We start from the raw sequence: 71106 nt of genomic DNA, 5'->3' as shown, positions 1-71106 counted from the left end.
TTCTCCAGGATTTCAAACAGGGGTCTTTCCCAGTCCTCCTTGGAGATGCCTCAGATTGAACCTGGGACCTTTTGCATGCAAAGCAGGTGTTCTGCCATTGTTCTACACAAGATGTACCTTGAGAGATGGGACACCATGCCCCCAGAAGAACACTCCCATATTCACCAGAGGAAAGCACCTCTGATGAAACCTCTCCAGTCCCACATCTCTCCTCTCTCCATTTGTCAGGGGTATGTCTGTATGCTGCATTTGTTCCATATAACTAGACATAAGAGCTTTTCTACACAAGGCATTTATTATGTGCTTGTCATTCCCTACTCAAGGTTGTTTCTGGGTTTCTTAGACGATGTCGTGACCTTCCAGTTTTGCTTAATATGTCTGAAGAGCACTTTCTGTGAGGTTTTTTTTTTAAGTACAGAAAATATGGTATTATTTGTGAAAGCAAAAGAAAATGCTTTTTCACTTGTGTATTTGCACTATGCTGCTATAGTGCTACCTAGAGGTTATGTAACAGAAAAGCAGGAAAGGAAGCACTCTTCGTGTAGTGCCCAGAGCTCAATTCTGCAACAAAACCAAAAGTAGATACAGTGCATTAACAGCCTTGTGTAGAAAAGCCCATACTTTTCTTCCAGACAAGGGTTTTCTTGTACAATTGCACTGCCTCGTTCATGGAATTATACTTCCAGGTGTGTGTGTGTGTGTGTGTGTGTGTGTTCCAGACTGTGTCACCTTCCACTTGTAACCCTCCTGTATTTCCCACCGCTTCTTCCATCTTTTTTCTTAGTGTGGAAAATTAAGAAAGAAAAGATGAAATAGCTGCACAATGCCTTCTGATTGTTGGGGCCAGGACCACTCCATCTGGAAGCACCAATACAATTCTTTCTTTCTAAAGTACGTAAGTTTCTAGCCCTTAAGACTGTGAAGGTAGGCTTGAGAGTATTTGGGCAGATTTTTGACAGGATGGGAATGCTCACTTTGCCTTTTTAAAGGCAGTGTTTGAGCTGTTATTCTGCCTCCCCTTCTGCCATCACCCAGCAGAGGTTCATTCAGCCTACTCCCACAATGAGGTGCTGCTTCCCCACAGGCATCAGTTACACCCAAGGAGGCCCCTCGGTGAGGCTGCTGCTCTATGCTTGTTCCTTCATCCACTAGAAGATGCAATTGGGACATGGACAGGCCAATGGTCTGACTCAGCATAAGACAGCTTTCTGTGTTCCAACAGTGGTTACTTTTGATCCCAACTGCAGGCTGGATATTTTCATGTAGCTCAACAAAAACATTGAGATTGGCAGAATCAACCCAGAGGTCTGTGGAATTAACCCTATTGGCCCATCTTGGCAAAGTGGCAGCAGTCTGGGCCCGTGATAAGGAGGGAAATCTGGCATAAGATCTGGCATGCATTAGCTACACGTCAGTCCAAGATTTCTTGCTGGATCCTACGAAGAGAGGGGAGATAGGATAGCACTCTCCAAGTACTTGAAAGGCTGTCACAGAGAGGAAGGCCGGGATCTCTTCTCGATCAGCCCAGAGTGCAGGACACGGAATCATGGGCTGAAGTGACAGTAAGCCAGATTCCGGCTGAACATCAGGAGAAACTTCCTGACTGTCAGAGCAATACAACAATGGAACCAATTACCTGGGGAGGTGGTGGGCTCTCCCACACTGGAGGCATTGAAGACGAAGCTGGACAGCCACCTGTCAGGGATGCTCTGACTTAGTTTCCTGCATTGAGCAGGGGGTTGGACTCGACGGCCTTATAGGCCCCTTCCAACCCTACTATTCTATGATTCTATGAAATTGGAACAAGAAGACCCCTTGATGGTATCCTCCAGGCCCAGGAAAATGTGCTCCTTTCTTTCTCAAAGCTGAGATCACCTAACAGGTGCCAGAGATATTATCTAGACATAGGCTCTACTTACAAAAGCAGAGCATTCCCTTCAAGAGTAAAAAATAAATGCTCCAATTTCTCTTAGGCTGTTCCTAACCATTTCTATAGTTTATAGATCAGCTGTGCTGGCTCTGGGATGCTGGGAGTTATAGTCCAAGACATCTGGAGGGGATTGGGTAAGAGAAGGCTGCTCGAGATTGATGGAGCCGTCTGGAGTGTTTCCTACGGAACATAGTCCTTGTTCTACAGTAGGCTCGCTGACGGATTTTTTTCCCCCTACGAAGGGCCTTATGCCATTAACAGCTGCCTATCAGGCAGGTATTGGCTAATGAAGTTTTCCCAACACTGAATCTGCATTTGCTGAATTTCTGCCTTCTGGGCAACAGTTAAAGCAATGAAACAGGCTGGATGCTGGCTAGAGCACAAATGGCGCAAGTCTCGAAGCGAAGATGACCGAGCACTCCGGAGCACATAATCGTACCTACTGTGTGGTGGTGCAGGCAGGAAAGAAGGCTTACGTTGCTGCTTACATTGGTGCCTCCATTGCATCCTCAAGTAGCCATCCGGCGGAGCTCTTTTGGCTGGTCTGGGGGCTGTTAACACCCTCCCCAGCGAATGGGGTCCTGGTCCCCTCAAGGATCTGCTGCAACCTTTTTGCATCACACTTTGAGGACAAAATCGCTTGTCTCCGCAGTGAACCTGATGCTGTTGTTAGTGCAGTTCCATTCCTTTTTTTAAAAAAAATTGCATTTATACCCCGCCTTTTTTCCTCTTGCAAGGAACCCAAGGTGGCTTACATTATCCTCCTCCTCTCCATTTCATCCTCACAACAACAACCCTGTGAGGTGGGTTGGGCTGAGAGTCTGTGACTGGCCCAAAGTCACCCAGTGAGCTTCTGTGGCCGAGTGGGGACTAGAACCCGGATCTCCCAGCTCCTAGTCCAACACTCTTGCCACTACACCACACTGGCTCTCTTCCTTAATTGACCAGTCACAGTTTCTATTGGCATTGTATGTGTGTTTTTAAGTACATTTTTAATGTGGTGTTTTAATCATTTTTTTTCTTCTTTTTACTGTTCTATCTTTTACTTTCAGTGCTCCAAAATCTCTTCTACATGTGGAGTGATATATCAATATTTTAAATAAATAACAGCCAGGAACAATACAAAGGGGGGTGGAGGGAGATGGCGAATAGTTCTATCATCACCCTGACTCCACCCATGCTGCACCCTGGTTCTAAAATACCAGCCTGGACAAAACAGGCTAAACCAGGGGAGGTGAACCTTTGGCTCTCTAGAGGTTGTTGGACTTTAATTCCCATCAGCCCCAGCCAGCACAGCTAATGGTTGTGGATGATGGGATCTGTAGTCCAACAACATTTGGAGGCCCGCGGATTCCCTGCCCCTAGGCCAAACTATATGCTACAGCCTTTTCGCCTGGCCCCACCCCATTTCCTCTGAGTGCAGTTTGTCTGGTGTTTTTCTGGCTTTTGCACATCCCCCCACCAATTTTAAAAGGTTGAAATTAGGGCTGTGCACTGCTTTGGCCCGAGGCCCAAACCCCAAGTCAAAGAGGGCCGCTTCGGGCCACTTTGTGCCCCTTCCGAGGTAAAGTGGAGGGGGCGCAAAGTGGGCCGGAGTGGGTCGGGGGCTCACCAAAGTGCTTGATGCACTTCAGAGCTTCGGCCCCTGCCCCCCCCGATGCCCCCATGCAAACCCCCAGCTCCTTACCTGGGCTGCCACCTCAGTTGCCATGCCACCTCCTTCTCCGTTGCGCTGCCTCCTTCATCGTTTTCTTCTTCGCCGCTGCCCACTGCTGCTGCTGTTGTCGTCTTCTGTGCTTCTGCCCGCCGCCCGCCGCCCGCCGCTGCCACCTCCTGAGGCCTGGATGCGGGGTGACTGGTCTTCTTCCAAGGAGTTGCCATTTTTAAAATGGTGACTCCCTGCAAGAACAGTCGCCGTGCATCCAGGCCTCAGGAGGCGGTGGTGAAGTGGCGGCGAAGAAGAAGACGAAGATGAAGGTGGCGGCGGTGCAACAGAGAAGGCGGCGCAGTGACGGAGGCGGCAGCAGAGGAGGAGGCGGCCCAGGTAAGGAGCTGGGGGGTTGCGTGGGGGTTTTGGGGGTGCCAAGTGGGGTTTGCCATCTGAACCCCACTTTGGGTTCAGGGCCGAGGCGGGTTGGGGCCCCCTCGAATCTGCCTGAGCCAGATCGTGCCTGCCTTGGAAGGTTGGATCAGGGGGTCCCTGCACAGCCCTAATTGAAATGCCTCTCCTAAGTCTTAGTTACAGGCCCTAAGAGCTTTAAGCTAAAATATGAGGGTATTTTTGGCCCCACCCATTTTGCCTCTGGCCCCACCCACAGCTCTGGAGAGTTTCTCTGAAATGGAATTTGGCCCACGGGCTGAAAGAGGTTCAACACTCTTGCTCTGTATGAAGCCAGGCACATTTTTCCTTCATGTGGATCCGGCTGCTGTTACACACGCGGTAGGAGGGCCAGTTTTAAAAAGCAACTAGGGGCACAATGTTATGCATGTTTAGACAGCGAAAAGGCCTACCACTCCCAACATGCCCCAGCCAGCCATGCTGGCTGGGGCATGCTGGGAGTTAGAGGCCTTTTCGCTGTTTAAACGTGCATAGGATTGCACCCTAGATGGGGTAAAAAATCGCTACTTTGCTGCTGCACTCTCTCTTTATGGTGGGTTCCCCTGAGACGCTAGATGCTCAGTCACAGATCGATGGTGGACGAACTGCAGGGCGTCTCCTTGTGACCGACACCCTGAAGCAGATGCAGGGATTATACATACACAGGGAGGGAGGGAGGGAGACATTGCTAGCTGCAGCCAGCTTTCTCTGCACACGGTGGCAAGGAGTTGACAGTCTCGCATTGAGATGTCTGGGCCGTCAGGAGAAATGGCTTGCTTGAAGCCTGCTGAAGTAACACCTTCATTATCGGCACACGGAGAAGAGCTGTCAGGGTTATTAATGGACGGCTCAGAGCTCATGGACAAATGATCCGGTTTTGAATAAAACACACAAACAAGAAGATGGGCTCGTTTTCCTTCTTCGCTCATTTATTGTGGACAGCCAGGCTGGGCATTTGCCACAAGTCAAGACCAGCAAGCCATTAGTGCATCTGAGGTTGTTGCTACTGCCTGCCGCTCCTTGTTCTCTGCTTTCTCATGTATCTCCAGGTGGGTTTTTCACATTTATTTTATGAAGGAATGAGCAGCCACATGGGTTGGAATGGTCCTCAGACTGATGCCCTGAAGCAGCCATCAGTGTTGGACTGCCTGCACCCACCCTGTCTGAGTGAAGGCATGCCAGGCATGGCCCCTGCCATGGTGCACCCCTGTAGCCCCCTGAGGGAAGGTTTGTCCACTCTGTTTCCTGGGGGGGGGGTGTGCCCCAGAGCTTGGGGGGGAAGGGGGCAGGCAAATAACGGTGTCCCTCAACCTACTAATTTCCCCTGCTTCAAACTGTGTGGACCACAAAGCAATGTACTGGTTAGGGAAGTCTGCCCCCAGTGGCTGAAGTTGTTACTGCAAACTTCACCCACATGGACACATTTAAATTAATGAAGGGCGCAATCCTATGCATCATGTTTAGACCGAGAAAAGGCCTACAACTCCCAGCATGCCCCAACCAGGCCTTTTCTCTGTCTCAGCATGCGTAGGATTGCGCCCTCAATTAATTAATGCACTTTGAAAACAAAATAACCCCAAGGTGCACATTACACTCCTAGCATCCCTTTGGTATGCGTGACAAATACGGGGGCTTTTGTGATCTAGATGAGGCCCCCCTGTACCTACTCCGGAGCACAAAGGAATGAAAGAAGAAGAAAAGGTGTAGCGGCTAGACACAGAATTAAAGTAATGTCTGTTTTGGCCCTGCGGGAGACCGTTCTGGGACAGGAACGTCTCCCACATGGCAGCTGGTACCAGCTGAAGGGCTGCTATGGACCTCGCTGCCTCATCTCTCCGTTGCAACCAGGTGGAATGGTTGCTTCTTATTTCCTTTCCAGACTGAGTGTTCTTGTTCAAATGAAACCCTTAGAAGAAGCCTGCAACAGCCGCTTAAGACAGGACTGGCTCAATCAATCAAACTTAAATTATGCAGTCACAGATCCATTCAAACAGGGCTGGCTTCAGAACATAGGAAGAGCCCCGCTGGATCAGACCCAGGGCCCATCCAGCATTCTGCTCACACAGCGGCCAACCAGCTGCCCACAGGAAACCCACAAGCGGAACATGAGTGCGACAGCACTCTCCCACCCATGTTCCCCAGCAACTGGTATACATAGCCATGCTGCCTCTGGTACTGGAGGTAGCATGTAGGCATCAGGACTAGTAGCCATTGATGGCCTTCTCCATGAATTTATCTAACGCCCTTTTAAAGCCATCCAAAATGGTGGCCACCGCTACATCTTGTGGAAGTGAATTCCATAGTTTAACTATGTGCTGTGTGAAGAAGTCCTTCCTTTTATCTCTCTTGACTCCCTCGCCAATCAGCTTCATGGGAGGACCCCTGGAATTCTAGTATTAGGAGAGAGGGACAAAAATGTCTCCCTAGCCGCTTACATGTTGGGATTAGCAATGCTCCAAACTGCCATTCTAATTTTCTACAATGACATAGCATCATTCTGAGGGTATTGTGGGAAATTAAAATGGCATCCACCCGTTGGGATCAGTGTTGCATTGGAGGGCATTGTGGGATATTACAATGGCAGGCTCCTATTTCCTATGCGCACTGCTCATCAGATCAGAATGCTAGTTCAGAACAGAGTGCTAGGATGTCCTGGCCCTGGCCTTGAGTTCAGATCCAGAAGACGATGAGCTGTCTGAGTCAGGGGCTGCTGACAGACTGAATCAGGTTCCTGATACTGAACCTGAGGCCAGGAGCCTGTCGAACCCGAGATAAGAATTGTGCACAGTTTCCCCGGAGTGTGATTTGCCTAAAGCAGGAGTGTTGAACCTCTTTCTGCCTGAGGGCTGAATTCCATTTCAGAGAAGCTCTCAGAAGCCACATTCCTGTGGTGGGTGGAGCTAAAGGCAAAACAGGGCGGGGCCAAAAGAAGAAGAGGTGGGGCCAAAGAACCAAAAATGCCGGCCTATTTTAGCTTCAAGCTCTTACTGCATTTCAACCTTTTAGAATGGGGAAGGGGAACCACACAAAAGCTGGGAAAGTACTAAATGGTGGGTGGTGGAAAGGAGGTGGGGCCAGAGGGAGGGGGCGTGGCAGTCTGGGGAATTCCAGAAAGTCATATTTGGCCTGTGGGCCTGAGGTTCCACACCCCTGGCTTAAAGAGTAAAGAATTTCTCATTGCACCACACCTACTCAGTGATGCAGGGGGCCCTACCAGGCAGGGAAGCCACAGAAAGGAGAAGCAGCACTTGCCTTCTGGTCAGGGGGTTGGTCCTTTAAAGGTTCGTACTTTTCAGTCAGAGGGGTGGAGTTTGGGAAGGGGAGCCTGGCAGGAGGGTATCAAAAGGTCTCAGTTCACCACCGGCCTTTGTTGGAGCAAAGTTGCGCACTTGGAGCTTTCCATGGTGCTGCAAGCACTAGCTTGCTTGAAATGGATGGATCGGCACATCTGGCAGCTGTGCAAGGATGCCATGTACGAGTGGAAGCTGGTGGCTCCGATTTCGGTGGGGCTGTGGATGCATCCTAGGTTTCAATCAGAACCAGCCAGAACACTAAAGGAGCTATCCAAAGTGCTGAACCCCATCCTCAAAATAGGTTCAGCACCTTGTATAGCTCCTTTGGTGTTCTGGCTGGTTCTCACTGAAATGCAGAATGGATCCTCAGCCCCACTGAAATCAAAGCCACCAGCCTCCACCACCATGGACTGCTGCAGGCCATGACAATACTTAGCAGCATCGAACAATAAAGCCTTTCCTGGGCTACGCTTCTTTTGTAGAGGCAGAATTGCAAGTTTGAGTGCTTCCCTTCCTTTAAAAGCAATTTTAAAAACACACACACCTCCCTCCATGTAGTAATCCAGCATCCCAGGCAGGAGGGTTCGGCCTTGCTTTCTTTGAAACAAGCTTATCTTCTACATGCAGGGAGTTTGCTTAGGAGAGGGATTGTTCAAACATGCACTCTGAAGCTGAACACTCCAGTAAACACTTTATCACTTGAAGCTTCCAGAATGAATAAACTGGTGACAAGGGCACTGTAAACATGCATTCATTGCCACCAAGAGTAGCTTTCCTCCCAGAATGAAGTGGGAGGAGAACAGCAGATCTGGGAAGAGATTTTCATCAGGATTGCAGCATAGGTAGAAAGGGCAACTTCCCGTCCCCACACACAACTGTCCCAATCCTGATCTCTAGAGAGCCACTGCCAACCAGTAGAGACAATCTGTCTTAGGTTTCTGCTATTTTAAAAGAAACAGACACGTTAAATGCAATCATGCATTTAACATGCCATCTGTTTCGGCCCAAAGAAAGAGAGGTGAGACTCTCAGGATGCTGAATTCTGCACTCAGGCCTAGTTGTGCTCATGTGTCCGCACTGTGATTATGGAATGCACACAGCCCTAGCAATACCTAAACCAGTATCTGACTGCAGCATGATTTGGCTGGTTGGGGAATGCTGGGAGTTGTAGGACTTTTTGTCTGTCTAACCATGCATAGGATTGCATCCTTAGTGGGTTAGCATTCAGGACCTTCTAAATCCTAAGCCTGAACCTAATTTGCTTATGAGGCAATCATCAGCCACATTTATATAGCGCTTCAAACCACTTCCCATATATCTGTTGCGAACCCCCTTTGAGTCCAGTCATTGCAGAAAAGAGGTATACAAATAAACCTGACTTAGGGCATGATCCTATGCATATTTAGACAGAGAACAGGCATACAACTCCCCATCCAGCCATGCTTGCAACAACCCTGTAAGGTACGTCATGATCATTATCCCCAAATTATGTTGTGCTTGCTGCTGTGCTTGTGTTTTCCCCCCATACACCTTTCAGGAGGGGAGGAATAGATAGATAGATAGATAGATAGATAGATAGATAGATAGATAGATAGATACACTCACACATGGGAAAGGGCATGAGAGGGAAGGGTTAATCCCCCCTCCCCAGTACTGCTTCTGTCAATCCAGAACTGAAAGGGTTAAAGGGAATTGTTAACCTCTCCCTGACAAATCTGCAAACTGTCAAATGCTACTGACTTTCCCAGCAAGCCTCAGGAAGCTCAGAATGGGACACCACCCTCCACTGGCACCACTGGCCTTGTACTGAGTCATACCCTTTGTCTACTCCATACCTGCAGCAGCTCTCTCGAGTCTCAGGTGGAGAAAGGCCTTTCCCCATCACTTGCTACCTGGTCCTTTCAACTAGAGGAGCCCAGGATTCAACCTGGGTGAGAGCTTCGTCTATTGGGCTGGATAGAAATGTAATAAATAAAATAAATAAAACCTGGGACCTTCCACACACAAAAGGGTGGTGGCAGCCCCTGAGCAACAATCTCCCTCCATGGCTCTTCCTCTCCCCCCGCCCCAACTTACTAAATCCCCGCAATACATCCAGGCGTGCATCCTTTGCTGAGAAGTGTGACTTGCGAAACAGAGAGCAAAACAGCCTCTTCCACTTTTCCGAGGAGCATGGCCAAGCAGAGGGTATCGAATTCAATCCTGTTCTGTGAAACACGTTCCCACCTCGCCAACAGCACAGGTGGAACTCAGCTCATCATGTATCCAGGCAAGGTTACCAGGTGGACTAATGCCAGACTTCCTTAGCCTTCAACTACAAGGGGATGTAAACTTTCAATTCAGAAGGGGCTGTAGCTCAGTGGTAGAGCCCCTGCTTTGCATGCAGAAGGTCTCAGATTTGATCCCTGGCAGTTTCAGGTAGGGCTTGGAAAGAATCCTGCCTGAAATCCTGGAGAGCCGCTGCTGCCAGTCAGTATCAGGAACGCTGAGCTAGATGGAGCAAGGTTTTGACTCTGTATATGGGAGCTCCCTATGTTCCTATGTTCCACTTGGGTAGGCCCTGTGGCTGAAATGGATTGGCACAGAAGCATGGTGGCCCCTTGCAGGAAGAAGAGACTCGAAGTGTTCCTAGCCATGCTAAGAAGACTGCAGGGATGTCCAAACAAAGAGACCTCATACATTGAGTGTGGGAAGTGCCACAATGCCACATAGGTATCTGCCACTAAAGCACCCACTAGCCACGTCTCTGGCCTGCCATGCTTCCAGCATGAGCAGAGGCCCTATATGCATACTGATTACATGTGTAAAGCTGCTCCACGTGAGAAGGGATCACGGTTGGGGGCCTCTTCTGTGGAGATGTTGTATGCATGTACATCATTGCATATTAACAGCCACTTCACATGATCATTGAACATTTTTACTGATTGATGATTGATTAAATGTTACAAACCACTTTTCAAATACAATGGATCTCAGGGTGGTATACACGACATTAAATGCAAACAAATCCAATATATAAAAAATTATAAGGACATATTAAGGACACAATCCTATTCATACGTAGAAAGAAAAAAGTTCTACAACTCCCAGCATGCCCCAGCCAGCATGAGTTGGCTGGGGCAGAGTTGTAGGACTTTTTTCTGTCTAACTATGCATAGGATTGTGTCCTTAAAGACAAATTAAAACAGCAACAGCAAACACACAGCAATCAACCATTTAAATATACATTACATTTCTAAATTCTAAAATATTAAAATGTGTGCACAAAAAGAAACGTCTAAATTTGGCACCAAAAAGAATGCAAATTTGATGCCAATCCTATCTATGAGGTGAAGGCATTCCAAAGTCAGGGCACCACTGCAGAGAAAGTCAAAGAACATGCCACCAGTGAGAGGTGTAGTGAGTAGGTAAAACAGCGAGAGCAGGAACTAGTCTGTGCAGACCCATGATGCAGACCCATGCATGCTTTAAATGGGGGCTGTCTGAAATGCCCCCTTTTTGTCTTACCAGGAGACCTGTCATGTAATTCACTCTATCCAAGTGGGAAAATACATTGTACATTGTCCAATACAATGACAGACCATGGATGATGACAGACCAGGCTTTGGACAGTCCCAAATTGGCTCTCCCCCACTCCTCCTTTTCTTTTAATATTAAAAATACATTGTCTGTGCAGAATTTATTGTTGTCCATTGGGGTCCCACTTCTTACAGACAAAATCTTATTATGATCATCGCCATTCATAATAAGTTTGATACTTGCTAAGGACCAAACTCCCCAAAACGGTCATGGCAAATCCACTGTGGAATGGATGATGACAGACCAGGCTTTGGACAGTCCCAAATTGGCTCTCCTCCACTCCTCTTTTTCTTTTAATATTAAAAAAAAAAGTGGATGGATGTAGATGGACAGGACTATGGAAGTTCACCTCTGTTTATCCAATGATAGGGAAAAATCAGAATTTATCTGGAAGATACAGATGGAGGGGGGTATTTTCCCCAGCTGCCTTTGCTCCTTCAGTGAGTCCAAAGCAGCAAACCCAGCCCAGGGCATTTCACTGCATGGTTAATTTCTCATCAGAGTTATAAAAAGCAATCTCTCCATGAAGCTCTGGGTCTGCTTGTCAGCTGGGGTTGCAGCTCAAGCATTTGTGTGTGTGTTTTTTCTTTTGCGTTTCATTGATGGATTCCTGCAGGGCAGGAAAAGCAGTGACAGGGATATCTTCACATGTCAGGGGTGGGAGAGAGGGCAGTGAAAGAGTGCAAGGTTGGGTCTGAACATCTCTCAAGCCAGATTACCATGTGCAAAATCACCATAATCATCACAGTAATGAGGCTTCAAGCATCTTCTTTTTTCTTTTCTTTTTTGGACATGCACAAAATGTAGTTAACACAGCATGAGCTTCTGAGCTACCAGTAGCTTTTGCCAGGCCGTAACAAAAATCATCTTGCAGAGAGACTCATTCCCTCTATTTCTGATGCACAGGTTGTGCATGCCAATGCATATATGGCCAAAACAGCATCACTCAAGGGCAGTATCAGCAGGCTTAGGGAAAGCCCAATGTTTGCCCAAGTACAAACAAATCTTTAGGGGAAAAAAACCCTGAGGGGATAACTGTCCCCCCTCCTCTGCAAAAAAAACACAGAAAAACATCCTAGTGTGCCTACAGAATACTGACTGACTGTTGTGGGGTGAGGGGATGAAGGCCAGGTGGGAGGAGGAATGGAATGCTGTGGCTGGAATCCTGAAAAGGGAGGACCAGCGAGGGTGCAAAGCTAGCAAGGGTGGCTTGTTGCAGTGTTTTAGGGTTTGGAGGTGGCTTAACCATGTCAACAAGCCACCCTCACCAGGTTCTCTCTTCTTTTTTTTTATTTATAGTATTTTCACCCCTCTCCTCAGCCAAAAAAGGCTCCCAGAGTGGCTTACAATCAATGTACAAAGAAGACAGTCTCTGCCCTCAGATTTACAACCTAAAAAGACATGACACACAAGGAAAAGGCCATGGGAAGGAAACAGGGGGGGGGGAATTGCATAGATTGTCAGCAGGGCTGGTGGGATGGCCCTGCTCCCACCTCTCATCTCCCAAAGAAGGGGCAGTCCAACTGGAGCAGGCCCCAATGTTCCCTTTGCCTGCTCCTGTCTCAAGGTATGGCAAGCTGCATCAGCGGCGGTAATTATGTAAATCCACCAGCACGTGCGGTGGAGGAGATAAGCCACTGTGGCTTATTTCCCCCTGCAGGATGGTGCGGAGAGGCCCAGCAAGTTGTGCACTTGGAGCTATCCAAGGTGCTGAGACTCTGGCTACCTGCATACATCCTCTCCCCCCACACACACACACACATGGGATGCCACTGAGGACAAGACAGAACACCTCTGGTAGCAAACCCCATGTCCATTTCATCCATCCCTTGCAAACCTAGTTCCTTCCAGCCCTGTTCAACTACAGCTCCCATGATCCCCAGCCAATGCGGGGCACCAGTTTGGGGAAGGCGGCATTAGAAGAATATTGGGATTGCCTTTGTGGTCAGACCAAAGGCCCATCTAATGCCGTGTTTTCCTGTTTTCAACAGGAAACTCAGCCAGATGCCTCAGGGCTCTCGCAATCCTATATACAAATACCCATGTCAATTCTTCAAGTGCCAGGACTTACGTAGCCGAAATGGCACCACCTAGACACAAGATGGAAGTCTTAGAATGCATGAGGGAATCCCCAGATTTCCAGAAGTATATATAAAAAAAACCCTTTAGAGAATAATTTTAAGAGGTTTGAGCATGCTCAGCAAACTGATATTGTAGATCTTGCTTGTTTTAGTGATAGACTGATTTCATTTCATTTGATTTGCTATGATACCCAACTCTATCCCATGGGCTCAGAGTGGCCTAAGCCAGTTCTCTTTCCCCCACTCTCAAATGTTAACAGTCCTGACTTAGAGGCTCATAATCTAAGGCACAAAGGACTTGGCTATCCCCCGTTGGTTTGCTTGTTTGTTTGATCCCAGCATCCAGTACTCACTGGATACATTGCCATGGAACATGGAGGGTCCATTTAGCGATCCTGGCTGATAGCTTCCATTGTGGGCCTATCACATTTCTTGAACACTGGAAGTGGGATATCTCATTCCGTGGAAAATGTGATTCTTCTTCCCCAAGATAGCAAAGCTGCCGCTATTGCACTTGCCCTTGGAGATGTGCTTGTGTAAGTTTTACAAGTGTCGTACAGGTGTGTTTCTTGCGTCATGAATAGCAAGGAGGGGAGATATCTCGCAAAAACAAAACAAAAAATAGGAGAAATCATTTCCTCACAGGTACAACCAAGAATGAATAGAAGAGCAGGAAAAGTTAGCAAATTTTACACTGAAGTTAATTCAAATGATTTATGAAACAAAAGCTAGAAGTTCACAACAAAGAATACAGTCGTGTAAAACTCAATAAACATGCGATAAATTACTTTAAAATAAGTCATTTGTAATAAAATACAAAGAGTTTTGTGAGACTATTAAAACATGTCAGCCTCAGCTAATAATAACAGTCTGTTTAAAAGCAGTTTTGTTGTTTGTCAGGAAACTGGGAGGGGGGTTGGGGGGATTGTTGTAGATATACAGCAGGGGTGCAAAACGTGCGGCCCTCATGCAGCCTGCCAAGCCATTTCTGGTGGCCTGCGAGACTGCCCTACATCTGCCATGATGGAAGTAGTGCTTATTCCTTCCTTATCTCTGATCTTTGATAAGAGAGAAAAAAAGAATATGATTTCTTTCTCTCTCTCTCTCTCTCTCTCTCTCTTTCTTTCTTTCTTTCTTTCTTAACACATTTCTATACTATTTTCCAGCTCTAACAAAGCCCCCCAAAGCAGTTTGTAGAACATAACAGAATGAAATCAAACCAAAACACCACCAAATAACAGCAATTAAAATGAAGTCCTTACAATCAAAAGAAGCAGAATTAGAACTTGAGTCAATCATACATTTTTAAAAAAAAACCATTAAAAGTCAAGCAGAATAAGGGCATAGTCCTATGCATGTTTAGACTGGGGCATGCTGGGAGTTGTAGGACCTTTTCCTGTCTAAACATGCATAGGATTGCACCCTAAGAATGTTTTCTCTGCCCGCCTGAGTCCCATTGGGGATGGGACTAGAGGGAATTCCGCAAATAGGCTGATGCCACAGAAAAGGCCCTGTTCCTCATTTCCACCAACTGAACCTCTTTTGTGAGTGGGACATATAACAGGACCTCCAAGGATGATCTCAACATGTGAGTAGAAAGGTGGCCATCTGTCCTCTTTTACAGGAAGATGGTCCTCTATTCTGAAGATGTCCTCTATTTGAAGGGCTGTCCAGTCCAAGACTGGTTGAAAGATAAAAAGCTATCAGAAGGAAGAGCTCAGGGGCCTTGAAGGTGTACATCAACAGCACCTGGACAGCAGACTGAGCAAGGCACTCAGGTCACCTGGTCACCATCTTCCACACTATGGTGAGATGTACTATATTCCTATTTAAATTATAATCCTTACTTCTAAATTTGCAGCTAGGCATATACATGAGCAATCCAATGGCAGGTGAGGCCACAGGGGGCAAGAAGACCAAAGGCAAAAGGGGTGGGGCCAAAGACCCCAAATGCCGGCATATTTTAGCTTCAAGCTCCTACTGTCAGTAACCAACCCTTGGCAGAGGCATTTCAACCATTTAAAATAGAGAAGGAATCGCCCCAAAGCCAGTAACCCACCAAATGGTCAGGAGGGGTGTAGGAGCAGGGATTGGGGGGAGGGGGTTGTAGGAAAGTGTGAACCATCTGGTGATGTGGGGAAGGGGGGGTGGCCATCTGGGGAAGCTCAGAGTGCTGGATTAGGGGGCAGGACAGATTTGGCCCCCAGGCCTGAGGTTCAACACCCTGCTTTAAGGCAATTGGCAAAGTGCCCAGCTAGTCACCTGAGGCTACCCTTCCTGCAAGACTACTTGAGTGGAGGGGCAAGCCCATGTAGGCACCTGCCTCAGTCAGGGCCCTGATGAGAGCCAGAATGGGACAGACCCTCCACATCCTATCTGAGCCAGTCTATTGCTGAAGCAACAGTTCCCTTGGGGCTCTCCGGCAAAGTCCAGTGTGTGGCTTGCTGCCAGTTGTCAGAATTGTCATGCTCCTGCAGGAGGACACACACACCTCGCCTTCCTCTGAGGAGCTAGTGTGAGCTTTGAATTTTATTTTATACCCCGGACTCTTCAGCTGATCAGGCTGAAGAGTTTGGGATCTTATGAGGCAGAGGCAGGACATGCGCACAACCAATGTAGGTGAAAGAAAAAGGAGATATATTGAAAATAAAGAAACGGACAACAGCTGAGCCTCCCCAGAGAGCTGCAAACTATCTGAGGCTTAAGAGGCAGTACACCTCTTAGTCACAAACGTAGCTACAAGTACCTCAAGGAACTGCATGCTCCTTGGTCACAACTTAGTTACCTAAACGTGTGTGCCTTGAATGACCAATTACCTAGGGAGGTGGTGGGCTCTCCCACACTGGAGGCATTCAAGATAAGGCTGGACAGCTATCTGTCAGGGATGCTCTGACTTGGATTAATGCATTGAGCAAGGGGTTGGACTCGATGGCCTTGTAGGCCCCTCCCAACCCTACTGTTCTATGATTCTATGACTAAATATACAGTTACTCCCTGTCTGTTGCACAGCTTCCCTGCAGCCAAGCTCACGCCAGAGCCTGCTGTCTGTATGAAAACCACCAAAACAGTGAGTATGACTGTGAAAAGATAACAGCACCTTAGCTATGCCTTGGATGGTAAAATCCTGTTCCCTGAATTCAAGGGTTCTATTGGTATGTGTACAAACAATGATCCAGATGCAACCACGCCCCTCCTGAACACTGGCCAGCTCAGGAGTTTTATCCTCTTTTCCCTTTGTTGGGGCCTATGGCATCAAAGAGGGGTTTGATGTGTTCTTTGTTGATCCCAAATTCCAAGATCGATGGTTGTTACTGACAGACTGACACATCCTTCTGACTCCCCAACATCTCTCAAGGCTGTTTCCACAGTCATAAAGTACTGTTCTTTGTTATTAAAACATCTGCTGATGCCCCTCTTTATTGGCCCATCTCCATCTTTTGCAGCTGATACTTTGGCAATCTTCAGCACATACCAAAGCACCCCCATTGGACCTTTCTGCAATAAAACCATTCAATCTCCATTCACATCCCCCCCCCCGATTTTTTGACCTGGGCTAGAATGTTTCATATGGATATTACACAGAATTGTTGAAACATTAACCTTTTCACATTTCATCATGTTCTCCATTGACACTTAAATATTTGGGGTAATAGGGCACATTCAGGATATTAACAATTCAAGTTGCATTCAGGGTCAAGCTTTGCACACATCTTTTTAGTTTCTCATTACATTTGTTACATTTAAGATATAAACTTAACTATTTAATGGAAATATGTGTGGATATAAAGAAATATAGGGAAGACAACAGGAAAAATAGGGAAAATAAAATCACACTGTGTCACTAGAGCTCCCAGAGATGGATGATGCCATGGAGCCACCTGTCAGGGGGCCCTAGCCGGCTTCTTTCAGTCTACTCCAGTAGCCAACTCCAGACACAGACAAAGGATTCTTTTCAAGGCTTTATTCCTTTTACAACTTAATAACTCTATCACCAGCGACTAAGCTATGAACAGCAGAGTAACCTATGCCCCGGGTTGGAAACAGTTGCTCCCTGTTTGAACGAGAATCACTTGCAGACCCTGAACTTATGGGCTAGTAGAGTCCCTCCCCTTTTCCCTTAGGTCCTCTGGATGCGACCGTTGCTTGCATGCCAAACGGGCGCTATGCCTCCTTTCCGCGCCCTCCATAGCTCGTCGCTTTTCGCGTCTGCGTCAAGCATCCAGCCAGCCCTCCTCCCGCGCTCTTTCACTCCCAGGACCACTATCTATGTCTGGAATGCCGGCAGGAGGAATCTCTGCCAGCTGCAGGGCCTGGGAGGGATGAGTGCGCTCCTCTCCCACGGACGGCTGTTCCTCCTCAGAATCAGAACTGTTCTGAGGTTCTATGGGCTCAGCGTCCACCCTGACTCCACCCATATCAGGAGGCCTGGGGGAACTTGGGCCCTCAGGGGAGAGGACCACAGGTCCATCCCCACATGTCATTCCCCCCCCCAAGAGTCTTCCTCTGATGAAGAACTTGCCTTATCTGAGCTCAAGAGCTCTTCTTTCCCCAAGGATGATCCAGAGGAAGCTTTGCAGGAGGATGGTGGTCGTGCAGCTGAAGAAGCGACAACCCCATCTGGAATGACCAATTGGGGCTTCCCTCTTCCAATTCTTCTTTCCCAGAATGACTCAGATTCAGAGCCAGACATAGCAAGACCACCCAGCCCTCAAGAGCAATAAAGAAAGAAATGTAGGCAGCAAATAAAGTAGCAGTTACAGGAACTCTGGGGGAAAGCGACCATGTTGTACTTGAGCTCTTGGTTCTAAGGGAAGCAAAAGCTGAGTGTAGTCAAACGCATACCCTGGATTTTAGGAAAGCTGATTTTAATAAACTCAGAACAATTATCAGTAAGGTCCCATGGTAAGCGACGCTAACGAAAACAGGAGTCCAAGATGGATGGGAGCTTTTAAAAAAGGAAATTCTCAAGGCACAATTACAAACTATTCCAACAAGAAGAAAAGGTAGAAGACAACAGAAGAAGCCAATGTGGCTTCACAAAAAGCTTAGGGATGACCTGAAAACAAAAAAGGACACATATAGGAAGTGGAAAGAAGGCCAAGTAACAAAGGAAGAGTACAGGCAGGTAGCACAGAATTGCAGGGATGGCGTCAGGAAGGCTAAAGCTGAGAACGAGCTGAGGTTAGCAAGGGATGTTAAAAACAACAAAAAGGCTTTCTTCAGCTACATGCATAGTAAAAGGCAGAGGAAAGAAATGGTGGTTCAGCTATTAAATAAGGATGGCAAAACGATAACAGAAGACAAAGAAAAGGCAGAGGTGCTCAATTCCTACTTTGGCTCAGTCTTCTCCCAAAAGAGGGTCTATGACCCCCCTGGCAAAGATGAAGTACAGGCTGAAGGGGCAGGATTGCAGCTTGAGATCGACAGGCATATGGTCAAGGAACACCTCATTACTTTGAATGAGTTCAAATCTCCAGGGCCAGATGAACTGCATCCTAGAGTCATAAAGGAACTGGCAGAAGAACTCTCAGAACCACTGTCTATTCTCTTTGAGAAATCATGGAGGACGGGGGAAGTGCCAGATGACTGGAGGAGGGCTAATGTTGTCCCTATCTTCAAAAAGGGTAAAAAGGAGGAACCTGGGAACATCAATCCCTGGGAAAATTCTGGAGCAGATGATAAAGCAATCCATCTGGAAGCACCTTGAAAACACTGCAGTGATTACTCGAAGCCAACATGGATTTGTCAAGAACAACTCCTGCCAGACGAATCTGATCTCATTTTTTGATCAAGTAACCTCCCTTGTAGACCGTGGGAATGCTGTAGACATCATATACCTCGACTTCAGCAAAGCTTTCGACAAAGTGCCCCATGATATCCTGATGAGCAAACGAGCTCGAATTGGGCTAGATGAAACAACGATCCGGTGGATCCACAGTTGGCTACAGAATCGGACTCAAAGAGTGCTTATCAATGGGACCTTCTCAAACTGGGGAGAAGTAACGAGTGGGGTACCGCAGGGCTCAGTCCTGGGCCCAGTGCTCTTCAACATTTGTATTAATGACTTGGAGGAGGAGGTGCAGGGAATGCTGATCAAAATTGCAAATGACACCAAATTGGGCGGGATAGCTAATACTTTGGAAGACAGAAACAAAATTCAAAGTGATCTAGATAGACTGGAGCGCTGGGCAGAAAACAACAGAATGACATTTAATAGGGATCAATGCCAAGTTCTGCACCTAGGAAAAAGAAACCAAATGCACAGTTACAAGATGGGGGATATGTGGCTCAACAACACTACAAGTGAGAAGGATCTTGGAATTGTTGTCGATCACAAGCTGAATATGAGCCAACAATGTGATGTGGCTGCAAAAAAGGCCAATGCTATTTTGGGCTGCATTCATAGAAGCATCGCTTCCAAATCCTGGGAAGTCCTAGTTCCCCTCTACTCAGCACTGGTGAGGCCTCATCTGGAGTACTGTGTCCAGTTCTGGGCACCACACTTTAAGAAGGATGCAGACAAACTGGAGAGGGTTCAGAGGAGGGCAACAAAGATGCTCAGGGGACTGGAAACAAAGCCCTATGAAGAGAGACTGAAAGAACTGGGCATATTTAGCCTTGAGAAGAGAAGACTGAGGGGAGATAGGATAGTGCTCTTCAAGTCCTTGAAAGGTTGTCCCAGAGAGGAAGGCCAGGATCTCTTCTTGATCATCCCAGGGTGCAGGACACGGAATAATGGGCTCAAGTTACAGAAAGCCAGATTCTGGCTGAACATCAGGAAAAACTTCCTGACTGTTAGAGCAATATGACAATGGAACCAATTCCCTAGGGAGGCAGTGGGCTCTCCCACACTGGAGGCATTCAAGACGAGGCTGGACAGCCATCTGTCAGGGATGCTCTGACTTGGATTCCTGCATTGAGCAGGGGATTGGACTCAATGGCCTTGTAGGTCCCTTCCAACCCTACTATTCTATGATTCTATGATTCTATGAAACTTAGCCTCTCCTGGCTCTTGGCTCATCTCAGATGCTGCCCACAGTCCAGCCTGACAACCTGAGTTGTTTACCTCTTCCTGTAATATGTGGGCACAGCTACAGGACTGAGTAATTCAAGGCTAGCTCTGATTTGCTCATCAGCATGACATATTTTATTACTAGAGCTACTCTCTTATTCAAGTTTGTGATATTTTTTATGTAGGAAAAAAAGACTTGAATCAAAGGATTAAGCTGTAAATTAAACCAAATGATATCAACAACTACACACTAGGGATGTACAGATGGTGTAAAATTCATTCCATCTGTGTTTCGTGGATTGTCAGGCACCTTTCAAAAATTCGCAAATTCGCACATGCAAAAATGCCCAAATTCTGCAAAATGTGCATTTTCACACTTTAGCCTATTATAGAAATGCACATTCTCATGCTTTAGGGAGCAATTCTATGGCTGCTAGACAGTGGCTAGATGGCCCTAGGATATGCTGCTATCCAGGAACCAACCTTGGAGCCTGCACTCCAAGGTTAGTTCCCAGAGAACGGACTTCCCCCCACTTCCACGCTGCCTCAGAGGCAGCGCAGAACACCCCGGTCCTCCAGACTTGCAAGAGGAGCATGGAGCAGCCAGAAAGAGGTGTGGCTGGGGGCTTTCTAGGGCGGGGAGGGCGTAGCTGCGTTCACAACACATCCTATGTGTCGTGCAGCCTCCTTCCCCGCTCTGTGCTCCCACGGCTAGACAGCCGCAATCGGCTGTCTAGCCAAGAAAATAGGGCAGGAGAAGTGTGGAGGGAATGATCCCCTCCATGCTTCTCTTGCCCTGCTTTGGGTAGGTGGTCACCTCAGAGTTCGGAGGCAGCCGCCTATCTGGATAGGATTGTGCCCTTAGCCTGTGAGGGAGATGCACATTTTTGGCAGGTTTTCTTTTAAATTTTGAATATTTTTTCTACAGAAAATTTGTGCAAAATTCAGGAAAGTTAGATAATTGGTCCACAAGTCCACAGAATCTGCCCAACAGGGGAAAAGCTGGTCCACTGCAGAATCCACAGGTCAGATTCATGCAAATCTGAACTCATTTGGTTCCATTGCAGGTTTTTCCTACATCCCTACTACACACACACACACACACACACACACACACACACACAGCTTTCCCCCCCTGCCAGACTATGTGGTATGTTTTTCCCATGGTCAGCCTTAGCCTCATGTATCACCTTTTCCATAACAGCACATAGGAGAGACTTCCTGGCATAATATGTAGAAGTACAAGAACTAGTCATGCTAGAAGCCAGGGTCACCCAATGGAATTGATTGGCGGTCGATTTGGGGCAGACAAAAGGAAGTACACGTTCACGCAGTGCATGACTTAATTTATGGAATTGGCCGCCACAAGACATGGCGTGCCTTCCTGTGGCTTCAGTGGCTTTAAAATGAGATCAGACAAATTCATGGAGCTCTATCCACAGATCTAAACTAAGCTAGCTGAATGAATCCACCACGTTCAGAGGCAGTGTATCTTTGAATACCAGTTCCTTATGGATGAGAAACAGGGAAGGCCTCTTACCTTCATACCCTGCTCATGGGCTTTTTCTGTCTAAACTTTTTTTTCCCTGTCTAAAATATTCCAGGGTTTATTATATTGAGGATTGAATGTAGGTCCTTCACTGTATACAAAATGGCAATCCTCTCTGATAAAGCTTCCTAGCTTAATGATTTAGTTCTATTTTCTGTAACATTTGCCAGTGTAGAAAGTTGGTTTACAACTGTTATCTCATGGTGCCCTCCAAAACATTGACATCATAGGTTTGGTGGTGCCCTCCAAAACATTGACATCATAGGTTTGGCGATTGTGGCTAAGGAAGGATTTCGTCCCCTGGGTATCAGCCACTTCAAAAGAAGCAATCCCCCCCCCCCCCGACTAGAACTGTGGGAGTGGAACACAGTGTTACAGTTGAGACTGGAGTGTCCACCAGGGGGAGACACCAACATTGCTATGCCAAGGGTTGGGGGTCAGAGCTGAGGACAAGTCTCCCATTTGTCCAACAGACAGCCTGGTATTTTCTACGAGGTGTGGCGGGATTATCTGCAGGTGAGGCTCAGCCATCCAGACTGCTCTTGATGGCTGCTTGCACCTATCTGTTCTTCTTTCCTGCCATCTGTATACCTTTCCTCTACATTTGCTGCAGTGGTTCTGTTGTCCTTATCGCCCCACCTCTTGCTTTCTGGGATTATAACAGCATTACAGGACTGAGTGCAAAAGGCGGGGAGGGGTGGCACAGGCGCTGACAGCATCCCCTTTGGACCCCGTGCGGCAAATTCGGCACGCATCCGCACCCCGCCTGCTCCCTATCAGCATCCACAGGCAGTCAAATGCATTAATTGTTTCCCTAAGCCCTGAGCCAGCCAAGAGATACCAATCCTCCCAGCTCAGCTGTTCCGTTAGTATCTCCCCATTCATCACATCCTGCTTCTAATCCAGCTACAGGCTGTAGAGTTGTGGGGAAGAATGACAAATCCACAATGGGAAATATGCAGCCTTTGGGGTGCGTGGTGGAGAAGTGAGGAAGGAGGAAAGAGAAAAGGAGTCGGGGGGAGGAAGAACCTTGAATTCCAATTGTCTGTCTATCTCCCACCCTTAAAGGCTGCCTTCTGTTGAAAACATCAAACATCAAAACACAGGGTGTTGGAAGGGAAAGGACAGGCTGACTGCGAGATGTGCTGCAGAGAAGAGAGAATGCAGAAAAGGGTTTTTTTTCCTGGATCTCCTTGTTATCTGCCAGCAAGCAGCAGCCTCTTCCGAGGTGGTGGGGGCGCTTATCTCCATGCAGCACAGATTGATGCCTTTCACTTATCTTGCCCCTGCATAACTGAATATTAATTTTCTGTTGTTATTTTCCCTTGCCCCCTTTTCTCCTGGGCTTCCTTCCCAGCTGTGCTGGGGCAGGACGGGAAGGTTTGCAGCCAAAGGATGAGAGGATGAATGCCACTTTCCTCGCAGTGGCATGTTAGGCCTCCGGACAACCACGAGATGACAGATGGAATGAATGGAAGCTGTCCTCAAGGTCTTGAGAATCCAATATAGCCCATCAGTCACTGGGCCTTCTCTCGCTCCCATCGCATTAACTTTAGAGTGAAGGAGAGGTGCTGATTGTCAGTTTTGGGTGCTGACTGACATCCTTTGTTTGTCCACAGTACAGAACCTGCAAGGCAGAGGGAGGCCCATGTTTCTTAGCACATGTCATGATGTGACAATTTGCTTCCTGGTTGGTCCTTCTGTGCACCTCTGCAACCCAAAATAAGCTTCAGGCCACTTAAAAAAAAAGTGTTTGGTCATCCAAAATAAGATTTAGGCTACTCCAAATCAGAGACCCCCATGACTGGGGAACTGTCCCTGTGTATGAGGTGCTCCAGTATCCTGGCTGGTCCAAAGTATTGCTCTTCTGCAGTTTGCTCTCAAACGTGATGCCCCACACCAGTCATTGCCAATATACCTTTAAAGAAGGATCTAAAGGCTTTGCACTTTTAAGGCACAATCCTATGCATGTTTAGAAAAAAAAGAAAAAGTCTTATGATTCCCAGCATTCCCCAGCCAGCATGGGTGGCTGGGGAATTCTGGGAATTGTAGGACTTTTTTCTGTCTAAATATGCATAGGATTACCCTTAAGTAACCTAGAACTTTTATCCCTGATAGGCTAGTTTTCTAGGGGCAGGGATGTGTGTGTGTATATATGTATATGTATATATGTGTGTGTGTGTGTGTGTGTGTGTGTATATATATATATATATATATATATATATATATATGAAGCATTCAAAAGTTATATGAGGTGGCAAAAGGCAGATGTGGCAGATCAGATTGTACCATGTTAGACTGAAGGTGTGGACTTCTGAATGTCCTCTCACATGAAGGAGAAAAGCAAATATCCCTGCAAATGGAAAACAAGCTATTTAGGGGAAAGGTTTTCCTCTAGCCCATTTGCCTGCTATGCCAGTGTTCTATTTGCAGATAAATGTTAATGTAGGGGAGCATATAAATAACTGTGGTTCCCCACTCGAACTCTGAAGTGGTGCAGTCTGTTCTATCACATACTGCAGCCTTTGTAGACTAAGTCTTAAGTCTCCCTTTGAAAAACCATCTGTCATCCTTGCAGAATAATGGTAATGCTCAGGGCCGGCCCTACTATGAGGCAGAGTGAGGCAATAGATTTAAAAGGGTAGCAAATTGTTAGCTATTCAGTCTGTTAATATTGTATTTGTAGTGCTAGAGATGAGGAAAGGTGCTTGTGGGATTTTCTGCCTCATGTGCCCAAATAACATGACTGGCTTTGCATCCTATGCACCTTGACTTGGGTGAGCGAGTGGTGCCATTTGCCACTCCGCCTCAGGCAGCAAAATGTCTTGGATCAACATTTAAATTTCCCACAATACTCCTAGTGCTGTTTTGCCCTCCAGATGTTTCAGATGTTTTAGATTACAACTCCCAGAATTCCTGACGGTTAGCCAAGATGGCTGGAGCTGCTGGGAGTTGAAGTTCAAGACATCCGGAGGGCAACAGGTTGGGGAAGGCTGTTCTGGGGCATTGTAGGAAATTAAAATGGTCACTAGATGCCCAGTCTACTGTTTCAGCACATAGGTTCTGATGATGCTCTGTGATGTAGATTAGAAAAGGGACTGAGAATAAAACTGCCAACATCATACTGCCCCTATACAAATCTATGGTGTGACCACACTTGGAATACTTTGTACAGTTCTGGTCATCACACCTAAAAAAAAGATATTGTAGAGCTGGAAAAAGGGCAGAAAAGGGCAGCTAAAATGATCAAGGAGCTGTAGCATCTCCCCTATGAGAGGTTACAACAGCTGGGATTGTTTAGCTTGGAAAAAGGAGGGTAAGGGGAGACATGACAGAGGTGTACAAAATTATGAATGGTGTGGAGAATGTGTATAGGGAGAGATTTTTCTCTCCTTCTCAAAATACTAGAACCCAGGGTCATCCTATGAAGCTGATTGGTGGGAGATTCAGGACAGATAAAAGGAAGATCTTCTTCACACAGCGCAGAGTTAAACTATGGAATTTGCTACCACAGGAAGTAGTGATGGCCACCAGTTTGGATGGCTTTTAAAGGGGGTTAGACAAATTCCTGGAGGAAAAGGCTATCAATGTATTCTAGTCTTGATGGCTATATGCTACTTCCAGTACCAGAGGCAGTGAGCCCATGTATGTGTCAGGAGGTGGCCCCTGCTGCCTTCTGAAATCCTCAGGTAGCCAGAATCAACACGCAGACAATAGGGCTCTTTTCCAAGGCTTTATTCCCATTCAACCTAATGATGCTTACAGATGCTAATTGCTTGATCCTACAAGTGAGACTTAAGAGAGCTGCCTACTTGGGGGTTCTAACCTTAGAAATCACTTGATCTCCATTTGGAGGGGAAAGCAGGAAACTGCTGTACTTATGAACTAGGAGGAGAGAGTCCTCCCCTTTCCCATGGGGCATCAGGGTGCCGCTGTTGCCATCGCGCCAAGTGGGCTGAGTGCTGCTTCTCAGAGCCTGCCATCTCACGCTTGAGGATGCGCTGGCACCTAGTATCCAGAAACTGTTGTTGCTTTACCCTCTCCCTGCCAGGGTCACTATCACTCTCAGGAATGTGTACCGGGAGGGGCTCTCCCCCTGGCTGCTCCTCCGAACTGCCAACGGGTTTCTCTCCTGTGGTTTCTAACTCTTCCTCAGAATCAGAACTGCTCTGGGGCTCTCTGGGCTCTGATCCAACCCTGACAGTATGCCATTTGCTGGGGAACATGGGTGGGAGGGTGCTGTTGCACTCATTCCCTGCTTGTGGGTCCCTGGTCAACAGCTGGTTGGCCACTGTGTGAACAGAATGCTGGACTAGATGGACCCCTGGTCTGATCCAGCATGGCTCTTCTTATCTTCTTATGTTCTTATATAGCATGGGTTGCAGGGTTCTGCTAAGGATCAGATCTTGAGCAGAGGGCAGGTTAGCTCAGGCTTCTCAGAAAGCAAGACAGAAAGAGATCAGCACCATGGACAGCTCAAAGTAAGGCTGGGGCTGGAAGCTAGACAGGGTTGTATGTTGTTCCAACAAGGAGCAGAGCAAGATGGAGACTTAAATAGAAATGTAGAAGCATTTAGGCTGGTTGGCCGTGCCTCCAAACTGACTGAGATTTAATCTCTTAAAGAGGCTTCACCTGTTTTAGCGATCTCAGGCTGCGATGGTGTGGAAGTGGATGGGATACGCCAGTGTCCTCATGGCCTGAGCCCTCAGTCTGAGAAGGGTAATGTGACCTCCCCTGGATACAAGGGAGCCAGCTCCTAGGTCTTTCTGGTGACCTCCCCTGGATACAAGGGAGCCAGCTCCTAGGTCTTTCTGGTGAACTGGGGCCTGGGGAGGTGGAAGCCTTATGGTGCCTTTATGTGGCTGTGTCATCTCTTGGAACCATTAACCCTGGAGCCTCCTCAGAGGACAAGGGGTCAGGATCCTGGTCTATGACACCCAGCCATCCAGCAGTGTTCAGAGTGCTGTTGCCCACCACTACTTGCCATGAACACCAGGGCCCCACCATAGGATGGCTCCTTGCATTTCACCACAAAAGAGGAGATGCGTCATCCAAAATATGAGGACAAAGGTTTGCATGAAATGTACATATGCTAATTTAGATGTATAGAAGCAGATTTAGAAATAATTGCTATGTATGAACAAAAGTATAATGCAGCTCATGGATGTACGGATTTTGTTAAATCCATTCTGCCTGTGTTTCATGGATTGTCCGGTGTCTTTCGTTCCATTGTCTGCTCATTGACAAAACTGGATTTTTTTTAGGGATGTATGAGAATTTGCTTCTTGTGCAAATGTGCATTAGTGTTAATGTGCATCAGCATAAATGAGCATTAGTGCAAGTGTGCATTAACGCAAGTGCGAATTTGTGCAAATCCCCACATAACATAAAAAACCAGTCCTCAAATACTGCATGACTCAGAAAAAGACATTCTGCTGTGGAATCTGCAGGTCCAGTTCACAGAAATCCAAAGTCATTTGAATTCGTTGTGGATTTCTCCGACATCCTTACCCACTGCCCTCTCATACTTGAAGCTGCCTCCTCTTCTCTCTTTCTCATGCACAAAGACAGCCTACCGACTCCTGAACCAATGCAATCAAGGAGCCAATGGTTTTATTCCCCCAACTCTGTAAAGGGGAGAAACTTCAGGGACTCACTTGTTACCCTTAACGAAGACAGAGCTGAACTGATTGATGGATTTAACTTGTGGTGTTTCATTTCATTTTGGCAGGGCTGAGAGAGAGATGATGGATGTCTTTCTCTATGTGTTGTCTGCATGTTTGTAACCTTTGCAGAGGATGGAAAGGGCTGGGATGATGCTGTTTGCAGCTACAGACTTAACAGGAGTGGTAGAGGGAAGAATGGGGGATTAAGCCAGACCTGACCAGTGGGGGATTAGAAATATAAAAAATAAATATTTATTTAAAAAAATAAATAAAAATACTCTGAGCATTTGAAGTTTCACAGTTTAAACCCACTTAAAGCATAGTACCATCATGACTACAGGAGTGAAATGGGGTTTACTTCTGCTGCCCTGATGCTAAACACTTTTGTTTGGGAATGAGCACCATTTTGTTGTTGAAAAGGATAAGATATTTTAAAAGTAAAAATAAAATAAGCATCTCTAACCATATACAGTGGAAGCTGGTGGTGCCGATGTCAGTGGGGTAGTGAATCCTCTCCGAGTTTCAGTCACAACTCTAAAGGAGCTCTCCACGGTGCTGAACCTATTTGGGGGGTTAAGGCTCAGCATCTTGGATAGCTCCTTTAGAGTTCTGACTGGCTCTAACTGAAACCCAGAGCAGGTTTATCACCCCACTGACATCGGAGCCACTAGCCTCCACTGTCCATATACATGTCCAGATGACTGCCTCCAGACTATGAAATGTTCTTTAAAAGGAGGAGAAAGGATATTGTGGTAAACAGTGGCTTGTGACTGGCCATGCCCACTATAACAGCCATTTTGTGAGAGCACCCACAACACTCTTTCAAAATTCTAAATGTGCCCACCAACCCAAAATGTTTGGACACCTCTGGTCTAGCTTTCCCACAGCCCAGTAGGAAATCAATATCCATCCATCAATGATAACAGTGAACTAGCTATAGTATATTTTTTTTTTAAACTTCATGGCTGCGAGATGCCAAATTCCCATATCCTTCATGCTCCATCCTAGCTATATCTCACAGCTCCCTGTGAAGTGTAGAGGAAAGAAATTGCCCTCCTTTTTCTATTTAATATTTTGCAAATGTTTCAAATTATTATTAATTGATGTTAGATTCAGGCAATTTCAAGCTATGAAAGCACCACAGCTCCAGAGATTTAAAGCCTGTCACTGTGTTGGCTGCAGATCAAGAGTTTTCTGCCTTAAAGAAAGAGGGTGAGAGGGGGGAGTTTGTTTAAATTAATTCTGGGACTAAAACTAAAAACTAAAACTGAAAACAGCCTAAAGGATCATACTGCATAAAGTCCTAACAGCCTTTATTCAAAAAATCGTTACCTGCTCTGAGGTTTAGAGATACAGCAACATATACTAGCACTGACAAAAAGAAGCTTTCTGGCAAAATTCTTGTACCTGTAACAGCTATTTAATGAGCAAACGTCAGCAAGGGAGGCTTCTTGCAGCCTGCAAATGCAGCAACTGGGAACGTTTCATCTGATGAATGTCTACCTGTCATGCAGCTGTTAATGGTGTAGGAGCTCTATGGCCCTTTTGGGCCCAACAAAAATGCTTAGACAACACTCACGGACATCTCAGAATTGTTGGGAAACTTCCAAATAACTAAGAAGCTGAAATTTGGTATACATACTTCAAGATAGCATGAATCATAAAAGAACAAATAATAATTTGTACAGCTCTCCCTCAAGACAGGGAACAGAAATTACACCAGAAAAAGCTTCCATGGTCAAGCCTGGAAAGAAGGAATTTGAGATACACATAGTATCACCCTGTGGCCTGAATCGAGATAATGCCAGGGTGTTGAACCTCTTTCAGCCCAAGGGCTGGATTCCATTTCAGAAAAGATCTTGGGGGCTGCATTCCAGTGGTGGGTGGGGCCAGAGGCAAAAGAGGTGTAGCCAAAAATACCAACAAATTTTGCTTAGAACTCTTACTGCCAGTAAGGTTTAGGAGAGGCATTTCAACCTTTTAGGGTACAATCCTATTGGGATGCCAGGCAGCCTCCAAACTCAGAGGCTGATGGGCATCCTATGCAGAGTGGGAGGAGTGCGGAGGCAATCTTTGCCTCTGCACTTCTCCCACTCTGCATTTTTGCTGGTTGGGCATTTTTGCCCATCTGTCTAAGGCTCTGAAGAGGGAAAAGGAGCTAGGGAGGGCTGGGGTAGCTCATTGCCCAGTCCCCTCCCCTCCCTGCCCACAGAACCACCCACTTTCCCTCCTCTCTGATGTCACCCATGTGGTTCTCTCCATGCTGCCTGAGAGCGGGAGGGGTGGGGAGCTCAGATTCCTCAGTCCTCTGATCCAGGAATCCAAACTATCATATGCCCCCCGCCCCCGCTGCTATCTAGGAGCCATAGGACTATTCTCTTAGAATGGGGAAAAAACTGCACATTCTCTGGGAAACTACCAACTGATCAATGGTTGCAGAAAAGGGGGTGAAACCAGCAGAAGGGGCCATGGTCATCTGGGGAGCCCAAGAGGGCCAGATTTGACCCCCAGACCTGAGGTTCTGCAACCCTGAGATAACAGGTTTTTATCCCACTACAGCTGTTAATTAGTTTACCCATGGCAATATGTTTGTGTTATCACCAACACTACTTTATTAACGGCCACTGTAATGATACATTTAAGCTTTAATGTAATTGTGATTCTTGTCCTTTTTGCATTTAATTTCCCTCTAAACACACAGCTTATGATTCCCTCTGAGTATATATACACCTGCCAGATCAGGATAACACTTTGTGCATCTTATGAAGTAGCCTGTAGACCAGGAATGAATAAATCTAATAGTAAGTAATAAATACTATAATAAATGTGTTACCCTTTAAGGCGGCACCAATCTCTGTTGCTTTTGCTGCAACAGGCTAACACAGGAACCCCTCCAGACATAGAGCAATCCCTCTGGATGGAGGCCTCCTGGTGCTATCAATCAAAAGCTATCATGCCACTATTCTGCTTATTCTGTTCTTCCTTAACAGATTACTTCTGGGAGGAAAAAAAGATGGAAGCAATGGGGAAACCTGGGATGGCTACACATTGAAGATGATGTTGTCTGGACTCCCAGTAAAATTTGGTGAATGCAGCACAGTGATTGCACAATAAAAACATCAGCTGGAATCACCTGTAGTTCAAGACACTATGATTGTTAGCACAAACTGTTTATGGGAAAGTTCTACAGCTCAGCCTGTAAAGATGGGGCACATTACATCTACTCCCATATAGTTAAGGTACTTGGAAACCACCTAGAAAGCTGAAGTTCTGCATGCATGTAACCCAAGGGACCCCGTTTATTAGAAATGTATGAAAAGGCAAGGGCCAGCCTCAGTGGTCGGCATCATTGGGCATCTGCTGAGGCCCACGGCTCAGCAGTAGGCCCACTGCCAGCCACTGGAGCCCCCTGAACCTGCTGCTGCTTCTTGCCATCACTGCCAGCTCACCTATCTCCTCTAAGCAGGTGCGGAGTGACAAAAGTGAGGAGATGGAGCGATGCCCTCCATTTGCCTTGTGCTCTTCCTCTGGGCCACCAGGTGGGTCGGACCCAAACAGAGAGGCTAAGTGAACAAGGACGTGAGCCCACCCTCCAAAACCTGTTGCAGGCCCTGTGAAAAGTGAACATTTGTTCATCTCAGTGCCAGCTCCAGGTTTCTGACTGCCCTTGGGTAAGACCCCCTTGATGGGCCCCCTCCCACAGAGAGTCCACCTTCTCACCGTCATTGTCACCAGCTGCTCTTGCCCCTCATCCTCTTTCTCACCATTGCTCCCACTGGCTTGCTTGGCAGGCAGAGAGCCAGGGAGCAAGTCGGCAGTGGCATTTCCTGCTCCTCCTTCTCACCACCTCCATTGTCTGGGCCAGAGTGAGAGGCAGGTGAACAAGCAGGTTGCCATGGTGAAGAAGAGCAGCAACTCCAGGGGGTTGCCAGTGGGTCCCTGCTGGAGTGTGGGCCCTTGGCAGGTGCACAACCATGCTTTCTCTTGATACCAGCCCTAGTTCATCTCCACCTCAAAATGTGGGACTGGAAGTATGCCTCCAAATGACTGAGCTACACACACATTAGGTAGAATGCTGAAATTTGGCACACACTTATCTCAATATACTCCCATTTGTAGTCTGAAAGTTGTGGTAGCCTTGCTGCACGGGAATAGCAGTGTGTGTGTGTGTGTGTGTGTGTGTGTGAAGTACTCAAATGCTGGAAAGAGTGAGCATGCAAGTCCTTCACAAAGTGTTTTAGAAAAGAAGTAGGCTTGCCAATTTTAATTTTTTTGAGTGGCGGTGTGGTGATGTGGTTAGAGCTACATTAGCGCTCCAGGCTTGGATGATCTAAATAATGTGTATGAGGCTTTTGTTTGTAAAGGAATTTAATCATTTTAAAAGATCGCTAGATGCCATGCGGTGGGGTGTGGGATGTGTGACACTCCTCATAGCTATGGAACAGACACCGTCCAATAGGTACTTGTCACGCTAGTGCAAACACTGTCCACAATAATGTGCTAACTTGCAGATGAGGCTGGTGGCTCCGATGTCAGTGGGGCTGTGAATCCTCTCCTGGTTTCAGTTAGAATGCTAAAGGAGCTGTTCAAGGTGTTGAATCCAACCCCAGACAGGGTTCAGCACCTTGGATAGCTCCTTTAGAGTTCTGACTGGTTCTGACTGAAACCCAGAGAGGATTCACAGCCCTGCTGACATCGGAGCAACATGCCTGCACTGCTATCTTGCATGGGGGGCGGGGGAAGAATCATGTTTTCCCAACAACTCAGTATTGCAGACTGAGTATTGGGAAAATGTGATTTACCTGCAGCAGAGGTGCTGGATGGAAGAAAGACATATTTGGAGCCTGCACAACTCAGCAGTGGACGTTTGAAAAAAGTTTTTAAAAGGTCTACACAAGCCACAAGGTGGCAGCTGAGGAACAGTTCATATAGCAAGAGAGTGAGTGAGGTTATCCATGAGGAAAAGGCCCGTTCCGCAGTGGTAGGGGTACACTTTGCATGCAGAAGGTCCCAGATTCAAACCCTGGCATCTCCAGTGAAAGGGTCAGGTAGCAGGTGAGACAAAAGACCTCCCGCAGAGAGCCGCTGTTAGTCAGAGCAGACAATACTGGACTAGAGGGACTATTGAGCTGGTATAAGGCAGCTTCCTGTGGCCTTTAAAGGACCACCCGGATGAATGTTCCTTTCTCTCTCAACTGCCAGCAGCAGCAGCCATTCCAGCAGGCTGTAGAGAGGGAACTGAGAGGGGAAGCAGCGCCATCCCACCAGCCCTGCTGAAAAGCATCTTATTTTTCCTCTCTTCCCTCCCCATACCTTTTTCCTTGTGTGTTGTGTCTTTCTAGACTGTAAGCCTGCAGCAGGGACTGTCTTGTCTTACTGATTGCCAGGAGGTTTTCTGGCGGAGGAATGGGATAAAAATCCTTTACATAAATAAATAAAGTAGGCATGGTCTAGGGCCATAACAGTTCCCCTTTCTGACACACAGAACTGATTCACATGGCAGGGTGCAGGCTGACTGTTGCAATTTTGCCCGCAGTGGAGGGCCCATGTAACTCGGATTGTCAGCAAGCGCATGTTTAGCCACACAAGTTTCTGCCTCTGAGCTTGCCATGTGTGTCTTCTCTAGCATTTTGAGCTCCTGATGGATTACTTAGATGACACCTCCACTGCAGACGTTGTTTTTGTAATGACGAGAAAAGTGTTTCAGCTTAAAGTAATACATGAATGAACTACTACCAAAAAGAAAGAAAAGAAGCAAAGACGCCCTGTGGCTTCAAACTTAGAAACATTTTTTGGGGGATAAGTTCTGTTGAAATCACTGGAACTCGCTTCCAAGTAAACCTCCATAGGATCAGCCTGCAAGTCAACTCCCCTGCAAATTTCTAACATCGTGCCATCTCCAGATGAGGCTGTAAGTTAAATGAATAGCTTAAAAAATTATTAGAAATGAGGAATCTACACCATTCAATGATCATAATAAACAAACAAGCCCTTTCTCTTTTATTGCTGGTGGAAATGTATTACCTTTAGAGCCTTCAAGCTGCTCAGAGCTGTGTGTTGTTGTGTGACCTCACAACAACCCTGTGAGGTGGGCTAGGCTGACAGTGATTTGCCCAAGGCTGCCTTGTAGGCTTAATGGTTGAGTGGAAATCTGACCCCTAGTTTCTCACCTCCGGCAGCAAAATGCCTTGATGAACCTGAAAGCTTTTTTGTGCTGATTCGGCTGCTTCTAGTAAAGGTATTGCCCTACTTTAACTTCTTTCTTTATTGTGAGAGATTATATCCTGCCCTTCAACCCAAAATTACTCCACAAGTTGCTTTAAAGCAAACGCAGCAGCTTACTAAGGCGGTGGCTATCCTTCATACACCATCCAATGACTATCCTTCATCATTCACTTTGGCACCTCTGAGAACTCGCTCTCTTCTTGCTGTGTCAAAGCGAATGATGAAGGATAGCTACTTCGGATGGTGTGTGAAGGATAGCCACTCCCTCAGTAAGCTGGCTGAGTTTGTTTGCAGCATTTGCATTTTACAAGATTGCCCCTGATGAAGGAGCCTCAGTCTCCGAAATGCATTGGGTTCAAATAAACAAGTTTCCCTTTGGCACCTCTGAGAACGTGTTCTCTTCTTGCATTTTTTCATCCCTGTTGCCTCCCTTCTGATTTTTGTTCTCCAGATGCTTTGGCCTGCAACTCCCATGATCCCTCATCATTGGCTATACTGGCTAGGGCTGATGGGAATTGCAGGCCAAAACATCTGGAGGGCGACAAGTTGCCAACCCCTGCTCTAAAGCAAAATATCATAAAAACAAACTTTGGGGTACCGTCCCCCTCGTCCAATTTTTACCCTCATTTAAAGCCACCTAAGCTAGTGGCCACCACCGCATCTTGTGGTAGTGGGTTCCAGAAGTGAGTTGTGGGTTGTATATAGGTGCAAATCTGGGGGACACACCAGCCATTTTCAGAGAAAACAGGTTATGAGCAAATCTATTTTTTTTTTGCTCTACCCCTGTTAAATAACAACAACAACAACTATGGATGGTAAGCCTCTTGGGGACAGAGACCTAACCTCTTGGATTTTGTAAGGAGCCACACACATAGGTACTTAAAAGTTTTTATATATATTGTCATCTATGTCTACAGCTCCTTATAAAGTCCCTGCCCTCAAGGAGTTTAGGATCTAAAATGTTATTACTATATGTATTATTATTATTAATTATTATTATTATTATCAACATCATTTATCATTTATTATATTTCTATACCCTCCAATAGCCAAAGGTCTCTGGCAGGTTCACAAAAATTATTATTATTATTAATAATAATAAACATTAAAATGCTATATTATTATTATTATTATTATTAACATTTTAGATCCTAAACTCCTTGGGGACGGGGACTCTGTACGTTGTAAGCGTCCGTGGAAGAAATAATAGCAATAATAATAATACTAATAAGGATGTTTCTGCCGCTGATCTCCGATTGGCTCCCAGGTCCGAGCGCCTCGCCCACCGCCGCCTGTCATTCAACCCTGAGGATTAGCCCCGCCCGCTCCCCTGAGAAAATGGCGCCTCGCGCGCCGCCTTCCCTTCCCCTCAAGGCGGGCTCCGCCCTTTCATTTTGCGGCGCTGCCTGGAAGCGAGCGACTGCGCCTGCGCCGCGCTGCCCCGTTCTTCCTCCTCCTCCTCCTCCCCCCCCCTTGCCGTCTTCTTCACCGCGGCGTCCTAGGCTCAGGGCACAGCGTGTCCTCCCGGCGCCGCCGTAGCTCGGCTCCTCCCACTTTTGCCCTCGGCGGCGGCGGCGAGGTGCGGCGCGTGGCCGAGTCGCGCGCGCGTGTGTCTCTCTGTGAGGGGAAACGAGCGAAGGAGGGAAACGAGCCGCCGCAGTCGCCGCGCGGGCAAACCAGCCCGCCCGCCCGCCCCAGCCGCGCTGCCTGTCGCTGCCCCGCGCCCTCCGCCGCCCCTCTTCCTCCTCCCCCCTCTTCAGCCATGTTGGCAGCCGCTCAGCTCCTCCGCCGCTGCGCCGCCGCGCCCGCCGTCCGCGGCCTGGCCCCGAGGGCGTCCCCCGCAGGTGAGCCGCCGGCCGGCCCGCTCTCCTTCACCGCTGCCTCCCCCTCCTCGCCTGCCTGCCGCCGCCGCCGGGCCCCCTCACAGGCCGCGCCGTGTCCTTGCCGTGACCCCGTTGCCTGGGAGGCTGCCCCTGCGGCCTGGCGCCTGCCCGGGGTCTCTTTCCTCCCCTGCCCCTCAAGCGCCGCCTCACGCCGACTTCCCGGCCGGCGCCTCGGGGCAGCAGGCGTGAGAGGGAGCCCGGAGTTGCTGTGGGGCCGGGGGCGGAGAGAAGTGTCAGCTCCCCACCTCGGGGCCGCATACACGGCCGCTTCTCCGCTTCCATCCCCACAACAGCCCTGCGAGGTAGGCGAGGCGGAGAGGCACGGCGTGACCTTGGGCCAGGAGCTCAGCGTCGCTGCGCTGGCAGGAGGCAGCGGCGGGGGTGGGGTGTCAGGAGTGGATCCCATCGGCTCTTGAGCCGCTTTCCTCGGGTGGCCTCTTCTCGCTCACTCGCGGTGTTTCCGTTTGCTTTGGCCGGAAGGTGACATTGAAGGAGTGACCGGCTGATTCCAGGAGAGGAGCGGGTCGAAGGCTAAGGTGGCTGGGGGGGGGGGGGAGAGGGAGAGCCCCGCAGGGTCACCAGGATGCAGTAATGCGATTTGAGCGTTTTTATGAATTAAGCATTTTTCTGTATTATTGGGGTTCATGTCTCCCCCCCCCCCAAACCCGGAGTCAGCCAGCCACCCTTTTTCATTTTGAACTGGTGCTGTCTCTGGTTCTTTCTCCGCTCCCGAGCCTGGTCTTATTTGCAGTGCATTCTCCTCCCCATCTTAATTTGGCGTTTTGTTTCCTCCAGGAAATAGGTAGGTGTTATTAAGGGCAGGCAGGATAGGCATTTCTAGCTGAATTGCGTTATTCTTCCTCCTTTTAGGTGGGACCTCCATTTTGTCAGCCATATAGCAAAGGTCCAGGCTTTAAAAAACAAACAAACCCAAGCTGTTATATTTGGCCCTATACTTTCTCAGTATTGCCAAGGAAACACAAAGTTCATTGGGTGACCTTGAGCCAGTCACTTGCACTCAGTCTTAACATACTGCACAAGTTTGTTGTGAGAGTGCAATGGGATGGATGATCATGTATGATACCCTGAGTTCCTGCAAAGGAAATGTGATAAATACATAGTAAACACTTCTCTCTCCCACTCCCATTTCAAAAGGGTGCTTAGGGTGTTGCTCCTGTTTGATAAGATAGTTGTGTTTGAAACATGCCTCGGCTTCAGAGTTCACATATGTAGCTTTGACTATTACTACATTTATATCCCACCTTTTTCTCACTTACTTTCAGGGTCACTGTTGTCCCATTTTACATCTGACTTGGCACTCTACAGGCACTCCCACCTTTGCTTATCTTCTGTAATTCCAGTGATGTTAAGTTCTTTGCATCTTCTGACCTTTTGCTAGTTTTTGTGCCTTATGTGTTGTCAGAGCTTCCCCTAGCCAAAAAAACCTTACCAGGTGAACTTGAGAGATTATGTATTATAATTCCAAAATGTGCATTGCAAAACTGAATAACCGGATCACTCACAAATCTCATCCTGTGGTGATCTGCTGCTGCTAGGCGCAAAGTACATCTGACATTGGGGCAAACTGAAGTTTTAAAGAGGGCTCCTAATCATGTATCAAGCAGGTAGGTTGGGGCTTGATTCTTAGAGCAAAAAGGGGCATAAAGGTAGGGGTGCCTGCAGTTCACAGCCTCTCCAAACATCACTTTTTTGAAGCTGGACTCGTGATTCTGGAAGGGAGACACCTGGGTGAACACCACATAAAGGGGATGGGGAGAGCAGAAAGGCAAACAACAGGTGGAGATTCAGCTCTCCTCACCCAGGCATCTCCTCTTGTTCTTAAAGCAGATCTCCCACCCATTTAGGATGTGGGCAGGCCTGGGTTTAAACAAACCAGTCTATCATATATAGTGTGAGCCCTAGTCCATGACTCTTGTCATTTTCTTCATTTCAGGCATAAAGGTAGCTGGAGTTGGCTATTTTGAACTTGACTAACGTACTTTACAAACTAGGATCCTGCACATTTTTTCTTCTCTCTTCTACCCTGCCCTTTGCAAACATGGCCAAATATTTTTATGTTCTAACCTGCACTTCTCTAATAGTGAAACTGAAAGCAACATTATCCGTTCAGCGGGCCACACAATGGATCATGGGGAGAGCAGCTTTAAAGAAGCTGTTACTAACTCTTGAAGGGGTGTTCCTCCTTGTTCGCTGTGTAACTTTAAACTGCTTCTAGTTTTTTCTTATTCCAGCACTTTGTCATGTCTTTTAAAGCCCCAGACTTCGGTTGAAGAGGCTGTCACAAACCTGCTCCTCTAAGGGACTACCCTGTTTTGTTCACAGGCTTGTGTTCTGATTTTTTAAAAGATAATCTGATTTATCACAGGATTAATGTTCTACCACCAAACTAATAAGCTCTTCCTGCCCCAAGTTACAGATCACCTTTGTATAAGAGGCTGCATCCAAAATGTATAAGAGGCTGCATCCCACTTGCTGTGTGTAGAATTTTTTCACACTTGCGTAATAGCTGCTACTCCTCAGACTAGTAGCATTACTTGAACATCTGGGCACCTGGGGGTATTATTGTACTTGCAGAAGTATACCAGTTTAGAGCATTTTACAAAACAAGTGTATTCATAAATGATGTGCGTAGGCAATTTGGAAAAAGCATTGTAGCCCCTTAAAAGCTAACGCATCTGTTATGGCATATAACCTCTCTACTTTGGCTCTGCATTGTGGGAAGTTCACTGAGTTTGCTTGAAGTTAGCCATGAAGCTGGTCCTTCCAGCTGTGTGTTTAATTTTTTTAAGGCAACTGGCTGTGTGTTGTGTTTGACAAGACAGCGGGTGCAAGGGGCTCCCTGGAGCCACTTCTGTTTCTTGGATGGTAACGCTTTAGCGTGCTCTCATGGCAATTTTAAGACACGTTCTTAATTCCCAATACCTGGTTATTAGAAAGTATCCAAGCAGCGGTTTCTCCATCACAGTGCTGCTGTGTCATAAAATTCAACATACCTACCATCACAGTAGTCAATGGTGCTAAAACCATAAGAAAAATAGGATGGGGCCAAATTAATAGCAGTAGTGAAGTTGCAAAGAACTAGTTTGGAAATCATGGCAAATCCTGAAGAGATTGCTATATTCCGTCTGTTAGGCTTAGTCTTTAAGGGGTGTGTGTGTGTGTGTGTGTGTTTTAGGTGCCACAAAACGTGTGTTTACAGCAAACACAAGTTTTATGACATCTAAAAGAAAAGATCAAACCTTTAAAGTCTTTAAGGTGCTGCAAGATCCTTGAATATGAAAGAAATATCGAAATCAATACCTAATCAGGGGTAGGCAACCTGGCGCCCTTCAGATATTTTGGATTACAACTTCCAGAATCACTGGCCATTGGCCGTGCTGGCTAGGACTTATGGGAGTTGTCCAAAACATCTGGATGCTACCAGGTAGCCTACCCTTCAACAAAATCAATTTTCCACAGGAAAGGACAACAGCAGAGAAATGGGCCCAGTAAATTTCACTAATGTTGCATTGCATATGGGGAATGCTGTCACTGATGAGATCTTGATATCTGTGTCTTTCTGAAGGGCCATTTACTTAGCAGATGTTGCATTGCCTTTGTGTCTTGTACTTATTCCACAATTTGACAGAGGAAGGAACTGGAAATGAAGGATACAACTACATTAAAAACTGAAGCAGGTTTTACATTCATTTAACAGACATAGTTTATCTCAAATCTGTGGAAATAGTAATTAGTGAGGGTACTGAAAGTCATCTTAGTCCAGCAACATTACAGTACTGCCTGTTTTACTGTGGAGATAAGTAACTGTAGAACAGCTATTCTGAGGCTGAGGCTTATTAACTTAAAGAGCAGGAAAATCAAGTATGTAATGGATAATTTGCAGCCTAAGAGTCAGCGTTACATTTCTAGGGTAGCCAAAACACCTGGAATTTAAAATTCCTTGTCTTAATTTCTTTTGTGGATGGTGCAGTTGAACTACTTCTGGAATGAAAGGAATTTGTATGCTCATATTTAGGGATGTCAGAGAAATCCACAACAGATTCAAATAAGTTCAGACTTATCTGACCTGTGGATTCCACAGTGGACTGGCTTTTTCCAAGTCATGCGGATTCCACGGATTTATAGACCAGTTTTTCACTTTTGGGGAAGATTAGCGCTAATCTGCATTTGCAGTAATGAACAAAATTCTGGTAAAAACAAATAAACCAATTCCATCAATAAGCAGACGATGGAACGAAAGATGCCATGACAATCCACGAAACACAGACAGAATAGATTTAACAAAATCCATACATCCCCACTCAGATTTTAACTAATTGTCCTGCTGAGTTGAATTATTTAAGAGAACTGAAATGTTGAATTGAATACCAGCAAATGTAGTAATTCCAAAGTCTCATCTAAGCATGGTTTAATACATTTAAAATAGACAAGTTATACGTAATAGCCATCAAATGACAGTACTCTTACATGCTGTATTGAGTAGAATATGAACTGGTAATCTAGACATGGGAGTTTGTCTTAGAGCCACTCCTTAGATTATATCAGTTTTGAATATCAATTTTCTCTGACAGTACATTATCTTTGGATCTTGTTGCTTCCAGATATTCATTCAATCCAGGTCCTCCCACACTGTAAGATGTGTCTTGACATATCTTTTTTCTCATGCCTTTTCTATTTAATGAGATTTTAATTTAATGTCTTTCTCCATTACTTTCTCTTCCTCTTTCCTTCCTGTCACTTGTCTGTTTAGCTTGTAAGCTTACAGGCTGGGTTTTGTTGTCGGCTGGTGTATTGCCAGAGGCTGGTCTAGGCGCTTACTCTGTACAGAACGTTGTCTTTTGGGTGCTTAAGAAGAAGGAGTAATAGTAAAAGTCATCCTCCCTTAAAGTCCATCCAGCACCTATTCTTAAACATTTAGGAATAATTTTTTCCCTGAAGGTACCAAACTAGCTGTTGCAGGTTGCAGTCCTATACACACTTACTTACTTGGAAGAAAATAAGTCCCATTAAAAGCCATTGAGCTTACGTCTGAGTAGGCATATATAGGTTTGTACTGTCAGCCTTGAAAATAAGCCCACAGAAGTTACACACAGCCCTTTTGACTAGCCTATCTATACACAGAATAGAATTCCAAGCTGTTAATGCAGAAGTCTTGGGTTGTTTTTTTTTTTGCTGTGATTCATCCTTGCACAGTGGGGCTGGTGGGTAGTGTTGAGTCAGAGGCAGTAGAGATGAGGGAGTGGGCAGGCAGCCAGTGAGCCCTGATTCTGGTGGCCCATATAAAAAAAAACTGTTCTTGCCTGCATATAGTTCCTTGTTGCATATGGCTGCCAGGCAAGTACTTCAGTACAAAGCTCCAGTATTTCATAACCTTGAAGCAATAGATTGCCTTTCCCCTTTTGCCTTTATTTGCTGAATCATAAACTGCCATCATCATAATACACTTCCATCAATGTACTTTTTTAGGTGCAGAGGATCCTTTCAGATGGACCTGTCCATTGTTCCTGAACTTGTCCATAAAATAACATTGTAATGACTGGAGTCTTTCTAAAAGCTTAGAGATATATTTTGTGTATATGAAAGTTAAGGTCTATTTACAAATGAATAATTATTGGACTATTGGAAAGCCTGCTCTTCTAAAGAGAAAGTAAATTAGGGTTTGGGTGACTTACCTTCCTGTGAACATTGAAAATGCATTGCGGCAGCATTGCAAACCGGTACTATGGGATAGATTTTCCACTGCTTGCCTGCTGAAACATGTAGGCGTATCTCCCTCTTCTGCCAGACAATGGGGAATTCTCATACAGCAGCCATAAGGTTAATTACCAGGTTTCCCCAGCTGGTGCATCCTGCAGGCTGTTGTGGTTGCTACCAGCTTCAGTGCATGGTTCTCTACTGGGAGAGAGTGAACTGCCATAATGCTTCACTGTGTTTTCCTGGACTGGGAAGCATAGTGCACCATTGAGGCAACAGTAGGCTGGGGCTGACCCAGGTGGGCAGGCAGCTGAACTCGGCATTTGTCCCTGCATAGCCAAGTGGCAACCGACCTTTGGTAAGCGCAAAGTTACATAACTGGGCTGGGTTGTTGGTTTTCATATATAAACAGCTTTCATGTTTATGCCTGCTGTGTTGCAGCTTTACCCTTGGACTCTTAACATCATCCTCTTCTCTCCCTTCCCTGTTTTTGTCACACAGCGGTGTTGCCTGTACGCTGCTATTCTCATGGGGCACATGAGTCAGATGAAGAGTTCGATGCTCGTTGGGTGACATACTTCAACAAACCTGATATTGATGCCTGGGAGCTTAGGAAAGGTAAGGCTGAGAGGGAACATTGAAAAGCATAGGAAGCCTGCATTGCTCTGTGGTGATGCTGCCAAAAGTAAGCATTTCAGTAAGGCAGATGTGATGTTTGTGCTCAGCAGTTTGTACTGTCCTTTTTCAGACCCTGTCCAACATTACAGTGGCCTTAATGGAACTATGGCAAAGCCTTGAAGATCACAGATCAGACACTTTAACAGCTACATGAATAGTACAAAACTGTAGTGAAAATGGATCCAGTCTTCCAATTCCTTGGTATTTAAGCCATACCTCAACATACTGTTGTGTTGCAGGTAGAGAGGCTGGATTGGTCATATAAGAACTTCTGCTGTATTCCAGCAGACTTCCACTCGTAACCCTCCCATGTTTTCCCACTCCTTCTGTCTTTTCTTACCACATAAATCCATTAAGGAGAAAAAGTTGTTGTTGTTGTTCAGTCGTTCAGTCGTGTCCGACTCTTCGTGACCCCATGGACCATAGCACGCCAGGCCTTCCTGTCCTGCGCTGTCTCCCGGAGCGTGCTCAAGTTCATATTCATTGCATCCGTGATGCTATCTAGCCATCTCATCCTCTGCCGTCCCCTTCTCCTTTTGCCTTCAGTCTTTCCCAGCATCAGGGTCCTTTCCAGGGAGTTTTCTCTTCACAGGAGAAAAAGAGTGCCTTCTAATTGGTGGTGCTAGGCACCTTCTCTCTGGAAGCACTCTAGGACACTGTGAATGAACTAAAATCATACATCTCTTTGACTGTTGGATTATTTGCAATAATCTGTTAAAGTAAAAAGGGGTGGCGCTGACGAGCAAAGGGAGAATTCTGTAGGTAGAATTAGTAAGTTTACAGAGGAAAACATGTCACTGTGCTTTCACTTAGAAGTGAAAGCACAATGACATGTTTTCTGAATGACTTTTCTTAGAAGCAGAGGTTAACCAGCAATGGATAGCTTAATAAGTAACTAGCCTTGTAGAAAACTTCCCATGTCTGTGAAATACACTAAATGGACAGGAAACATAATATTCACAAACATTTAGAACCTTGAAAATGTTGACTGAACTTAAAAAATGCAAAGCAATAAATGGAAGCTTTATTGTGGAACTTGGGATTAAATTAAGATAAGAGAATCAACAATTCTGTCACTGAAGTGAGAATTGCTTGGATTTGACCTCTGATTTTTTAATCATGAGTTTAAGCGAAATGTCATGTTGGCAGTTATATGTACTGTAGTAATATTCAATGGTAATATTCAATGGCAAGAAAATAGAAACCTGTGCAGTGTCAAAGAGTTCAATTTGGTTTTAATAAACAGTCCTGGGATGCTTGATATATTCAGAAATGCCATGAATGCTGGGAAGAAAGGTGGAATCTGTATGGCATACTACCTAAGCCTGTAAGAAAGGTTGAGTATTCTCAAATTGCTCTTCATTCTGACAGGTATGAACACACTGGTTGGTTATGACCTGGTTCCAGAACCAAAAATAATTGATGCTGCTTTGAGGGCATGCAGACGACTAAATGACTTTGCCAGTGCAGTCCGTATCTTAGAAGTTGTAAAGGTCAGTGAAATGACACTGAATGTGAAGTGCCAACATCCTGATTCTCGGTTTTTTGCAATAATGTGTATATTGGGGCTCACGGCTGTTGCTGGTGGTCCATAAAGTGCCTTGGCACTTTGTATAAGAAATTTGTTGGACCAGCTTTGAGAGACATAGAAAGCTGCCTTACACTGAGCCAAGCCAGTGTATTTTGCCCACATTGTGTTCTGACTGGCAGTGACTTTTTAAAGTATGTAGCATAGGTCTTCCTAGTCCTGTTAACCCTGAGATACTTTTCACAGGGGATGCTAGGGACTGAACCTGTAACCTCTAGTACACAAAACGTGTGTTTTACCCCCTCTGAGGTATGGCCCCTCTGGCCAACATTTCCTCTTTGTCTTTCTCTACATGCAGTGCAATCCTATCAGACAAAAGTCCCATTGAGCTCAATGGGACTCTCTTCCTTCTGAGTATAGCTTTGCAGCCTTATATAGCCACTTGGACCTGCAAGTTGTATTTTGAAGCAGTAAATTTTGCTTTCTAACTCATCAAATTCTTATCTCCTGTATATTTAAAAAAATACTTGTATGTTTTTGCTTGAATGAGTCTATGACCATTGAAGGATTAACACTTTTGGTCTTGGATATAAATCTCTCTTGGTTTTGCTAGATCTTTTGTTCCTTTTTTATTTTGAATTCATTTTGTGGTCTGTTTCAATTAGGACAAAGCAGGGCCTCACAAGGAAATATACCCATATGTTATCCAGGAACTTAGACCAACTTTGAATGAATTGGGAATCTCAACCCCAGAGGAACTTGGCCTGGACAAAGTGTAAACTTCATTGGTAAGGGAACACATTTTCCAGTCATTTGGGTGAGCCCATCCAGCCTAAAACTCCCTATATGGCATTTAGTTGTTAAAGGGAGTTGTGAAGAACTTCGAAAATAGATTTGCATGCTGTTTGGTATGATGGAGAGGAATTTTGGTGTATGCCTGCAGCATGGCTAGGTTGCTTGATATGCCCCAAATGGCTCACACCTTGTCTTGTGGCTCCAGTACCTACATTACCTGAGGAATTTAAAATGTGTTACAGGAAAAAAATATTCCTGTAAATTCCATGTTGACTCAGTTTTTTCCTGTGGGCCACACTTCATTTATTTGAATTACTGTTCCCTTAGTCTAAAAAGATTGAAGAAAAATACAGTAGACATCTCTCAGATACCATGAAGTCAGGCTCCATATTTTCAAATCAGATTCGAACACAGTCTTGTAGTTCTACTGTGTGCCTAGTTGCCTCCATTGAGTAATGATTTGTTCCTGGCAACCAGGTGCTTTTCCCCTGTGCTCATATTTGCTGAGCTAACAATGAGGCTTGATCAGCCTACCCAAGCTAATGCTGCTGCTCTCTTAATGGGGCAGCATTAGAGACTCCAGGCTTCAATAGGGCAGTGCTATGGAAGATGTATGTTTAGTGACAACTTGCAATACATGTGGCAGTTACAGTCTTAGAACGATACCTTTTAACTTACAGGAAAAATTTGCAGAATTACCGCTCAGTGTCATAGCAGCGGGGAGGGGACAAAGAAGCAGCACTACAGATGAGCCTAGCTGGATTTCCCTAAATTATTTGCAATCCTGCACAAGCTTGAATTTGTTTTGGCAATAATATACTGTTTCTTCACAAGTAATCATTTTGGTAAGGTGGCCTTTGCAGGGAGAAGAGACGGTTATTGTTTTTGAACAGTGAAGGATCTGAGCTGCTTTTTTAATGCTGCATTGGTTATAGTGAACCAGAAACTCAAACTGTGTGCTCATTGGTAGCCACTTCACTATTTTCCACTGCTCGGGCACCATCTGCTGTATGTTTTATGTAAACACTAGAATTATGCAGGCTTTGAGTGAAAAATTCACATAATCTTGATCCGTGAATTGGAAATGGGTTTTGCTAGTTCCCTCTTCCCTGCCAAGTCATCCATGAGTGTGAAGCCTATCCGAAAGACGTTGAAGCTCACTTCCTCTGTACTATGCAGATCGCTTATCAAGAACACAATCATTTCCTATTTAAAGGGCAAAAATCGTTTAGCAAATGTTGTTATGAAACCAAGTGTTGAAGGATTGCTGGGAAATATGATGTGTATAGGTAAAATATGTAAATAGTTTCAAAGTGGATTGCAAAGTCTCAGTTCTTTAGAATGCATGTATGTTTGAGGTGTGGGGAAAATACCAAGATGTCACAGGACTGGAGGAGACAAATGGCGGTCATATGTGGTCTCTTTAAGCCACTCTGTGCAGCAAGTTGTTCATATGCAACTGCCCAGCATGCAGATTGAAGCATGTTCTCCCAACCCTTCCACTCACCCACTTTCTCTTTCATAGGCTTTGTGGTGGCTGGGAGAGATGGAGAGCTTGAAAAGAAGGTAGATATTCCTGAACTAATCCTCAATATCTGTTCTCTTCCAGATGAGCTTCCCATGGGTTTATTGTTAATGCTACCTGATTGTACAACAATTGCCTGGATACAGACATTATAATATTACCTATTTGAAATTACTTCTTCCTTTTTGTTGAGTCCTGGAATATGTATTGTGAAGCTGGACCTAATAATAAAGGGGAACTGGTTTGAACTGAGCTTAGTCCTTGTAGCCTGAGTGATTATATAAGGTGTTATTTCCCAAGACAAAAGTGAGTAAACATGGATTATTGAACTACATACTCTTAAACCATTGAGTCCCTCTGAATTCATGCTCTACAACGATTGAACTTAGTCCTCAGTATTTCATAACATAACATGGGATTCCACCACTTCAAGATGTTGACACCAATAAGTGAGGTTCCAATTTTTGCTGCCTATGCATTAATCCACATTAAGGACAATGAAGAATTTTATGATATGCATTTATTCTAAAATACTGTTTTCCTGTTGGGCAAGGAGCTTAACTTTCTGGCCTTTGCACAGAACTCTGTGTATGCCATGCTACTAGAGAAACACGCAAGCATCACAGAATCAGGCGAACTTAATCTGTGAAATGTTTATAGATGAATCTTTTTCTTGGCACGCTATTTTGGCGCTGCATACACACACAAGTACAGTTCAACCTGACTGTCTAGTTGTATGTGACACCCTGATGGTTCCATCTGGAATGAAGAAGTCCCATGAGAAGCAGCACATGCAGTTGTCCTACAATGAAGTGGTTCTATACGTCTGGGCTGAGAAGAGTTCCCTGCCAATCTCTAAGCAAGAGAAAGGTGTGATTGTGGCCAGAGGAGCTGCTGCTCACTTGCATGGAGGCAACTGCTGTTCCCAATGTATTGCTTTATAGAGCCAGGAGTGAGGAACACAAATGCTTTCAATTTAACCTCAATAGCATGGTGAAGTTTGTGTCTGAGAAAGATGGAGGTTCCCCATGGGAGAGGACTTGTATCTTGAAACGAGAAACCTACTTGCCTTTTCATTGTAACTTTTCTCCATTTTCCATAGCTTTGTTCCTTTTGAGGAAAGACTTTAATCTTAGCCCAGTTGTTGCTAGCAGTCTTATCTAGATGAGACCTGTGGTGGATAACAACAGGAAATTAAACAGGAAGAGTCTTAAAACCACACCTTGAACTTTTTACTAGATTAACAGAAATAATGCCAAGTTTACAAAACACTTGCAATCTTAAAAGCACTTCCTCAGACACGTATTGTTTTTGTACCTGCAAACTAATAAACAAAAAAAAGGGACATCTTATATTTTACATGTCACATCTGAAGGCATGGTGGTTATTTTCCTTTACTGTCAGTTTTGGACACTGAATGAGGAAATGTTTTGTGATCGCTGAAGTTATCAAAGTTAAATGCCCATATTGATTCAGTACTCAGAAAATAGTTAGTCAATGGGGTTAGTCAAAAATTCCACAAAATGATTGCTTTTGTTGCCTTATCACTTAAGGTGTGGGGGGGTGCGTGGGGGGGGTGGGGAGGGAGGGTAATTGGAGTCACCCATTTCTACAACACTTAACTTGTTTGGATATCTCCCTGATTTCATTTTCTATTTTAGGATCACCCTGGGTGTACTGGCCTGGGGACAGGTTATTGCCCCCCGGTACTAAATTACTTTTGGAGCCTGGTATTGTCACCCACAATGATATTGTGGAGTTTGCCCCTCTTAGGGCTTCTAGTCTGCTTGATGCTATTATGAATTAATTATATTTCTATACTACCCAATAGCTGAAGCTCTCTGGGTGGTTCACAACAATTAATGAGCCTCTATGCCCTTTTTGATATACAGAGCAACACCACCTCCAGTACACCATGATCGTATCCTATTGGTTCCATCATACTAGGTTTCCGTTCTGCCTGCTATATTCAAGTTATCCTTTAAAACCAAGCACTCCCACTGCTCCTCTCTTGGTTTGGAGACTTCTAGCATTACCATAGGAACACCTGTACATGGTGTCCCTCTTCAGATGTCTCTGGTGTGTGCATTTTCCACTGTAGCCCTTAGGCCACCTTGACTGGTTATATTTTACTGTATACTCATGGCCTGTTTCCCCCCTATACCTGTTTGGGCAATCATAGGGCTGGAAAAGGCTGAAGCACGTCAGATTGCAGCTCACATTACTGAAAACTTTTCTGTCTCCCTGTCACCCAAATCCTGTGCCTTGCCCATTTGAAAGGTTACAGGTTAGGGAGAAGGCTAGTGGATAGACATCTAGTTTTCTGTGGCAGAGTGTTTTCAGTGGAGTGGCTTTCAGTCATACCCCATCCACACCCACATGCTGCAGTAAAGTGAGGAGTATGCCTTAAGATATCTATATGGTTGTAATCATGCAGATTTGTCTAGGGTTTTCCAGAGGTATACATCATATTAAAGGCTTTGAATTTTCTGGAAGCTGTGCCATGACTGAATTGGGGGGGGGGGGGAGTGAGAGTGGATGTAGCCTTTTCCCTAATATGCTAGCTTTCTACGTGCAGGGATTCGTTGGTTGGTAGGTATGGAGGGGCATTCCACCTCGCCTGCGCACAGACACGCCGCTTGAAATGATCCGGCCGATGTGTCTCCTCCAGCTCCCTCCTGAGAATTCGGTCTTATCTCGAGCTCTGCATTCTAATAATCCTATCCGAAAGAGAAGCCTCGTCTTGAGTTTTCTCGGCTGTGAGATAAGATCCGAAGCTCTGAACGATCCAAGAACAGCTCCGCTGAGAAGGCACCGGGGTACCACAGAGGGCGACACCCCCAGAAGGCTGGAACGGCCCCTCGAGCTCCTCCGCGTTTTCTGTTCCAAGGGAGAAGGAAGATGAGCCGCCTCTCATTGGTTGAGTCCCCTCAACAGCCAATAGGCGCCGCGAGCTCGGGAGTAGGGGCGGGGAGGGCAGGACGCCAAACCTTGACCAATCGGGGAGAGCGTCAGACACAAAAATTTTGGACGTCTGCGCTCGGGAGAGGCTCTCTCCGGGTTGGTGGGCCGGCGCGATGACGCCGAGGGGGCGGCGCGGCTCTGATGCGGCTCTCCGGGCGAAGGGGCCATGGCGACGGGCGATGGAGCCGAGGCGGAGCCGCCGAGGCGGAGGGATGCCGGGCCGCAGCCTGGGCCGAGCAGCGACCCGGTGAGAAGAGGCTTCTCGGGGCCTGGGCGGGCCTCGCCAAGGGGCGGCCTGGCTGGCGGCTTCTGGTTCGGGGCCTCGCCTTGGAGCGCGGCTGGGCCAGGCCGAGAGGCCGCCTCGCCTAAGTAGCCCGGTACCACTGCGCCTCTGGGAAACACAAGGCCGCAGCTCTCCTCTGCTGCTGCTGTCCCTTCCCTTAGGGCAGCCTCCCCCACCCTGGCGCCCTCCAGATGTGCTGGGCTACGACTCCCAGGCCCCCCCACCCTGGCGCCCTCCAGATGTGCTGGGCTACGACTCCCAGGCCCCCCCACCCTGGCGCCCTCCAGATGTGCTGGGCTACGGCTCCCAGCCCCCCACCCTGGCGCCCTCCAGATGTGCTGGGCTACGGCTCCCAGCCCCCCTGGCGCCCTCCAGATGTGCTGGGCTACGACTCCCAGCCCCCCACCCTGGCGCCCTCCAGATGTGCTGGGCTACGACTCCCAGCCCCCCCACCCTGGCGCCCTCCAGATGTGCTGGGCTACGACTCCCAGGCCCCCCACCCTGGCGCCCTCCAGATGTGCTGGGCTACGACTCCCAGCCCCCCCACCCTGTCGCCCTCCAGATGTGCTGGGCTACGACTCCCAGGCCCCCCCACCCTGGCGCCCTCCAGATGTGCTGGGCTACGACTCCCAGCCCCCCACCCTGCCGCCCTCCAGATGTGCTGGGCTACGACTCCCAGCCCCCCCACCCTGGCGCCCTCCAGATGTGCTGGGCTACGACTCCCAGCCCCCCACCCTGGCGCCCTCCAGATGTGCTGGGCTACGACTCCCAGCCTCCCCCACCCTGGCACCCTCCAGATGTGCTGGGCTACGACTCCCAGCCCCCCACCCTGGTGCCCTCTAGCATCCCCCTAGCCTTCCCCACCCTGGTGTCCTCCAGATGTGTTGGACTGCAACTCCTAGCATCTCCTAGCCAGCTTTTCCCAACACTAGTTCAACTCACCTGGAAGGAACCAGGTTGGGAAAAGACTGCCCTAGCAAGTAGTATTGAGTGGTAAACTGGTCCTGTGCGTGAAGGCTCCATTTGTAGTTGTCCTGGTTAAAAGTTGTGCATGTAAACCACGATTCTGGCTAGTGAAGTCCTTCATTTGAGCAAGAGCCCTGCTCTTCAAACCAAAGGTCTAGGAACATAGGAAGCTGCTTTCTACGGAGTCAGACCCTTGGTCCATCTAGCCCAGTACTGCTGACACTGACTGGCAGTGGCTCTCCAGGGTTTCAGGAAGGATTATTTCCTAGTCCTACCTTGTGATGCTGGAAATCGAACCTGGGACCTTCTGCATGCAAAGCCGGGGCTCTGCCACTGTGCTACGGCCCTTGCTTTAAGTCCAGCATCTTGCTTCCCACTGTGGCCAACCAGAGGCCTCTGGGCAGCCAACAAGTAGGGCCTGAAGGCAGTAATGCCCAGGCATTTACTGTCAGCATCACCTGCCCTACTCTGTGTACCACCAGCAAGAGCCATTAAGCTAGCAGGTACTAGGAGCAGGGCTTTCTCAGTGGTGGCCTTGCACCTTTGGAATTTCCTCCCCAGAGAGATACAGCCTCATCCCTGTTGACTTTAAAACAAAGCAAAACAAATATCCTAAGGACTCACTTATTGCAGTCTCATTTGGTGCTTAAAAATCTCTAGCTGCTACTACTTTATGTGTATATGTGTTTAATTGTAATTGTATATTGATGTTTTTGTAATACTGTAAGCTGCCTTGTGAGGGCAGTGCGCCTTGAAAAGCAGGTTAAGAATCTGTTAAATAAATATAAGCCAATAGCCTGCCCCTGCTATTGCACCCTTCTCCAGCAACTGGCATTCAGATATAGACTGTGCCTACATGTGGAGGTTCCATTTTTGTCTGTAATGGTTAAGACCTGTGGCCAAAGTGATCAATTGATATTATTTTTCATAACGTTATCTTGCTGTGTCTCACTAAAGAGCCACCTTCCTCAGCATATTCAGTTTTACGCAGTGGTCCTGATGCCTCTAGTAAGTCCTCAAACAGCTGTCGTGGCTAAATATTAAGAGTTCTGCTGGATCAGACCCAAGGTCCATTTAGTGCCGACCACATACCCGCCTTCCCCAACGTAGAGGTGTTTTCAACTACAGCTGTCATTGTCTCTAGCCGGCATGGGAATAGTCTGGGATGATGAGACTTGTGCAAAATCTCTGAAGGACCCAGTTGGAAGACTGCCATATAAGAACCAAATATTTTCTTAGTCTGGCATTCCCCAACCTGGGTCTCTCCAGATGTGTGGACTACAACTCCCATCACTCCCAGCCAGCATGGCCAGTGGTCAGGGATGATGGGGGTATTGAGAATTAGATTTGAATGGCTGCCTGGACCCGCAGTCTGGGGGGCAAGGGAGGTAGCGGGGCTACTCACTGTTGGAGGAGTGGGGTTATAAGCCTTACATCACATTACCTCAAGGCTGTGTACTTAGTTCTTTTTCCCACGGAATTCTATTTTATTTTGAAATAAAGTTTTTAAAAAAGAGGCAATGAAAACACACACCCAGCAATGTAACAAGATCACTAAAGAAATAAACTCACTGTTTATCATTCTTAATATATCATGGGTAGGTTGGTGGGACAGCTTCAGTAAAACAGCGTAAGGAGGAGCTCGCTACTATGGCATATGCCAGGTGTGTGTGTATTAGGGAGCAATCCTTTGGTTCCTAGACATTGTCTGAGGGGCCATAGGATACTGGGGATTCCCCCCTCCAAGGCCAGAGACAGCACTCTGACCTCGGAAGTGGTAGTCAGAGATCCAGCCCCCCCCCCCCCCCCCCGCAGCTGGCATAGAAAGAACCATGCTGGCTGGCTTCCAAGCTTGGAAAAGTGATCTCGAGAGGGGGAAAGGGGGTGTTTTGGTAGGTGGGAAGGAGAGGCAAGTGGAGAGGCCAGGATACAAGCTGTCCTTGAGGTCTCTACTGACTCCTTCCCTTTCTGTTTGAAGTGCTGTTGCTAGACGGGCAAAAAAGCCCGTCTTGTGAAAAATGCAGGGCAGGAGGACGGGGAGGTAAAGATTGCCTCTGTCGCTCCTGCCCTGCATTGGATGATCAGAAGCCTCTGAGTTTGGGGGCTTCCAAACATCGAGGGCACAATTGATAGGATTGTGCCCTTAGTGTATTAGTCAGAAAAAATATAGATGTCTGTACTTGATTGGAATTTGATCAGAAGCTTTGAGGAGCTTCATGGAAAATAAACAGGTATCATAGTGACGTAATATCTTCTTTAAAATTAGGATTCCTTTGTTGCTGCTCTTGCTGAGTAAGTTTTTACGTAATCCTAATCTTCCAAATATTATCTAACCACTTCTATTTAGTTGGTTCTTTGGAAACTTCCTGCAGGTTTGGTTCTTCCCACATTATCCTCACAACAAGGCTGTGATGTGGATTAAGCTGAGAGAGAGTGACTGGGCCAAGGTCTTCCTGTGAGCTCCATAGCTGGGGCAGAAGAATCTGAATCTGAGTTTCCCCATTTCCAGTGTGACACTAACCACTGCACTGGCTCTTCTTGGAGTTGATGAAGAGATCTGGTTTTCAGACGAGAATGGAATTGGAGGGTGGTGGGCTTTGAAAGTTCCTAGGTAGACTAAGAAGGAGAAATTGAATGGCTATCAATGGCTACTAGTCCTGATGGCTATATGCTACCTCCAGTATCAGAGACAGTATTTCTATGTACAGCAGTTGCTGGGGAACAAGGGCGGGAGGGTGCTAGTACACTCATGTCCTGCTTGTGGGTTTCCCGGGGCAGCTGGTTGGTCGCTGTGTGATCAGAACGCTGGACGAGATGGACCCTTGGTCTGATCCAGCAGGGCTCTTCTTCTGCTCTTATGAGTGAACAAACAACTAGATCTGTAAATGGAGCGCGGTAGTTGAACCTTGGCTTCTGTGCTTTTCAGGACTACTGTAGGCTGTGCATTTGGACAAGCAGGAGTGGATGGAGAAAAAGCTGGAGTGGAGCTCGCTTACTCCCTAATACTGTAGGTTGCAAACCTACCTAGTGAAAATAATAGGGAGACTATAATAGGGGAATAGACTGGGAAGCTCTGTGCACAGCATTCAGGAAAAGTAAAATGTCTGTTGGGAGATTCCTGACCCTCTACTTCTGCCTGCCAATACCCCTCCCTTCCTAGGTCACTGTTGCTGGGATGAACCTGTTCCATTTCCTGCATGGCTTTTAGTGCTGAGTACAGGAAGCACTATCATAGCTATCAGGGACATTCAGATCTTTCCTGTATAGTTCTTCTTGTGTATTCTTTCCACCTCTTCTTAATCTCATCTGCATCTGTTAGGTCCCTGCCTTCTTTGTCCTTTATCATGCCAGTCTTTGCACAAAACATTCCCTTGAGATCTCCGATTTTCTTGAAGAGATCTCTAGTCTTTCCCATTCTGTTGTTTTCCTCGATTTCTTTGCATTGTTCATTTAAGAAGGCCTTCTTGTCTCTCCTTGCTATTCTCTGGAACTCTGCATTCAGTTGGGTATATCTTCCCCTTTCTCCCTTGCTTTTTGCTTCCCTTCTTTCCTCAGCTACTTGTAAAGCCTCATCAGACAGCCACTTTGCTTTCTTGCATTTCTTTTTCTTTGGGATGGATTTCGTTGCTGCCTCCTGAACAATGTTACAGACCTCTGTCCATAGTTCCTCAGGCACTCTGTCTATCAGGTCTAATCCCTGAAATCTATTCCTCACCTCCACTGTATATTCAGAAGGGATATGATTTAGGTCATACCTGAATGGTTTAGTGGTTTTCCCTACGTTCTTCAATTTAAGCCGAAATTTTGCAATAAAAAGCTCATGATCTGAGCCACAGTCAGCTCCAGGTCTTGTTTTTACTGACTGTATAGAGCTTCTCCATCTTTGGCTGCAAAGGACATAATCCATCTGATTTCGATATTGACCATCTGGTGATGTCCATGTGTAGATCTGAATGTCCCTGATAGCCATGATAGTGCGGTCACTGAACTTGAGCCGGACATCCAGAGAGTGAAGTCAAGTGGGCCTTAGGAAGCATTACTAACAACAAAGCTAGTGGAGATGACAGTATTCCAGCTGAGCTATTTAAAATCCTAAAAGATGATGCTGTTAAAGTGCTGCATTCAATATGCCAACACATTTGGAACACTCAACAATGGCCACAAGACTGGAAAAGGTCAGTTTACATTCCAATTCCAAAGAAGGGCAACGCCAAAGAGTGTTCAAACTACCGCACAATTGCGCTCATTTCACATGCCAGCAAGGTGATGCTCAAAATCCTACAAGCTAGGCTTCAGCAGTATGCGAACTGAGAACTACTGGAAGTACAAGCTGGGTTTCGAAGAGGCAGAGGAACTAGAGATCAAATCGCCAACATTCGCTGGATCATGGAGAAAGCAAGAGAATTCCAGAAGAACGTCTATTTCTGCTTCATTGACTACGCTAAAGCCTTTGATTGTGTGGATCACAACAAACTGTGGCAAATTCTTAAAGTGATGGGAGTACCAGACCACCTTACCTGTCTCCTGAGAAACCTGTAGAGGGTCAAGAAGCAACAGTAAGAACCAGACATGGAACAACTGAGTGGTTCAAAATTGGGAAAGGAGTACGACAAGGCTGCATATTGTCGCCCTGCTTATTTAACTTATATGCAGAGTACATCATGAGAAATGCCGGGTTGGATGAATCAGAGGTCGGAATTAAGATTGCTGGGAGAATTATCAACAACCTCCGATATGCAGATGATACCACCCTAATGGCAGAAAGCGAAGAGGATCTCAAGAGCCTCTTGTTGAGGGTGAAAGAGGAGAGTGCAAAAGCTGGTTTGAAACTCAACATTAAAAAAACTAAGATCATGGCATCTGGCCCTATCACTTCCTGGCATATAGAAGGGGAAGAAATGGAAGCAGTGACAGATTCTACTTTCTTGGGCTCCAAGATCACCGCAGACGGTGACTGTAGCCATGAAATTAAAAGACGCTTGCTCCTTGGGAGGAAAGCTATGGCCAACCTAGACAGCATAGTAAGAAGCAGAGACATCACCTTGCCGACAAAGGTCCATCTAATCAAAGCCATGGTTTTCCCAGTAGTAATGTATGGCTGTGAGAGCTGGACTATAAGGAAGGCTGAGCGCTGAAGAATTGATGCTTTTGAACTGTGGTGTGGAGAAGACTCTTACGAGTCCCCTGGACTACAAGGAGGTCAAATCAGTCAGTCCTAAAGGAAATCAACCCTGAGTGCTCTTTGGAAGGACAGATAGTGAAGCTGAAGCTCAAATATTTTGGCCACCTAATGCGAAGAGAAAACTCTCTGGAAAAGACCCTGATGCTGGGAAAGACTGAAGGCAAAAGGAGAAGGGGACGGCAGAGGATGAGATGGCTAGATACCAGCACCGATGCAATGAATATGAACTTGAGCACGCTCCGGAAGAGAGCAGAGGACAGGAAGGCCTGGCGTGCTATGGTCCATGGGGTCACGAAGAGTCGGACATGACTGAACAACAACAACAGGAAGCACAACTTCTCTGTGGAAAATGGCACTCAGAATGATCTCAAGCTGGCTTGTAAACCCCACACCTTCAAAAGACCACATGAAAACAATCTGATGATCAAGCAGTCTGAGTGTGTGAAAACTCAGGCTCGGCTTCTTGTTAGGTTCTACATCTTTGTAATCGCTGTCTTTCCTTTGACCTTGAAATGCATGTTGAGCTTTGAAGAGGGAGGAGGCAGTCGGTGAGTCTGTCTCCTGGACAATTTGGACAAAGGGGGCTTTGACAGAAATATTGTATTGGCAGGTTATGACTAGGAAGTCTTAAGATTGGGGGTGTATAATTTAACAAGGCGGGTTAAGATTTTTGAAGAGGAGAGTCTGGGTTGGATCCAAACTTAATTATTCTTAGAGTAGGCCCATTGAAATCAGTGGGTCTTACGTAGTCATGATTTCAGTGGATCTACTGAATCCAGTCCTTCCCCCTCCCCTATAAACTCGTATCTTATGTTTATTGGTTGTTGTTGTTCAGTCGTTCAGTTGTGTCCGACTCTTCGTGACCCCATGGACCATAGCACGCCAGGCCTTCCTATCCTGCGCTCTCTCCCGGAGCATGCTCAAGTTCATATTCATTGCATCCGTGATGCTATCTAGCCATCTCATCCTCTGCCGTCCCCTTTTCCTTTTGCCTTCAGTCTTTCCCAGCATCAGGGTCTTTTCCAGGGAGTTTTCTCTTCGCATTAGGTGGCCAAAATATTGGAGCTTCAGCTTCATTATCTGTCCTTCCAATGAGCACTCTGGGTTGATTTCCTTTAGGATGGACTGATTTGACCTCCTTGCAGTCCAGGGGACTCGTAAGAGTCTTCTCCAGCACCACAGTTCGAAAGCATCAATTCTTCGGCGCTCAGCCTTCCTTATAGTCCAGCTCTCACAGCCATACATTACTACTGGGAAAACCATAGCTTTGATTAGACGGACCTTTGTCGGCAAGGTGATGTCTCTGCTTCTTACTATGCTGTCTAGGTTTGCCATAGCTTTCCTCCCAAGGAGCAAGCGTCTTTTAATTTCATGGCTACAGTCACCGTCTGCGGTGATCTTGGAGCCCAAGAAAGTAAAATCTGTCACTGCTTCCATTTCTTCCCCTTCTATATGCCAGGAAGTGATAGGGCCAGATGACGTGATCTTAGTTTTTTTAATGTTGAGTTTCAAACCAGCTTTTGCACTCTCCTCTTTCACCCTCAACAAGAGGCTCTTGAGATCCTCTTCGCTTTCTGCCATTAGGGTGGTATCGTCTGCATATCGGAGGTTGTTGATAATTCTCCCAGCAATCTTAATTCCGACCTCTGATTCATCCAACCTGGCATTTCTCATGATGTACTCTGCATATAAGTTAAATAAGCAGGGTGACAATATGCAGCCTTGTCGTACTCCTTTCCCAATTTTGAACCAATCGGTTGTTCCATGTCTGGTTCTTACTGTTGCTTCTTGACCCTCGTACAGGTTTCTCAGGAGACAGGTAAGGTGGTCTGGTACTCCCATCACTTTAAGAATTTGCCACAGTTTGTTGTGATCCACACAATCAAAGGCTTTAGCGTAGTCAATGAAGCAGAAATAGACGTTTTTCTGGAATTCTCTTGCTTTCTCCATGATCCAGCGAATGTTGGCGATTTGATCTCTAGTTCCTCTGCCTCTTCGAAACCCAGCTTGTACTTCCGGTAGTTCTCGGTTCGCATACTGCTGAAGCCTAGCTTGTAGGATTTTGAGCATCACCTTGCTGGCATGTGAAATGAGCGCAATTGTGCGGTAGTTTGAACACTCTTTGGCGTTGCCCTTCTTTGGAATTGGAATGTAAACTGACCTTTTCCAGTCTTGTGGCCACTGTTGAGTGTTCCAGATTTGTTGGCATATTGAATGCAGCACTTTAACAGCATCATCTTTTAGGATTTTAAATAGCTCGGCTGGAATACTGTCATCTCCACTAGCTTTGTTGTTACTAATGCTTCCTAAGGCCCACTTGACTTCACTCTCTAGGATGTCCGGCTCAAGTTCAGTGACCGCACTATCATGGCTATCAGGGACATTCAGATCTTTACTGTATAGTTCTTCTGTGTATTCTTGCCACCTCTTCTTAATCTCATCTGCTTCTGTTAGGTCCCTGCCTTCTTTGTCCTTTATCATGCCCATCTTTGCACAAAACGTTCCCTTGAGATCTCCAATTTTCTTGAAGAGATCTCTAGTCTTTCCCATTCTGTTGTTTTCCTCGATTTCTTTGCATTGTTCATTTAAGAAGGCCTTCTTGTCTCTCCTTGCTATTCTCTGGAACTCTGCATTCAGTTGGGTATATCTTCCCCTTTCTCCTTTGCTTTTCTCTTCCCTTGTTTCGTGAGCTACTTGTAAAGCCTCATCAGACAGCCACTTGGCTTTCTTGCATTTCTTTTTCTTTGGGACGGATTTTGTTGCTGCCTCCTGAACAATGTTACGGACCTCCGTCCATAGTTCCTCAGGCACTCTGTCTATCAGGTCTAATCCCTGAAATCTATTCCTCACCTCCACTGTATATTCATCAGGGATATGATTTAGGTCATACCTGAAAGGTTTAGTGGTTTTCCCTACGTTCTTCAATTTAAGCCGAAATTTTGCAAGAAGCAGCTCATGATCTGAGCCACAGTCAGCTCCAGGTCTTGTTTTTACTGACTGTATGGAGCTTCTCCATCTTTGGCTGCAAAGGACATAATCAATCTGATTTCGATATTGACCATCTGGTGACGTCCATGTGTAGAGTCGCCTCTTGTGCTGTTGGAAAAGAGTGTTTGCTATGATCAGCATGTTCTCTTGGCAAAACTCTATTAGCTTTTGTCCTGCTTCATTTTGTACACCAAGGCCATGCCTGCCTGTTATCCCGGTGATTTCTTGACTTCCTACTTTAGCATTCCAATCCCCTATGATGAAGAGGACATCTTTTTTTGGTGTTAGTTCTAGAAGGTGTTGTAGGTCTTCATAGAACCGATCAACCTCAGCTTCTTCGGCCTCAGTGGTTGGGGCATAGACTTGAATTACTGTGATGTTGAATGGTTTGCCTTGGATTCGTACTGAGATCATTCTATCATTTTTAAGATTGTACCCCAGTACTGCTTTTCCCACCCTTTTGTTGACTATGAGTGCTACTTCTAAGGGATTCTTGCCCACAATAGTAGATATGATGGTCACCTGAATTAAATTCGCCCATGCCTGTCCATTTTAGTTCGCTGATTCCCAAGATGTCGATGTTCAATCTTGCCATCTCATGTTTGACCACCTCCAGCTTACCTTGATTCATTGATCTAACATTCCAGGTTCCTAAACAATATTGTTCTTTACAGCATCGGATTTTCTTTTCACCGCCAGACACATCCACAGCTGAGTGTCCTTTCGGGTTTGGCCCAGCCGCTTCACTCTTTCTGGCGCTACTTGGAAGTACCCTCTGCTCTTCCCCAGTAGCATATTGGACACCTTCCGACCTGAGGGGCTCATCTTCCGGCGTCATCTCTTTTAGCCTTGTGATACGTTCCATGGGGTTTTCTTGGCAAGAATACTGGAGTGGGTTGCCATTTCCTTCTCCAGTGGACCACATTTTGTCAGAACTCTCTGCCATGACCTGTCCGTCTTGGGTGGCCCTGCACGGCATAGCTTATGGCTTCACTGAGTTACGCAAGCCCCTTCGCCACAACAAGGCAGTGATCCATGAAGGGGATCTTATGTTTATACTCCCCTATAAACTCCTATCTTATGTATACCTCAGTAGGGACTGATGGTCCTACCTTCAAGAGGGCTGAACTTGAAGATGATGATGATATTATTTTCTTAATATAATTTTATTAATACAATGATGATGATAATGATAATTCTATCCTTTACAGCAAACTCTCACACAGTGGCTTACAATAAAGCAATACAGCAATGGAATAAATAAGACATAATAAAACAAGCAGATAACATATATAAGGGCCAGTGCTAAAAAGCTTGGCAGAATAAAAGGCAGGAGAGTAGCCTTACGTATGATTTTGTTGCATTCTCTTTTGAGGTGGACAGTGTTCAGTGCAACAGCTGTTAAACTTGTACTCCTAACAGGGGCAGCGGGAAAAGAAGAAGACAAACAGGCAGGCCCTGGTGGAAAAAAGGGGTCCATACATCATGAGCAAAGCTCCTTCTCTTCAAGACAAACTGCGTAAGTTCTGATTGTTTGGTGGTTTCCTGGTTGGAATGCAGTCCCTAGGAGCTTTTCCACAATGGAATTCGGCTTGTGGGGTTCAACACCCCTGCAATAGGGTATGGAGTCTGGGGGATAGTTCCAAAGGCTTCATAGGATCAAGGAAGGGAAGTTATGGAATTGACTAAGGAAGCAGGGATGGTCTTGGTTTCTCTAGTGCTAGGTAGAAAGGGTTCCCTCTTTGCTGCAGGAAGAGGGAAAGGAAAGGACAGATCTTGCAATGCAGCAGTCAGAAGAGGAGCCAGCATCTTCCCAGCATCAGAAAACTGGGATGAATTCACATGCATGTTTACTGCATGGGGTGGGGGTAGTATCACCACTTGTCTCTTCCCTGTGGTGTCTCCAATGGCACGGTGAGCCAGTCGGTGCAGCAAGCATTGGCGTACCCCTCCCCATTTCTGGATTTCCACAAGTTGTGGGAGCTGGGTCGACATCCTGCTGTGCAGCCAGAGAGTCTGGATGACCAGCCTTCAATGCCAGTGGAGGAGGCACAGGATGGATTCTTTCCCCCGCAGTAGATATTTATGTAAATGTGTCTCCAGACAGCACTGACTGATGGATGGTGGTTTATGGGAGGCAGCCCTCCCTGGGAGCATGGAGATCATGAATGCTCATGAAGTTTGTGTTGCTGTCTTTTTTTGGGTTTCAGAGAAACATCGTGAGATGGCGAAGGTGATGCTGCGGAGGAAGGGAGTGCTTTCGGGAGCAGTCCAGCACCAGCCCAAGCCAGCAGCCAAGAGGTCCAAGCTGTTTTCCTCTTATTGTTGAATGGTGGTGATTGCTTTTCAGAATTGCCCAGCATGCAGGGCGTACGGGAAGCTGAGCATCTCGATAACCTGGCCCCAGGTGTCTGTTGGATAGCTGGGAGGATGAGGAACAGTGTACGCAACCTCTGGGTGCAGAAGAACCGCAGTTCGTCGACATCTCAAGGCAGACCACTGCTGGTCAAGGCCATGGTGCCTCCTCTGCACTTGCAATCGGCTCCCTCCCACAGCCAGGGTATAATCTCATCTAGGTCCTGGTAGTGGCAATAGGTGAATTATATTTCTTCCCCCTCTTGGGGAGCTGCTCTGTTTTTGACCAGAGTACTTTGCTCTAGAGCACGAGTGGGGAACCTCTTTCAGCCTGAGGCCCGAATTCCATTTTGGAGAAGTTCTCGGGGCTACATTCCAGTAGTGGGTGTGGCTGAAGGCAAAAGTGGGCAGGGCCCAAATGCAAGAAATACCTGCATACTATTGCTTAAAGCTCTTACTGCCAGTAAATAAGCCTTAGAAGAGGCATTTCGTCCTTTTGCAGTAGGGAAAAACCTGCACCAAAGCTGGGAAAACACCAAATGATTGGCAGTTAGGGAGAAGGGGTGTGTGGCCAGGGGAAGGGGGCAGGCCATCTGGGGAACCCTGGAGTGGGGCCCCTGGAGGGCTGGCTTTGGCCCCTGGGCCTGTCGTTCCCTATCCCTGCTCTAAGGAGATCACCCCAGCAGTGAACACTGACATGACAACCCATGTCTGGCAGGATAACCTGCAAAACAGACTCTTGGCCTGGATAGCTGCAGCTCTTGGTTTGGGTGGGTGTATTAACTATAATACCCACTTATTCTATCTCAGAGTTGGCAGCGCTCTCAAATGATCCACTGCAATTTCAGGAAATCCACTCCTACAATATCCTTGATAGGTGGCTGTCCAGCTTCCAAGGGGAGTCCACCACCTTGGTAGGCAGTCTGTCCACTGTTAAACAACTTACGGCCTTCAGGGAAACACCATAGCTCAGTGGCAGAGCTCCCACTTTGCATCCAGGTTCAGTCCCTGACACCTCCCGTTAAAACAAGGATGAGTTAGCCAGATGATGGGAAAGACTCCTCTCTATCTGCGACCTTGGAGGGCAGCTGCCGGTCAGGGCAGACAATGTCTGACTAGATCAGAAAATAGTCTGATATGGTGTATGAGAGCTTCCTCTGTTCTGTAGGCTGTTGGTGGTCTTTGAGAAGCCAATGCTGTCCTAAGCTTAAGAGTGCTAAGCTTAGCTTCAAGCCTGCTGTGTTGCACCAAGGGATGTTCAAGGTGTACTTGAATGCACTCCTTTTTCTCCTCCCTTGCTTCCTCACCTGACACAAACCAATATCCTTAGCAGGATGCATGAATGGGTAATCACAAAGCTACTCAGCATAGCACAGGCAATCCTAGGTATTGTGATGCACATGTTGTGATATCTGTGAAACTGTAGAAATTGTAATGGGGGTGGTGGTGGGGGCAGACATCAGCCCATTCTGGAATCCTTCCATTCTGTTCACCTTTAAGAAAGCCAACTGCTAAGGAAGGCTAAGTGGAATCTCAAGTCAGAGTGGGAGCCAAGTGAGGGAACAATGATGCTGTGCCCATTTGCTCGGAAGGAAATCCTACCTAATTCAGTGACTTGTAAGTGTGCGTGAGATGGCAGCCATGGTGCCTTACCAAGCTCTTTCTACTGCTCCCTGTGAGTTAACCGGGGTGGGGGGTGGAGGATGGACGAATTATGAAAACAAGCCAAGGCATGCAGAGATGGACATAATGAAGATAAGGGCCATGGCTCAGTGGTAGAACACCTGCTCTGCATGCAGGGAATCCTCAGTTCAATCCCTGGCATCTCCAGGTGGGGCTGGCAAAGACCCCTGTCTGAAACTCCAATGAGCCACTGCCGATCAATGTAGACCAACCTTCCCCAACCTGGTGCCCTCCAGATTGTTGGATTACAACTCCCATAATCCCCGGGCACTGTGGTTGATGATGGCTAGGGACGGTGGGAGTTGTAAACCAACACATCTGGGGGCACAAGGTTGGGGAAGGCTGGTGTAGGCAAGATTGAGCTAGATGGACCCCGGGTGTAATTTCATATAAAGCCACTTCCTCCGTTCCATATACATCGATTTGATATCAGAATCCGTACTTGTGTCCAGATTCTGTACAGCCCCATATGTATGTTGTTTTACTACATGTTTTCTTCTGCTATTCTTCAGCTTCTCCTAACCCCACCTCCCCTGCCCCCAATCCCAAGGTCTTCATTCATTGCGGGTGTCTGATTTCACTTTTTAATTTTGTTGTATCATCACAGCATCTGCAAATTGGCTTCCCCTGGGCTGTTTTGTGGCTCAACAAGGTTTCTACATTTGAAGACGGTTCTCTGTCTTCCACTTTGCCCCGTCTTCTTTCCCCTTCCCCCTTGTATTCCCACACACTTGGAAGCTTCATGCGGACTTTGTGCGTGCCTCTTTCTCCAGGTCAGTGAAGTTCAACAAGGGCTATGCTGCTCTCAGCCAGACCTCAGATGAAACCCTGGTCTCCCTAGACTCAGACAGGTGAGTGGGAGAACTTGATTGATGGTCTTGGGTGGGACAAGCCAAGGAGGTTTGGGGGAGGGGCCATAGCTCAGTGTGATAGAACACATGCTTTGTCTGCAGGAGGTCCCAGGTTCAATCCCCGGCTTGTCCAGGTAGGGTAAAGAGAGAATGCTGCCTAAAAACCTCAAGAGCTTCTGCCAGTCAGTGTCGACAATACTGGGCTGGAAGGACCAATGGTCTGCTTCAGTATAAGGCAGCTTCCTGTGTTCCTGTGTTTGAACGCTGGCCAACAGCTTAGATGGCTTTCAAAAGGGGATTCATCAGATTCATAGAGGATAGGGCTATGACTGGCTGCTAATCAGGATGGCTGTAGGGAACCTCTGAGGGTTATTGCCTTCAGGTCCTGTTTATGGGCTTTCTGTGGCATGACATGGCAAACACGCCACACCACTAGCTGGACTAGATGCACCTTTTGGTCTGATCCAGCCAGGCTGTTCCAGTCTTATGGGCGACATGCTTCCTGTGATGGTGCAAAGCCCTCTGATTTTTAGCAATGAACCAGAAATGAGAAATGGCCTTTTGAGTTGTCTTGACTCTCACTGTTCTTTTCCTAGTGACGGGGAGCTGGAATCAAGATGTTCCTCTGGTTACTCCTCTGCAGAGGCAAGTCTGATGCATGCTTTGTTCCTTATGTACACTTAAGTCGATACTCATGTCATACTGTGTTTTTGTTTGGGGGTTGCCTTATTTGTTTTTGCCTCCTTCAGTAGACCCTTCCAATGGTGGTGAGCACCTGGGGTGTGAGTGATGATGTTTTAGGGAGCTGCATTGATGTTTCCTTCACAGGTTGCCCATCCAGGGGTGGGCGACCTGCGGCCCAAAGACCACATGTGGCCCTCGGCCTAATTTCAAAACCCTTTTGCATGCAGTCATTTCAGACCTCTTGCAAGAGCGCTCTGTCCTTTCCCTGGCAGCCTGCCGGAAGAAAGAGGGAGAGAAAGGGGGGTAGCAGAAGGAGAGACAAAAGGAGGTGGCAAAAAGAGACAAGGGGTGGCCCGCCTGCTTTGGCTCTGGACCTGCCTGCCACTGATATGTGGCCCCTGACAGATTACTCACAAGGGAATATGGCCCTCAACAGAAAAAAGTTTGCCCGCTCCTGCCTTAGTCCCTTATACCGGGACAGCCACATCTGCACATTTATATAGTTCATGCAATAGGAAATGGCTCCGAATAAGGAGAAATTCTTCCAACTTGGCCAAAGTGTAGGGACGTGCAGCTGTATGGTCCTTTTTTGCTGGTCTTGTAAAGCTGCCGTTAACTCCCTACAGCTCCCTTGAAAGGGAACTAAGGGTCAGGTCTGATGTTCATGTTGCACACATTTTGTTTAAGTCCACTGGCTCTGAATGGGGAACTTGGTCCAAACTTAATCTATTTTTGACAAGGGACAATGTTTTATGGGGGGAGAGAAGGGAACCAGGTGTACAAAAAGGTGCTTAGAAAGAGGATTGAGGAGTCTGAATACAAGGCTCATTCACATAATCCAGATTCAGTTATTAGATATGTCGGTTATCCTAAACTGATTCTGCTGGCTTGGCTCTGAAGGACTCTGAAGGACAGTGCTGAAGGAGTTGCACTGGTTACCAGTTGTTTTCCGGGCCAAATTCAAGGTGTTGGTTTTGACCTTTAAAACCCTATATGGTTCCGGCCCAGCCTATCTTAAGGAGCGCCTCCAGCAGCACCAGACAGGCCGCTTAACAAGATCAGCCTCGGATGGCCTTCTCTCTGTCCCATCAGCCAGGACAGCTAGACTGGTGGGGACGAGGGAGAGGGCCTTTTCTGTGGTGGCCCCCACTCTGTGGAACTCCCTCCCTAGGGAACTCCGTCATGCCCCCTCTTTAATGAGCTTCCGTCGTGCATTAAAAACGTGGTTGTTCAGGCAGGCATTTGGGGTGGGTTAGGGTATTTTAGAAAATGTTTTTATTGTAGAATTTTATTGTTTTAAACTGTTTTATTGTATGTTGTACATCGCCCAGAGTGGCTGGGTGACCAGCCAGATGGGCGATTAATAAATTTAATAATAATAATAATAATAGTAATATTGGTGCTCTGCATGAGCAGAAAGCCCCATCAAGGGGGGGTGTCCCTGATTTTCATCTTGCTGTAGCCCCCTCCGCCCCTGGCTCCACATCCCATTCTGTGCATAATGGCCCCCCAGTCTTTTTATGGGGGTGCAAGGAGCTGCAGCAGGATGGGGGAGGGAAGAATGCCCCATTACATGAGCAGGACTCCACTCATGGAAGTTTGAATCCAAGCCTTGCATCTGCGTTCAAGGAGTAGTTCCCTGCAGAGTTGACCATACACTCCTGGTTGATTGTTTCCATTAGTTTCCATTGAACCATGGACTAAACAGCCCGTTTTACACTGGTTGAAAACAAGGAAGTTAGGAGCCCCTGATCTTACTCAGGAGGTTGGAGTTCATCTTGGAAAGCTGCTCAAAGCAAGCTGATTTGTGAGTGAGTGAGTGAGTGAGTGCGTGCGAGAGAGAGAGAGAGAGAAGCTCTTAAAAGCTGGAAATCGAAATGAAATAAAGGGGTCATTTATCTCATGTAAACTGGCCCACCAAAGCCTGACGATGCTGGAATCTTTGGCCTGAGCTCATGGTATGGTCCTGAGCATACAGCAAGATAGCTGTGTGTGCTTTCTCTAACTCTTCTCCACAGCCATGAAGGCCAGAGCAGTGTCTTTTTAAAGCACACCGCTCCTCCTGTGCAGGACTTTCCATATCCGTGGGGTTCCTGGAATCCAAACAACATGGTCTGTGTATGGATGCGTGGAACAGGCGCAGTCCCAACCACGACACCAACATTGTCAGTTACAGCGATTCCACATTCAGCAGATGTTTTCACCTCCCTCTCTTTTTTGGCTTCTCAGGTCAACCAGGATCTCAGCCGCCAGCTGCTGCAGGACGGGTATCACCTAGATGAAATCCCAGATGATGAGGATCTCGACCTCATTCCTCCCAAACCCATTTCGTCCTCGCCTTGTTCCTGTTGCTTCGGGGAATCTGCCTCCTGCTCCGTCCAGTAAGAGGTGGCACTGCACAGGTCAAGAAACCAGCACTTTTTCCTTTCTTTTGGACGCGTAGCTGCCTGACGCGGGGGGGAGCAGCCAAGTCCAGCGTTGAACCTTTGGTCAGACCAACAGGGCGGGGGAGGAGAAAGGACTCTTTGGCGACGGGAAGGACGGCACATACCATTGCACTGCTGGTGCTTGCTCGGGGAGCCGAGCGTTCTCTCAAAGCTGCTTTCTGTGGTGCAATATAGGAGTACTTTAGGCGCCTGTACTCAAGAGGCTGACAGCCAGCTAGTTTACCTTGCCCTAGGGTTGCCTTTGTGGCAAAATGCTGCGCAGTGGAGGAGAGAAGAAGCCAGAGTGAGAGTTTGCATCCTTAAGGGCAAACCGCCAAGCTCTTTTCTTTCTTTTTTGGTAAAAGTGAATGAAGGCAGTTAAGACTCTAGTTTATGAAACTTTTGAGATTGCAAAAAAACCAAACACTACGTCGTTTCAGAGGCTCAGACGTAGGGTCAGGGTAAGGATTTCCTGGTCTGCTCAGGATCCTACACTGAACTTCAGTACTCGGACCACCGTGATTTAGGATGGTGAAGCCCTCGCAGATGGGATGCCTTGGTGAGCCCTTCCTAGGAGGGAGAAAATTGAGCCACTGTGTTTGCAGGCCCAGCTGTCTCTCAGTCTCCACCTAGCCATCTGATGGCTTCGGGGTCCAAAAGCAATTGCTCTCCTGCCCTTCCAGTCCCTCGAGGGATTTCCCCAGCAGTCTTGAGCAGCTGGACAGTCTCCATTTGGCTCAGAACACTGGGATCCTGGCCTCATGAAAGAGACCTACTTAAGCAGGGGGCAGCAGGGTTTTGGGGAGAGCTTTTCCCATGGCTGATGGGATGGCATTCATCCCTCCTGCCCTGGAGGCTGGTCCTCTCTGTGAGACAGGGCAGTGTGGGGACGAAACTGACACTCCTCTGGGAAGCGGCTGATGTCGGCGGGAAGACTGCAGATCGTTGACAGTTGGTCCTGGGTCATTTGCTGCTGTGGTTGACTTTGTCGGGAGTGGGCGCTGATTCAGATGATCTTGCCTCTTCCCCCATCTCTCTCTTTGGAGGCTGAGAAGGGGAATGGAAGACTAGGGTAAGGTCTTGGCAAGCATAGCCTCATTTCTATGTTGCCTGCATTGGGGCGATCAAGTGTATAGATAATTGGCACTTCCTGGCACAGACTTCCCCGACCTGACGCCCTCCAGGTGTGTTGGACTACAACTCCCAGCACCCCCAGCCAGCTATGCTGGTTGGGGGATGCTGGGAGTTGGTAGTCCAACGCTCCTGGAGGGCACCAGGTCGGGGAAGGCTGCCCAAGTGCCTGTGTTTATTGAAGACTTTGTTACGAGGACTTAATCCATATAAAAGCACATCTCTCTGGACCCACTTCATGCAGGAGCGGGGAGTTTGTTTCAAAGCTGCAGGAAACAAGAGGTGCTTCCCCATTGATTTCGGGCAGCCTGCACAGGCAGCATCACTGTCTGTTTTCCATCTGTACTAAGTGATGGTGGGTGGCAAGAGCTAAGATCCATCCATCTCTTCTACACTACGTGTTGGTTCATTTTATGTAGCTATCACAGAGAACAAGGAGGAGGGATCTGCCAGCATTGTCTGTCATCCTTTTACCTAGGGGTGGGCAACATATGACCCACGAGATACTTTGCCCTACAACTCCCATGATCCTTCACCATGTTGGCTAGGGCTGTTGGGAACAATAGGCCAAATCATCTGGAGGGCCACAAGTTGCCCATCCGTGTTCTAACCAATGCAGGTGCTGGAGCTATTTTGGGGGTTGCAGGGTGGGAGGGAGAGCCCTGCTTGCCAGTAACCTTGGGCAAGTGGAAGGAGCTACCCATTCATCTTGTGTAATATTTTGGGCAGTCTCACTGAGCTTGTACAGTGGGGGCAGCAGGAACGAGTCGTTGTTATTGTGGCCGTCTCTGCTGCATCGGACTTTGGGGACCATAGCTGGGCGTTAAACTCTGTGGTCTAAATGGCACTACCAGTTGGACAGCAGGGGGCCCAGAGGTCTTCAACTGCACTTACCTGGCGTAGGCAAGATGCCCGTGGGCATCTTTTTGCTATTCGTAGTCAAAGGCGGCTGCTGATTTTTCCAGGACTGCTGTTATCGATAGGCATGAACTGGCTGGAATAGAGCCTTGCCCTTGTCGCTTATTTGCAGAGGTTTCATCCTAGATCATCACACCACCACCACCACCCTGGCCTCATCTAGCTAATCCCTGGGTAAATGCATGGGATTTGGGAAGCTGAAAGTTTCCCATTGAAATGTGTTCTCTTTGCTTGCTCTCTTAAAAAAAAAAAAAAAAGTTGTGGGGACAGAAGAGGAGCTCCTGGCAAGAGACAATACCACAAACCAATGTTTGCCCACTGCTCTGTTGGGGAATATCACCAGCAAATGGAGTTGAATAAAGCTCCACCTTACAGCTCATCAGTAAAAAGGGTGAGCTTCTGCATACCCACATGTAGAGTTGGTTGCTGGTGGAGCCACTGGATCATGCAGGCAGCGGTATTTTAGTTGGCTTTCATTTTCTTCTATTTGTTTGGGTGCTGCAAACAGCGCTTTGCCTGCAAAGCCCTCCAGAGATGGCTTCTCTGCAGTCAAAGGTAGACACTCATGACTGAATTTGAACCCGCCATTCTAAATTAGTTGAAACAACCCTTAATGACATGTGCTTTGGAGGGATGGTGGGTGGACTAAAACACTAGCTGGTCAGGGAGACATACAGCCACTGGATCTCTGCTGTGAGGCAAAGCCCTATAGGCAAAGGGATGTGTGTCATTGTGTGCTTCTGTGTCATGAGGGAGTTTTAGAGTGTAGAGGGAGATCAGTGACTATGCCTGCTAGAGGGTTAAAAAAGCTGCCTTAAAATATTAAAATGCATTGTATGTAATAATAAAAAAACTGAAATGCAGAGGACAATCCTATTGGATATTTAATTTTATTGTATATAGAGAGAGCTATCTGTCATTGTTTTTGTACATTTGGAGCAAGGGAAGTGTGTATCAATAAAACTCCACCTTGTACTGCACAGGCTTGTATCCTTCTGGTGCACATTAAAAGGCATCCAGTGGGGTTCTTATCAGTGTCTAATGTGAGGGTGGGCAAACTGTGGCACTCCAGGTGTTTTAATGTACAATGCCCATCATCCATCACCATTGGCTATGCTGGTTAGAGCTGATGGGAGTATTCATTTCATTCATATCCCACCTTTTTCCCTCCCGAGGAACCTGAGCCTTCCTCCTCTCCATTTTATCCTCATCACAACCCTATTAGGCTGAGAGTCAGTGACCAGCCTAGAGGCACCTAGTAAGCTTCATGGCTGAGTGGGGATTAGAACCCATATCTCCTGAGTCCCAGTCCACCACTCTTAACCACCACACCGGCTCTGTTGTACGTCAGAACATCTAGAGGACTACAGAGGCTTGTTCACCCGACTGAATGCAATAGTGGAAGACAGTGCAGGATTGAAGATAGTATTCCGGCTTTCCCCAACCTGGTGCCCTCCAGATGCGTTGGACTGCAACTCTTTTTGTTCCCAGCAAGGATGTCCATTGGATAGCAAGGATACCATGCTTGCAGTCCTACGTATTTGGAGGGCACCAAATTGGGGGAGGCTGGTAAATGCATGTCTAGGGATGAATGAACACATGCCACTTGCCTCATACTGGGTCAGGCCTTTAGTCCATCTAGCCCAGTGGTGCTAACACTGGCTGGCAGCAGTTTTTCATGATCTTGGCACAGAGAGATATCCTTTCCAAGACTTGCTACTGGAGACCCTTCTAACTGAAGATGCCAGGGATTGAATCTTGGACCTCCTGCATGCAAAGCTCAGCAACTGGACTCTGGGCTGTTCCCTGCTATCCCAGTTCCTGTGGGCTTCACTCCTTGAACCCACTTGGGACCTGTAGGTGTGTGTGTTGTGGTGGGGAAATGACAGTGCCTGCTTTCCTGTGGAACTCCGGAGAGATGCATCTAAGCCCAAGCGTTTTCTGGAAGCATTCCGGAAGGCAACTTCTCTTTTCTTTTTTGAGTGGCAGGTCTTTGTAGCTGGCTCTGTGTATGTTAAAGCTGTATTCCTACAGATATTAACAGTGCAATCCTGTTTGTGTCTACTCAGAAGTCAGTCCACTGAGCTCAGTGAGACTTCCCAGGTAAGTAGGTACAAGATTGCAGCCTTAAAAGACTAAGGAAGGCTTGTGTAGCTTCTTCCCAGTAAATATGAGAATTTGAAGAAATGAATGTTTATAGATACATACAGTACCTATACACACACACACAGACGTATATGGCTTTCAAGCTCATGCAGCAGTAACCACCATTCCAACCTCTTCTACTGAGCAGTTTGTCTCACAGAGATCACATTCTCCTCTTCTCCCCCGGAGCTCTTTTGAATGTGCTGACCACTTTACTCAGCCAACGCTCACTCTCAGCACTTGAGAAAATACAATTTTAAATCGTCTTTAGTCTAAGAAAAGATGCAGGAGACATGTAATTCTTAGGGATAGTTTGCCACGTTGCCTCCTTTATTTAGCCAACTTTACAAGTGGTGATTTGCTTCAGTGGGAAGGTTTTGGGTTACTGCCCCATCCAGTTCTCTCTCCCCCACCCCTTTTTTACCCATTTCATTATTTGAGGATGATTAGCCCTAAACACAGCAGTGAAATATGGAATACAGCACAGGATGTAGGAGGATTACTGGTTTTTCCAGAGATCTCCACTTGCGTACTGTCTGCCTCACAGACCTCCCCTGCAGACTACTTTGTACAGCTGTATCCTCTCATCCCTCTATTTAGACTAACTGTAGGAGCAGCTTAACTACAGAAATCAAAGTGCTCTAAAATGTGTCCCCATCAAAATCTGAAGTGTCCTCCGGAAACAAAGCTGATGTGACAACTTTTCTAAGTGTGAAGCCAGCATCTCAAAATGTTTTTCCGACTTCAAGGTTCAAATCCTGGAACAGAATTCTTAAGGGAACACACATCTTCCACCTGCCCGACATCCAATTCCTTTAATTTGTAATTTATATTTCAAAACTGAATGTTTTCAATGTATTTTGGCACTTGAGTCTCCTGCAAAAACAATTCAAGCAAGCCAACTTCAAACCATAGTTATTGAAGCTGGCTTGCTTAAAGTAACCACGGTTAAGACTAAACACCATTTTGGGTT

General features: G+C 46.8%; 2 protein-coding genes across 2 annotated transcripts; both read left to right on the top strand.

The window, feature by feature from the left end:
• The first annotated feature begins 34999 nt into the window (after nucleotides 1–34999).
• Nucleotides 35000–45809, top strand: COX5A (cytochrome c oxidase subunit 5A). The gene is made up of 5 exons (XM_084816916.1): nucleotides 35000–35277; nucleotides 41533–41649; nucleotides 43081–43202; nucleotides 43903–44025; nucleotides 45642–45809. The coding sequence occupies exons 1-4, from the start codon at nucleotides 35196–35198 to the stop codon at nucleotides 44014–44016; spliced, it is 435 nt and encodes a 144-aa protein (XP_084673042.1). The 5' UTR covers nucleotides 35000–35195; the 3' UTR covers nucleotides 44017–44025; nucleotides 45642–45809.
• Nucleotides 45810–48664: 2855 nt separating this feature from the next.
• FAM219B (family with sequence similarity 219 member B) lies at nucleotides 48665–68968 on the top strand. The gene is made up of 6 exons (XM_084816915.1): nucleotides 48665–48768; nucleotides 59363–59459; nucleotides 60151–60241; nucleotides 62752–62829; nucleotides 63426–63474; nucleotides 65743–68968. Exons 1-6 carry the CDS (start codon nucleotides 48688–48690, stop codon nucleotides 65896–65898), a joined length of 552 nt encoding a protein of 183 aa, XP_084673041.1. The 5' UTR covers nucleotides 48665–48687; the 3' UTR covers nucleotides 65899–68968.
• The last annotated feature ends 2138 nt before the right edge of the window (nucleotides 68969–71106 follow it).

This window comes from Heloderma suspectum, chromosome 11 (genome assembly GCF_057233095.1).
Source record: "Heloderma suspectum isolate Gila_16-S chromosome 11, 16-S_ref, whole genome shotgun sequence".
NCBI lineage: Eukaryota > Metazoa > Chordata > Lepidosauria > Squamata > Helodermatidae > Heloderma > Heloderma suspectum.
Note: the sequence above shows the minus strand (reverse complement) of the source record. Positions and strands in the feature narration are given on the sequence as shown.

Bases quoted from the DNA above. Each gene is read 5' to 3' on its own strand.
- COX5A (XM_084816916.1), top strand. From the start codon at position 35,196: ATGTTGGCAGCCGCTCAGCTCCTCCGCCGCTGCGCCGCCGCGCCCGCC. The intron at 41,650-43,080 runs GTAAGGCTGAGA...TCATTCTGACAG, and splicing joins TGCCTGGGAGCTTAGGAAAG to GTATGAACACACTGGTTGGT. The intron at 43,203-43,902 runs GTCAGTGAAATG...TGTTTCAATTAG, and splicing joins GTATCTTAGAAGTTGTAAAG to GACAAAGCAGGGCCTCACAA.
- FAM219B (XM_084816915.1), top strand. From the start codon at position 48,688: ATGGCGACGGGCGATGGAGCCGAGGCGGAGCCGCCGAGGCGGAGGGAT. The intron at 48,769-59,362 runs GTGAGAAGAGGC...TACTCCTAACAG, and splicing joins CTGGGCCGAGCAGCGACCCG to GGGCAGCGGGAAAAGAAGAA. The intron at 59,460-60,150 runs GTAAGTTCTGAT...TTTGGGTTTCAG, and splicing joins TTCTCTTCAAGACAAACTGC to AGAAACATCGTGAGATGGCG.